The sequence below is a fragment of the Gymnodraco acuticeps genome, unplaced genomic scaffold (genome assembly GCF_902827175.1).
Source record: "Gymnodraco acuticeps unplaced genomic scaffold, fGymAcu1.1, whole genome shotgun sequence".
In the NCBI taxonomy this organism is placed as follows: domain Eukaryota; kingdom Metazoa; phylum Chordata; class Actinopteri; order Perciformes; family Bathydraconidae; genus Gymnodraco; species Gymnodraco acuticeps.
This window is the reverse complement of record NW_022989953.1, coordinates 1,375,146-1,447,234: the sequence shown is the minus strand read 5'-3', so window position 1 is coordinate 1,447,234 and position 72,089 is coordinate 1,375,146. Positions and strand designations below refer to the sequence as shown.

The 72,089-nt window shown below is 42.8% G+C and overlaps 2 protein-coding genes and 1 long non-coding RNA gene across 9 annotated transcripts; 2 read left to right on the top strand and 1 right to left on the bottom strand.

Moving 5' to 3' along the window:
• Positions 1-17,318: 17,318 nt before the first annotated feature.
• On the top strand, positions 17,319-19,712 carry LOC117542804. Its single transcript, XR_004568492.1, has 4 exons — positions 17,319-17,456; positions 17,823-17,914; positions 19,287-19,479; positions 19,649-19,712. It is a non-coding gene; the product is annotated as an uncharacterized LOC117542804 (long non-coding RNA).
• Positions 19,713-36,494: 16,782 nt separating this feature from the next.
• Positions 36,495-37,994, top strand: LOC117542827. The gene is made up of 2 exons (XM_034210689.1): positions 36,495-36,691; positions 36,929-37,994. The coding sequence occupies exons 1-2, from the start codon at positions 36,541-36,543 to the stop codon at positions 37,948-37,950; spliced, it is 1,173 nt and encodes a 390-aa protein (XP_034066580.1). The 5' UTR covers positions 36,495-36,540; the 3' UTR covers positions 37,951-37,994.
• Positions 37,995-38,183: 189 nt separating this feature from the next.
• On the bottom strand, positions 38,184-62,213 carry LOC117542824. Of its 7 annotated transcripts, XM_034210682.1 has the most exons (7): positions 41,495-41,832; positions 40,562-40,662; positions 40,286-40,412; positions 40,084-40,171; positions 39,004-39,187; positions 38,541-38,849; positions 38,184-38,436 (listed from the first exon to the last, which is right to left on the bottom strand). In XM_034210682.1, the coding sequence occupies exons 1-5, from the start codon at positions 41,804-41,806 to the stop codon at positions 39,087-39,089; spliced, it is 729 nt and encodes a 242-aa protein (XP_034066573.1). In that variant the 5' UTR covers positions 41,807-41,832; the 3' UTR covers positions 38,184-38,436; positions 38,541-38,849; positions 39,004-39,086. The 7 variants fall into 7 exon arrangements, with proteins under 7 accessions (XP_034066573.1, XP_034066572.1, XP_034066571.1 ...); XM_034210681.1 differs by having other exon boundaries at positions 38,184-38,462; positions 40,084-40,412; XM_034210680.1 differs by having other exon boundaries at positions 40,084-40,412.
• Between the last annotated feature and the right edge of the window lie 9,876 nt (positions 62,214-72,089).

Genomic DNA, 72,089 nt, shown 5'->3' with positions numbered 1-72,089 from the left:
TATAGTCTATTATCAATTCAGGTTAAGAAACTAGTGTTGCTTGCATCCTATTAAAGGCATTTATTTTTATACTCTACTAAAATGCAACAAAAAAAGGGTTTGATTCTATTAATTATTTTTTATTGCACTTTGGCAGCAGATTCCTGTGTAGCTTCAGATCTGAGTTGTCTTATTAGTAAACCTAATTTATACTTTTGTAGCAACACTATTTGTATATAATGGCAAAGAAAGGGTTCAGAGTCTTTTCTTTTTTTCCTGTGTCATATGTGGCAGCACTGTTCAATGTTTCTTGAAAACATTACCCACTGTAGTATGTGACGTGTGAATAAACTCCAACTCTGTATCAACAACACTGTTGTGTAACTTCAGTTAAATACTTGTATGTGTGTAGATTAGAAAGAGGTAAGATAAAGGATCTGCATTATTTTATGAAGTATTAATCGTACGAAGGTCAGTTTTATACAAGTAGAAGTGTGTATTTACCTGGTAGTAGGCTGTCAGTAATGGCTACGCCTCTCTATTTGGCCTGGTAGATCTCGGCAGACTGGCAACTTTAAAAGTAGCTCTCGGTTCAAAAAAGGTTGGGCACCCCTAATCTAGATGAATGCGACGAAACAATTCATGCCGTTTTATTGTTTTTAATGTTGAAATGACAAGTGCAACAGGTGAAGATGAAGTTGTCGCGGAATTGTTGTGAGTACCCTTTTCAAGACGACAATTCAGTGAAAAGACGGATATTATAATGCCGCGGAGGGGGGGGCGGTGGCGGGGGGTGTGTGTCTAGTCTACAGAAGGTCCAGTTGTGATAGACACGGTTCGCCACTGGACAAGACACACCCATACACAGACATAAGTGCACACAGGACTCATTAGGCCATTCAAGTAAATAACTGCCTCTCTTTAAGCACCTTAAGGCTGACGTCAATCTGTCTCCTAAGAAGAGAGCTATAGGAAAAATCGTTACAGCTCAAGATGCTAACCTTAGCAAGCCTATTTCCATCGCCACTCTCTCTTGACACTGAAACACTTTTTTTTGGAAGGCTCCATACCACAAAATATGACTTATAAAATAAACCCCATTTGCTAGAGCTGGATGCTATTCCTTGGCATCTTCCACTTACAGGCATTCTGTTGCCTTTTGATCTCTCTCAAGATGGAAAGAATGAGCCGAGCAGGATCTCTCCATGGTGCTTAACTATTTCCAGCAGAATTGCTGCCCCCAGGCCACGGCAACCAGAAATATGCACCGACAGTATAAAGACAGTGCTATCTGCTCTGCTCTGTTACATTGCATATACACCAAGCACTGGTACTGAGTAAACTCACTTTTGAGTACCGCTGTAGATGTTAGTGAGAAGATTGAGTTTATTTAAAAAATGTTTACTGGTGAAACAAGACTCAAGCTGCTGCGATCGGAAATGCTGTCGATATTTTACTTTAGTAACACAATAGGATGGCAAAAGAGAGAAACACAATTAAAAAAACACAATGGAAAAACAGATTCATAAAAAACATGCATAAAAGAGATATAGAATAGTTTTAAAACAACATTGTTACAGGTGCTGCAAAAAGTGTGAGGATAAAAAGTTAAAGGACATGTAAATAAATAAATGTTTTTAGCCCCAACTTAAAATAACTCAGGTTTTCAGGAAGTTTGTTCCTTTTGTGCGGTACATAAAAACTATAAGCAGCTTGGGCTTGTTTGGTTCTGAGCGGGGGTTATTAGTAAGCCCCCCCCCCCCCAATAATCTCAGAGCTCTCGTTGGCTTGTAACAGAGCAGCATGTCGGACATATATTGGGGTCCCAAACCAGGTAACACTTTGACAACCAAATCAAAGTTGTGTGTCTGTGCATGTCTTTCTCCTCACTGTGGCATCAAGCAGGGTTATTCTGTCTGCAGAGTGCAGGTCAGAACAGAACTCTGAGGAGGCGAGAAGGCCACATCCCATTCATCTTCTTGAAATCAAAATATCTTATTCAAACAGCTTTGACACACAGAGAGTACAAAAACGTTATTTAGCATTCTTTGTCGTCTGTGTTTTGCCAATGTGGAGGTGGATGCCCACATTAACTCACATTGCACAAGAGAATAAATGTACAGATTAACTAGTGGTTTAAGTGTGGGGTTAATGAAGATTCAAAAGAAGATCTATTAACCGGAGTACATTCAGAGGTCAGTGAGTGTAAAAAAAAAAGATACAAACATTATCGTTCCAACGGACTGCATTACACTCACAGGATAAACTAATTTGCACATAATACACACAAATGTCGACATGGAGATGCAGACACAAACACTTGTTTTGCAGGCGAGTTGATTCACATTCACAGCAGGTGGCAAGATACATTTCACACTCAATTACTGTAAGAGGACTGGTGCATAGAGTCCAAGCTGGTGGCCATTTACATGTGTACGTGCCTGCACATGTTTTGATGCGTCTGACTGTGAGTGTGCAGCGGTGTGAGACAGGAAAGACAACTCCACAGCCGACTGCTGCCAGGGATTTTTAAGCGCAGTGTTTAATTACAAAACCATTAGAAAGTCTGCAGGATCCATCCTGTCTGCCATCCTTCCGCCCTCTTTCATTTTTTATCGGAGACATATAATTGCAATGTATGCTTCATTTCGCAATTAGACCTTTCGCATAATAACCCAATCTCTATAATTTCATTGGAAAATGTCCTCAAAATAGATAGTCATCAGTGTCTCTTGCTTTCATCCTTTAACAACAATTAGACTACTCAAAACCCCATTAACAGACAAAATGATTAGTGAAATAAATCCCTCTTGAAAGCAGACATTATGGTTATGGAAATATTCATAGCAAGTAAGTTGCTTTTAAAAATGCGCATTTACGCATTATTATCAAATGACAGCTCCCACAAAGACAAAATTAAATTTTCAAAACATATTTTAGCTCTTCTTGCTATTTTAAAGTGCACGGATTACAGGAGTTGAGATTCAGACTGAGATAAGCAGAGAAGCTCTATACTAAAGTAATCGACTGCTTAATCTACTGTGACCGGCTTTGGACTCACCTAATTTCCCTAAAAATATCTTGTGCTTGTAATAGTATTCGAAAAAGTTGCACTTGTTAAAAAGTGCAATTAGAGAGAAGAGGGGTCAAACCTTATTTCACACAGCCACAGTGAAATGAATAAGACCCAACATGCTGCATCAAAAGGGAAATTAACACAATATCACAGCATTGCAGAAAGAACATTTGGAATTTCTGAGTATAGACACTGAAAAAGGTAGCTTTGATGAATATTTATATAGTTCCATTGGATCTTCTCTGGTGGCTAGATGACATTCCACATCACCCGAGCATACCACAGCTCCAATGAAGAGCCACCTATTCGCCCATTTTAAGACAAGTGGGCAGTTAGGCAATGTCGCCATTGCCAAGATGGTGATTGAAGGAGCCACTCACTTTGAGCCTCATAACTGCTCTTCAGAAATATATGGGTGGAGTCAAGGAAACAATGTCCATATGTTTTATAGTCTATGTCTCTGTCTTTTACTTTAAATAAAAATAAGGTACCATTCCCCACGCCATCATAAAGTGGCTGAGTGACTGATCAGCTCATTTTCAGACAGGTTTTTATATAAATGGATCGGGATAAAAAGTGAGAGAATCTTTTTTCCTGAAACTTTCAGAATATCTTTAAACAGAGGGGACTCATGCTGATGTATCAAATACATGAAAAAGCGGACTTTGCATAATAGGTGACCTTTAACCTGTTCTACACTGCCTAGCTGCACGTCCAACCCATCGATTCACATCGTGAGAAGACACAGAATCGATCACTCCATGATAAGAACTCGCAAAGAAATGAACGAGAAAAGACATCAAAACATGTGGCGCTAGGTAGCTAAAAACGGTAAAATGGCTCACCTTTGTCGTCTTGCCAAAAGTGGTCTTCAATGGCATTAACCTTTTAAGTCCCAAGGTCCCCGTCGGCGGGTACTTTTTCTTTTTTTCACGACACTGTGTCTCAGGCAGAGATGTTCACAAGTCTTTTTTTGCAAGTCCAAGTCAAGTCTCAAGTCTTTGGTCACGAGTCCAAGTCAAGTCTCAAGTCTCTAAAAAATAAAAGTCTCATATCTCTTCTGGTTGTAATAAGCCTTCTATTGTCTGCTGCTATCCAGTCTGTTAAGAATACTGCACAGCTATATCTAAGAAATTCAAAGCATTTACTGTATTATTATCACTCCTATATCTATTAGCATACAGTATCAGTACTGATTAGTTGTTTGTTATATGATCACTTTAAACAGGCTATTGCAATGCAATATGAGGAAAAACATCACACTTTAGCTAAATGCAAACAACTTATAAGCAAAACACTTCAGAATCAGAAATCAGTATCACAAATACTTTATTAATCCCCCGCAGGGAAACTGTGTTAAAAGTACTTAAAAGTAAACATTTGTTCTGTGCCATTTGCAACTAAAAAACTATTGCTGCAATATTATCTGAAATATACTGAACTGGTGATATTAAAACATGACCTGTTCCAAAAGTGATATCTACCATTAACACCATTTACCAGCCAAATGCTGGTAAATCATGCTGGCTGGTAGGCCTACTGTATGTTGCACGCACCAGCCAAAAATAACAATGGCAATCTATTGAGTGGCTGGTAAAATCTCAACATTCACTAGGCTAGCCATTTGGCCAGTGGACAAAAATGTTAACATTTGACCTCTGCAACCGTATTGTTTAATTACACTGGGTCTCTAATTAGGCTACATCTTTTAAGTCTACTATAAATAAAAATATTCCTCTATCCTCTCATTCAAACCCAGTGTAATGGTAACCTGATAAACCTGTAACATTAACGTTACGTGGTCAACAATAAACCTGTAACCTGCCTATAAACCGACAGATGTATTTATGTATGTAACTATGTATTTTTCTACGTTTAACGTTAGCCAGTAGATGGTGGCAGCGGAACGTAATGATTAACGTTACCGACCTTTTTTATGTCATGTCAAGAGTTGGATGTCAACGCCACTCAACGCAAACAATTTTGACAAGCAAACATTCACTCATCTTTTCAAATATTCAGTTACAAAGCTAGTAGTAAGCTAAGTTAACATTACATAGCTGATGCTGAGCTAAACATGTTTGCTAACCGTCCATATGCGTTAATGTGACTGACCTCTCCGGGTGAGTTTTCAAGTGCCTGATGAAATTTGACGTTGTTGCACCAGCATCCTTGATTTTAATATTGCAGACTTTGCAGTGTGCGCTCCTTTTGTTGGTGCCGCCGGCGTTTTGTTCGAAGTTTTTATAGTTGAACCTAATTACAAGCGGTACAGCTGCAGGTGTGCCGCCGGTCGCCATGGTGTTACCATGATGTTAATGTTAAATGTGGGGTAGGTAAGTTTGAGAAATCGGCTCGAGATACACTTTTTGTTATATTCCATGGAATGCTCTTAACATCCCGATAGCCGGCCCGGCTAAAATAACTGGATGGCCTACCTGCCTGTCAGCCTCCCATCGGGGCACAAACTTATCTTGTGCCCTCATTGGTCATGTGTGCGTTCGTGTGTGTTGGAGGAGGGGCTCTGTGAGGAAGTGGCATATTTTCTCCGGTTGTGTATTTTCAAATTCTAGCGATCTCGAGCCGGTTTCTCAAACTTACCTTTAATACGCCAAAAATAGAAAACACAATGATTGTTCACGAGTCCCAAAACACAAGTCCAAATCGAGTCCGAAGTCTTTTGAGCAGGAGTCCAAGTCAAGTCTGAAGTCTCTGTGTGTGCGACTTAAGTGCGACTCGAGTCCGAGTCACAGACTCGAGTCCCCATCTCTGGTCTCAGGGGATCTTAATATATAATAACCTATTAATGTGTTATACCAGATTAACGGGAATAATCTCAGCTAACTGACGATACAAACAATTTTTACAAAAACAAAACACAAGTCTCATAAGAAGCATCTAAATGACCCCTGAGCGAAAAATGCTAACGCACTTTGGCACAGAACTCAAGATAAAATATACCCTTATTACTTATCGTATCTGCACATACAAGATATCCGATTAAAGCTGAGGTTCCACAGATTATTTAGGTATATAGTATCATCACTGAGTGATCCGAACTCTTGACAGGGGAAGCAAACACAGACATCACAACACGTACCTTTACGGAGCTTTTACGGGAGATCGTCTCACCGTAGCTGTCAATCTGATCAAAATACTTGTTCAATGGTATTAAAACGAGAAAAAACGCGGCTGTTTCTGGGTAATGTTTTTTATTTATAATCCATAATTCCATTTTTATGTAAAAATCGGAGAGTAAAAGTTAGCTGCTAATGGTAGCCACCAGAGTTATCGCAGCTTCCGGTCTTTGCTATGGGCCAGTCTCACACACACACCAAATAAGGAGTATGTGGGAGTTCCCCTCGATTCCATTGGCTCTGACGGTTAGAAAAAGATGTCAATCAGCAACATCGAGCAAGGGGGGCCAGAGATAGGTCAAATCCACCCAAATGACCCCAGAAGTGTTTTTTTGTGCTAAATCTCTCTAAAAAGGTCAAATTTCATTTGTTTTGCATCAATCTTGATACAGGGTACTTATTATATGTTGTAGTGTGGAAGCTTTTAGTCTACCATCCCATCATTCAAGGGTGGTTTTCAACTATAAGTAATTTTTTTACTTTTTTAGATGTTTTTATTTTAAAGTAAATTCAGATTGAACAATGTAAATTATAGTTTCCGTCCAAAAAAACATTACATTACTTATAGTGAAAACCACCCTTGAATGATGGGATAGTAGACTAAAAGCTTTAGGAATACAAACTATAACATATGATAAGTACCCTGTATCAAGATTGATGCAAAACAAGTGAAATTGGACCTTTTTAGAGAGATTTAAAAAACAGAAAACTCACTTCTGGGGTCATTTGGGTGCATTTGCCATTATCTCTAGAACCCATCGGTCGATTTTGGGGATTGACACCACTTTTGAAACGTTAGAGCCAATATAATCGAGGGGAAGTTCCTCAATCCATCTAAACATTACCCATTGGTGAATGAGTGATGTGCAGCCAGCATGCCCAAAACCAGAAGCTGGGTTACAGCTCTTATACACTCTATATGAAAACTCAGTTTTTGACATAAATGTTATGATGGTTTGTCAGTAATCATTTCAAAGTGACACAGACACATTGGATTAACCTTCAGCAGCATTTTTATGCGTTTTAATGCCATTGAACACAACTTTTGATCAGAAAACAGCAAAGGTAAGACGTATTTGCCACTTTGGCGCCGTAAAGCTAAGTTGTATGTTGTCTGGTTTCGCCTTTGCTGCCGCGGATTTTGTGATGATACTTATACCATTGGAATCTGTGGAATCTCAGCTTTCATATGATATCTTGTGTATCTTTTGATGCTTTTCTTACCGTTTGTCACGATTCTCATGTTATGTCACGTTTGTAGTTTTGTATGTTTGGGTGTTTGCTGTCATGTTTTCCTCCTGGGTTATTGTCTGGTCCTTTTCCCTGTGTTTTTCCTCCCGTCGTTAGTTTCCCTGGTGTGTCTAGTTGTCTGATTGTGTTCACCTGTTGTCCTTGTGTTTCTCCTTCCCTGCCCGGCTGTTTCTCGTCTCGTGATTACCCCTCCCTGTATTTAGTCTTGTCTCTTCCTGTGTTCAGTGTTGGTTCGTCTTTTGTTGGTGACTGAGTTCACCGGTGAGTGTTCTGTTTTGTCTGTGTTAGTTTCATTATCCTTGAAATAAAGGTTTATCAGAGTTATCTGCATTTGGGTCCTGCTTCCTTCACCAACCAGAAATGGACCCAGCAGATGATCCATTTGAGGTGGAACTACAACATTTTTCCTTTGATTTGGCTTGCTGCTATGATTGGTGGAAGGGAGTGTCCAGTGTTCTGCAGAAGGAGGCCGCTCTGGTAGAGGCGCACTGGTTGGCTATGGAGAAACCAGACTTGGTGAAATTCTTACCTGGCTGGATTTTGAACTTCCTCTGGGTGTGTGATTTCCAGCCTGCTGACTACAAACGTCTCGGTGTGTTCCGTCTGGAGTCAACCAGTGCTTCTGCCCCAGTTCCTGCTCCTGTCCAGGAGTCGTTTTCTGGAACTCGTCTGACTTTTGGAGGTCCACGGAGCCTTCAGGCGGCTTCTAAGAGAAGGAGTCGCAAGTCCAGGCTACTGTAGCAGCCCGAGCCCCAAGAGCCATGATTCCGGTCCCAGCTCCGGCCCCAGCAGCCATGGTTTCGGCCCCAGCAACCATGGTTCCGGCCCCAGTACCGGGCACAGCAGCAATGGTTCCGGCTCCAGAACCGGTCCCCACAGCCATGGTTCCGGCTCCAGAACCGGCCCATGCAGCAATGGTCCCTGCTACAGAACCGGCCCACACAGCCATGGTCCCAGCCCCAGTCCTGGCCCCAGCAGCCATGGCTCCGGCCCCAGCAGCCATGGTTCCGGCTTCAGTACCGGCCCCAGTAGCCATGGTCCCAACTCCAGTTTCGGCTCCAGGACTGGCTCTCCGGCCGACACCAGCTCCCCGTGTCCTGTCGGTGTACCGGCTAACGCCAGTTCCCCAAGGCCTGTCGGCGTACCGGCCGACTCCAGCACCTCGTATCCTGTTGGATCTCCAGCCGACGCCAGCTCCCCGAGTCCTGTTGGCGTACCGGCCAACGCCAGCTCCCCGAGGCCTGTCGGCGTACCGGCCGACTCCAGCTCCTCGTCTCCTGTTGGCTCTCCAGCCGACGCCAGCTCCCTGTGTCCTGTCGGCATACCGACCGACACAAGTCCCCTCTCAAATTCCCTCTCAGGTCCCCTCTCGAGTCTCTTCTCGAGTCCCCTCTCAAGACCCTTCTCAAGACCCATCTCAAGACCCCTATCAAGTCCCCTCTTGATTTCCCTCTCAAGTCCCTTCTCAAGTCTCCTCTCCAGTTCCCTCTCAAGTCTCCTCTCCAGTTCCCTCTCAAGTCTCCTCTCGAGCTCCCTCTCGAGTCACCTCTTGAGTCACCTCTCGAGTCACCTCTCAAGTCACCTCTCGAGTCACCTCTGAAGTCACCTCTCAAGTCTCCTTACAATTCAACTCTCAAGTTCCTTCTCGAGTCATCTCTCAAGTCTCCTCTCCGTACTCCTCTCAAGTCTCCTCACGAGTCCCCTCTCGAGTCCACTTTCAAGACACTTCTCAAGTCCCCTCTCGAGTCCCCTCTCTAGTCTCCTCTCCAGTTCCCTCTCAAGTCCCCTCTCGAGTCCCCTCTCAAGTCTCCTCTCGAGATCACTCTCAAGGCACCTCTCAAGTCCCCTCTCGAGTCTCCCCTCAAGTCCCCTCTCGAGTCTCCTCTCGAGTTCCCTCTCAAGTCCCTACCTAATGTCCTGGTCCGTTGGAGGTTCCGCTGGGGGTCCTGCCAACCCTGTGTCCTGTGCCGTTGGAGGCCCTGCCGTCTACTCTTCTGCCGGGGGTCCTGCCAACCCTATGTCCTGTGCCGTTGGAGGTTCCGCTGGGGGTCCTGCCAACCCTATGTCCTGTGCCGTTGGAGGTCCCGCCGACTACTCTCCTGCCGGGGGTCCTGCCAGCCCTATGTCTTGTTCCGTTGGAGGTCCCGCCGTTACCTGTCTCGCCGGGGGTCCTGCCAACCCTATGTCCTGTGCCATTGGAGGTCCCGACGACTACTCTCCTGCCGGGGGTCCTGCCAACCCTGTGTCCTGTCCCGTTGGGGGTCCCGCCGACGACTCTTCTGCCGGGGGTCCTGCCAGCCCTATGTCCTGTTCCGTTGGAGGACCCGCTGAGAGTTTTGCCAATTACATTACATTGCATTTAGCTGACGCTTTTATCCAAAGCGACTTACAATATGTGCGTTCGACCAACAAAATACAAACTTGAAGAAAACAGAATCATATAAGTACATCAGGCTTCATAGAGCAAAAACATTTCAAGTGCTACTCAACTGGCTTTAGATAAGCCAGCCAATCCCATGTCTTGTTCCGTTGGAGGTCCCACCGTTACCTGTCTCGCCGGGGGTCCTGACAACTCCTGGTCCTCTTCCGTGGGGGATCCTGCCGAAGCCTGTCCCACCGGCTCTGGTTCCTGTCCGGCCGACACCGGGTCCTGCCCGGCCTCCGGAGCTGTCCCGTCAGCGCCTTCCTGCCCGGCCTCCGGAGCTGTCCCGTCAGCGTCTGTGTTAGTTTCATTATCCTTGAAATAAAGGTTTATCAGAGTTATCTGCATTTGGGTCCTGCTTCCTTCACTCAACCGTGACACCGTTAAGTGCAACTAAGGGTTAATACTGAAATGGGATTTTAGTTGTATATTTTCTTCAGAATGCCACATCATAGTCTTTTAATTTCTCTAATGTACAATGCCTTGTCTTTTTATGCTGCTGCAACATTTCCCAAATTGGGATCAATAAAGTACTTCTTATCTTATCGTTTTCTACATCAGCTCATGATTTCTTTTGTACCCCAGATAAAGCTCCGCCAGAGAACGGTAAGTCTTCCTTTTAGGGTTGGTCTTCCAACAACACAAAGAGTACAACAGCGATAGCAAGAACACTTTTCCAGCTTAAATAAAGTACAAGTTGTGGCATCAATGCATTGTGTAGACAAGGTTAAGATTAATCAGCGATTGATTTCTCTCTGTTAACTGCTGAAAAAAAGTTTAGAAGAAGCTCCTGTTCTTTGTTTAAACTGAAATCCACTTTAACCTTAAGCATTGCCCATGCATATAACATTCTCTGTACGATCCTTGATAGGATTGTGTTGTTAATCTCCATTGTACCTGGATTCTAAACACCTGGAAATCATCTTGAGTACCTTAAGCCCTTTTGTTTGTGATAATAATGGGACAGGATTGCATGATCCATTGTAAATGTTGGTGAATTGTTTTAGGGTGGAATTTTATTTTGCAGTCCACCCAAAAACACAAAAGTCTACCGAAAATAATTTGAAAGAGTCACTTTATAGTATTTAGACAGGACATTGAAAAAGCCGGACCGAAACCCGGCTTGGTTGGCACTGATTTCAAAGCTCATTGCTATCAACAAATGCCTGACCGTCATGCATGTGATTCCTTCCACTTGGCATAAACGTTTTTTTCGTCGTTAAATGGCTAAACTACTAGCAATTTTAGCGTGGGCCAATTATTGTCATGGTGACAAACAGGACTTTGTTTGTTGCTAAGGCTGCTAACGTTAGCATTGCTAATTTGCTATTTAATAATAACTGAATTTATTGTGGCTCTTCACAATTAACTTCTGACCTCTATCTTCTCGTCTTACAGATACAATGTTGCAATTACAATACACACCAACACATTCACTCAGGTAATATGAATAATGTTAAATTGACTCAGGCCGCAACCAGATCTGATTGGCTGTGGATCCTAAGCCATACAGGTCCTGGGTATGGTCTTGCGTTACATCAATGTAGCAAGATAACACTTTAGACAACTGGAGGTCTGCAACAACAAGACTTTCAACAAGTGTCAAGTTGAGCTTCATCATGTTTAAAAAAGACATGACTTGTTGGGCCATGCCTCTATGAGCATGATAAAACTAATGAGTTTTAGCTGGCTTTTATCCTGGAAATAAAGCTAAAACAAAGCAAAGCAATGGGTGCCCGCAGGCCAAGATGCTTTGACTGTCACGTTGAATTAAAGTCACCTCTGTGCCTTTCACACCCTCCCTCAGGGCGTCTGTTGTCAGGGAAGATTTTCATGGTACTAATTCCACTTGTCTTTCCAGTTCTTCACAATGCAGAGAAACATGTTGTACTTCAAACACACTTACATAGGAGCATGTGAATCAATTGATAAACTGACAGTTCACCACAAGGAAACACACACACACACACACACACACACACACATACATAATACTGTATACTGCTGGTGACAGGCGTTAATAACCGTAAATGATCAGGCTTAGCTGATTGTTTTTTATGCATGCGGCTCACACTTGACCAGCATACATATTTATCTTTCAGCCACTCTCTGACTTTGTTTGTTTTTCATCTCTATCAGGGCCTTTTAAAGAAAAAAAAGCTGGAGCTGCTCTGTGGTTTTCGTCTTCCTTTTAGAAGGGAGGGGAATATTGAAAGCAGCTCAGCACTCTGCCTGCTTTGAAATCCAGGAGGCAGGATGATTGGATAAGTATTCGATGCACATCGCTGTCCCTGAATGGCCCCGACTACCTTCGCTCTCAGCACTCTGCACTCACTCGCTGATATCCATGCACATTCATCGTGTCTCTAATGGATGCAATGGAGTCAGTGAAGAGAGAGCGGAAGACAGAGAGGTTGGCAGCTCCTGTGGCTGAGGCTACATGTGTTGAACTGAGTGAAATGTGAAATACTGACATTTGTTGCATCCCACTGTCACACGCTGACACAATGGCACAATTCCTGAGACAAATTTCAGCACCCATTTTCCTAAATCTCTCTATTCGCTTGTTTTCTCTTGTACCCATTGCAGTACCTTTCACATGGTCCAAGTAGGCGCTGCATAAAGCACAAAGGGAATTTAATTCTGGGAACCACTGTGTTTAGTAATCACCATAATAAATTCACAGAATCCAATTAAATCTATAGTATGCCTTCCATCAGTGTGTGGATGGCTTTGGAGGAACAGAAATAATTTAGCTTCAGGTACGAATAATTGGTAGAAGCTGACAAACTAAATGCTGCAGAATTACTGTCCTGGAGGCCAGGAAGGAGACAAGTACACAGAGAATAAAGGATGCTTGTTTGTTTGTGTGTGTGTTTGAGGGGGCGTGTGACTATGTATGTGACGGAGGGAAGATGTAAGGGGCCATATGGACTGTGACTTCCGCCCAGCAGGAGGTGTCCATGGAGCTGTCTAGCAGTGCGTTAATCTGGCAGGTTTTAATGGCACAGGAGGGCAACACTCCCACAGCAATCCCACAATTGCAGGTTTCTCCAGCAGCCAAATAGTCTGTGGCAATAAACTAGAGGAACCCCTGTATCTGTGTGCGTTAATATATATTTCTATAATTATAAGCACCTAATGTCTCCACCAACATTAAAAAAGGGGTGGGCAATCATTCCCAGTGAGGTCACTTTGCAAATCCCGGCAATAATATCTATTTCTCAAGGGGCCGCTTTTTAGGACAGAGTTTGTTATTGTTATTGTCGTGATGGAATTTATGGTTATAGTTTTTATAGAATAATCATTAGGTCAGCTCCTTAGTACAATAAAAAAAAACTCCAAAGACAGGCAGTATATGTGTGCTCAGTGTCCTTGCATCTTTACATAATGGATACTATAAGGGAGGCTGTGGCACAGTGGGTTAGTGCGTTGGTGTTGGTATCAGTGGAGCACAGGTTCAAACCCCACTGCAGTCAGCATGTCGTTGTGTCCCTGGGCAAGACACTTCATCCCAAATTGCTCCTGTGGGGATTGCCCACAGTATTGAGTATGTAAGTCGCTTTGGATAAAAGCGTCTAACAAGCGACATGTAATGTAATGTAATACTAGATTAAAGGACAGGACAAATGAAATAAAGTCAGACTATACGATGCCACTAATTAAAAATAATAATACATTCAAAATAAGGAGAACTCAATAAATAGACGTGAAATAAATAAATGGATGAAAGGTTTGTTGGCAAGTAGGGATTCACCTTCAAGGAGTTTGGTGCCTTGGTGCTTGGAGAATACAATACACAAACAAAAATGGAAAACATTTATCTCCATACTGTGTTTCCGGCTAGAATAGATTAATAACCTTGCTCAACACAAGTGTTACTGAATAGGCCTAGGGAATTGAATTCCTATTATGCAAGGTCATTCATTATAATATGATAGAGAACCAAGCAACTTCTTTCTCCTCTTGTTTATTTTCATTTACATACCAATTTCATTTGTTTGTGTTTAAATCATGGATTTTCTGGAACCTATTAATTTGTGTCCCTCTACTGTTCTGTTTGGGATTACGATTTATGGTAAAATATGAAATGAGAGAAATGGGTATGGTATTACAGAATGAATAAAGGTCATATGAAACAGCAATACAAAGGTGTGAACAACACCCTCTGGGGTGTGGGTCCATTGTGGTTTGTAGAAACAATGCACCCAACCCACAATGCATTTTCATCCGGTGTTTCTCCACATGAGCATGTACAGTTCCTTCTCTAAACAACTGGCTGGCTCTGTGAATGTAAAACATTCACTAATTAGTGAATTTGCCTCATATCCTTTTGTTCATTATTGGCCATTGTACTAAACACAATGGCGGAAATTATTCACATTTGTATTCACAGTTAACGTTCAATTGCTTTCATTAATTTGTGTGTCAAACCAGATTACATTAAAAGCTTGAATTTACTGGAAAAGGTGCAGAGTATTTGAGCATGTGGCTACAGTATACACACAATGTAAATGAAAAGTGTTTAAATCATGTTTCCATATCATTCTCATTTTCCTAACCCAGCACATTTGCATATTTTTGGATTTAAAGAGTTCAACACTTTACAGTATATGCTCCATTACAATTATGTTATCACCACATTTTCCTTGGGGTGTATTAGGTATCCTTGCAATATAGCATCAAAGCATGTAATCGATCTGTCTGTCAGCCCACCACTTAGGTTGTGCCTGAAACTAAGAAATGAATTAACTAGATATTGTTACGGTGTGCAGGAAGCAGGACCCAAATGCAGATTTAAGGGACAAAAATAATTCCTTTATTTCAAGGCTACAATATACAGAACAGAACACCCACCGCAGACCAAGTCATTACACAAGACGAACCGACACTGAACACAGGAAGAGACAAGACTAAATACAGGAAGGGGTAATCACAAGATCAGACACAGCCGGGCAGGGGAGGAGAAACACAAGGACCACAGGTGAAAACAATCAGACAACTAGACACACCAGGGAAACTAACGACGGGAGGAAAAACACAGGAAGAAGGACCAGACAATATACAAGGATGAAAATACCCATAACCAGACATACAAAACTACAACACAGACAGATCCTAACAGTACCCCCCCCTCAAGGGACGGATCCCAGACGTCCCAAAACAAAACCACAAAAAGTCCAAAACCACAAGCAGGGTGGGTGGAGGGGGTCCGGAGGAGGGACACACCACCAGGCCACCAGGGCGGGCGGAGGGGGACCGGAGGAGGGACACAAAACTAGGGCCAACAGGGTGGGTGGAGGGGGTCTGGAGGACGGGCTTGGGCTGACAGCCCAGGGGCAAGGCAGAGCTTGAAAAGGGGGTTATGGAGGGGCGAAGGCAGTGGCAGGAAGAGTCAGGGGTCCGGGCCCGAGGGCGAGGACCGCGGCTCTCAGGGGGCCGGGCTCGAGGACGAAGACCGTGGCTCTCAGGGGGCCGGGCTCTCAGGGGGCCGGGCTCGAGGGCGAAGACCGCGGCTCTCAGGGGGCCGGGCTCGAGGGCGAAGACCGCAGCTCTCAGGAGGCCGGGCAGAAACCGGTGTCGGTCGGACAGGAACCGGCGCTGGTGGGACAGGCCTCGGCAGGATCCCCCACGGAAGAGGACCAGGGGTTGGCAGGACCCCCACCAGGAGGGCAGTCGGCGGGACCCCCAACGGGACAGGACACAGGATTGGCAGGACCCCGGCAGGAGAGCAGCCGGCGGAACCTCCAACAGGACAGGACACAGGGTTGACAGGACCCCCGGCAGAAGGGCAGTCGACGGGACCCCCAACGGGACAGTACACAGGGTTGGCAGGACCCCCGGCAGGAGAGAAGTTCGCGGGACCACCAACAGGACAGGACACAGGGTTGGCAGGACCCCCGGCAGAGGGGCAGTCGGCGGGACCCCCAACGGGACAGCACACAGGGCTGGCAGGACCCCCGGCAGGAGAGTAGTTCGCGGGACCTCCAACGGGACTGGACATGGAGGCGGAAGGACCCCCAGCGGAACCTTCATCGGCATAGGACATGGGATTGGCAGGACCCCCGGCAGGAGAGTAGACGGCGGGACCCCCAACGGGACAGGACATGGGATTGGCAGGACCCCTGGCAGGAGAGTAGACGGCGGGACCTCCAACGAGACAGACATGGAGCGAAGGGGGCGGAGCTATCAGAACAACGAGGCTCGGGTCAGTCACACAGTCACGTCGAACCGGATGACTGCGGGGCTAACGGTTCGTGTCGCTACCAGTCCGCTGACATGGCGCATCAATCAACGGTAAATGTTGCCCATTACTTGCCCAGTATTACTTTGAATATTATTATTGTGATTGAGGATTAAATCCGCTTTGAAGACCACCGTTTTATATCATGCAGTTTAGCGGCAAAATAACGTCAGTCAGCCAGCTAACGCTAGCTTTGTTGAGGTTATGCTAGCTAAACAAGTAGTGGTTGTAGTCTACAGCAGTAATTAATATATTATAGCCTACTGCTTTCGCACTAACGGTTGCTAACCGTTTATGAAAATAAAACCAATTGAACTGTACTGAAATAATGACAAGTTTTATAATTGTCTTGGGCTCCTGCTGTGTTTTCAAAGCCTTTGTAAATTATCCATGCTATTTTCTCTTTAGAACGAAGACTTCAGAATCTTAAAATCTCTTAACGTTTGTATGCAATTGTGCTAAATTCAACTCTAGAATCAAGCAAATATGAATATGTTTTCATGACATTAGTTATTTATATTTTGCCATCACTGAACTATACGTTTAATACATTTAAGTCAAGCTAAGGTACATGTGATGGTAGCTAGTTAGTGCTCTTACCTGTGAGGCCTGCTATGGTGTCAGATTTGGGTCAATATTCTCGTGCGTAAAACAAGCTACTCACGAGCGGAAAATGTGCTTTTACACGCGCATAAAATGACCCTCGCGCGCAGATTAAACCCCCGCGAGCGGCTCTGCGCCCACGAGCGGCTCTGCGCTCGTTCGCGAGAGAGACAGCCCTCTTGCTTGCTCGCGGGAGTGTCAGCCTCGCGGAGTCTGTCTACGCGCGCGTGAAAAGTGTCTGGCACTTTGGGGCGGAGCCACTGGACTTTGATTGACAGCTGCCAGGAAACCCGGGGTTGCCAGGTTTGATAAATGCCTGAACTGCCAAGAGCCGAGCAGTGACGGCAGCAAAATCAGTTGGACGAGATTGAATGGTAAAGTTGTCTATAAAAAACTATTATATTCGTAAAGTGTACAGCTAATATATATATATATATATATATATATGATTCTGTTTTCTTCAAGGTTGTGTCTTCCTGGTCGAATGTACTTATTGTAAATCACTTTGGATACAAGCGTCAGCTAAATGCAATGTAATGTAATGTAATATACATTAATTTGATATAAAACAATATATTTTTCAGTGGGCTGTGTCCGTCGAAAACTGCTAGCTACTGTCTGCTGTACGCATAGATATATATAAACACTAGATGGCTCATGGGAGATTTTCCAGCGTAGCTCACCGGCCGCCATCTTGCTACAGTCAACAGCTACTCTGGTACGCGCTATGGTAGCTGTTGTAAGGTGAGTGATCTGCACACAAATACTCTTAAATCGCTGAAATCTTGACTGATTTACAAACGGTTTTGTTTATTGTAAACGTTATTAGCATGGCTATGATACAGGATGCTTGGACATGTTGAAATTGCAGCTTTTCTTTGTGTATGTGGTTGTATTTATTATCTGGCTAATAACAAGAGGCTGTGAGTGAGACCTAGTATTAAGAAGTTCACCCAGCAACTTTACACCAGTGGGAGAGGCATAACTGCTCTTTATTTTCAACATAACTTAAGTTGCACATGATTTCTTCCAAGTGGTTTGGCTTGTTAAAAACATCTTACATTTTTAGATACATTATGATACAGGAAATTGCTGGCTTTGTGTTTACAGAAATACCTGACTATGCCTGACTTTTGTGCAGCCTACGGCTGCTCTAATCGCCGCAGTCTGCAAACAAGAACCCGTGGAATCACCTTTCACGTGTAAGATATGACAATATTATGACTATAATTAGGATAATTGTTAATTACTTAGTGGATGTAAGTACATTACAAGTCCTGCTACACAGGATCAGTGGGGCTATGTGAGATAATAGTATTGCAAGATTGATGTTGACCCAGCCTCTTTAGAATATGTTGCTACCCAGGGGCGGCGGGTGCTGTAGGCTAGGGAAGGCTAAGCCTTCCCAAATATTTGTGTCACTGCATCCTGGTAAAATACAAATATAATGTATAATGTGTGTGTCTTTGACATTAGCGCTGCTATGCAGCCACCTGTGCCCTGTACGAAGCCAGTTCAACAGACCCTGGATATGTTTGAATTATCTTAACTAACCCTAACAAATGAGATTTCGCTAAGTGGTCCACGAAGCTGGTTATCAACTCTGTGAATCAAGCCAGGGTTTCTCTCTCCAGCTGAGAACGCGTTCACGCTACATTTGACCAATCACAAACAGGGACAAGTGTACTGACAGCGCAGCGTCATACTTCATTAATGAAAAGTAAACTAATATTAGACAAATATGAACTTTAACCATCCATGACTTAAACATATAATCCAGGATACGAGCCACATAGTTGCACCTGCAAGGAGAATATAGAACTGGTTAAAAAATAAACTACCGAGTGTTTGAAAACAGTTTTATGATACTGCCCCATCTAAGACACGAGTGGATCTGACTTTAATTACATTTGAGTTGAGTGTTTCGTCAACTTAATGTGTTGCTTAAAATAATACGTCTGCATACAGTATATGTGACAATGTAAGTGTTGCACGGCCAGATACGGCTCGAGAAGCTGACTCAGATAAGGAAATATTGTGATATTATATGATCGATGATCTGATTGATGATGTGATATCAGTGTGATATGAATGATAAGTGCGACACGTCGACGTCTTCTCTGCATACGGCAGTTTAAACTGTATTTCCTTTATCCTGTAATATGACTTGATAGATTTAAACTCCGCACACTGAGCTCTGATCGGTCAGCAGGCGGTGCTTTCACTGAGTTGATCTCTTTTCTATAAACGCCGGAGGCGGGCAGCGTCAGATAAAAAAATAAGTTATTTAGCCTTCCCAAACCTGAGCCTCATGCGCCGCCTATGTTGCTACCATTTCTTTACACAATTATGTAATGTTTCTTTTGGACACCTTTTTTATTACTCTTAGTGTGGTTGTCTTATTCTTAAAGTATACATACATACATTACATACATACATACATACATACAATTACCCCAAAAATATGATAATTTCGGTGTGTATTTTTGTCCTTACCCTTAATGTTAAAGGAAAGAAGGGCGGACAATGTTGACAATAATTTATATATCTGGCTACCTTTCTCATGTTTTTAAGGTTTCCCAAAACCGGAGAGAGGAGGAGGCAGTGGGAACTCGCCCTAAGAAGGGACGGTTTTGTTTCCTCTGGCAGGACGCTGCTCTGCAGTGAGCACTTCAGGAGTGAGGACTTTGACAGGACGGGGCAGACTGTCCGGCTTAAAGATGGTGTTGTGCCAACAGTATTCAATTTCCCAGCTCATCTTCAAAGGGTATGTATCATTGGCCAACAAGAATTCAAGGTGTATAAGATTGATTGATAAATATGTGATTAAATGTCACACTTTAGTTTTTCTTTCTGCAAGTTTAGGAATAAATAATGTGTTGTGTATTACAGCACATTTTAAACACTCAAAATGTCTTTAATTATGTTTATTTTAGCCGGAAGCAACAAGAAGCACAACCACTTCAAGAAGAGCGGAAGATGAACCTCAGGCTAATGTTGTGAGTATTCTGAATGTGGCCAAGACCAGAGAGATGGTCATTGATTTCAGGAGGGTGAGGACGTCTCTTCTACCCCTGTGCATTCTGGGAGAGGATGTGGCTGTTGTGGAGGACTACAAATACCTGGGAGTGCACTTAGACAACGGACTGAACTGGAGGATCAACACTGATGCTGTGCACAAGAAGGGGATGAGCAGACTCTATTTTCTGAGGAAGCTGAGATACTTCCACGTGTGCAGTAAGATGCTGGAGATCTTCTACCGGTCTGTTGTGGCCAGTGCACTCTTCTTTGCTCCGGTCTGCTGGGGGGGCAGCATCAGAGCCGGTGACACCAGCAGGATCAATAAACTAATTAGGAAAGCTGGGTCTGTCATCGGCATCAAGCTGGACCCCTTTGAAGCTGTGGTGGAGAGGAGGACACTGAACAGGCTGTTGTCCATCATGGATAACCCCACCCATCCTCTCCACCTGCAGCTGGACAGTCAACGGAGCTCCTTCTCCAACAGACTGCTGCAGCTCCGCAGTGCCATAACTCAACAAATCACCTCTGGCTGGAAGATAATAATAATAATAATAATCCTTATATTTATTATAGCGCTTTATCAAAGACTCTCAAAGCGCTTTACAAATACACATTACACATACAGATCATACATGTAATGGTCATATACTGTGGACAATACCCACAGGAGCAAATTCGGGTGAAGTGTCTTGCCCAAGGACACAACGGCCTGACGCAGTGGGGCGGGAGCGGGTTTCGAACTGGAGTTCCCCAACGCCCCCTTGATCTGATGATCAAACGCACAGACCACTGCTCCATAGTTTCTCTTGAATATAACCACGTTGTACATTTTACACATATATAATCTATTTAATATTTAACATTAATATTCCATATGCCTTATATTTATGTATATTATATATATATAATATCCTGCCAAACTCAACATGTATATTTTCCTCTTTCTTTTCTTTATTTTTCTTGCTTATTTCTAATTCATTGTAAAATGCTTTGTCCCTTATGCTGCTGTAACTCAAAATGTTTTCCCAAATTGGGATCAATAAAGTACCATCTTATCTTGTTTTATTTGCATGTGGAATGTCACTAACAAATGAGAGCATCATATGGCTTGTCATATTAAATCCTTTATCTCGGTGGTACCCAGGAAGGTCTATGATGGTGTTACTAGGAGAGCCCAATATAATTTGAGGTGGTACTCTGTGTAAAAGGTTTGAGAACCACTGGCCATCTCACTTGCTCTATGTCACTCATACACTTGAATAAACATGTGCAAACATTGAAACTACACCCAGGGATTGGCAACCTTTACAATCAAAATAGCCATTTTTGTCCAGAGCCTCAAAACATATGTTTGCCTTATAAGGGGAAAAGCCTATTAAGATCAATTTCTTAAAAGTACGCTGAGTTGTGTTTTCTGTTGGAGAATGTAAGAAAAATCAGGCTCACAGTATTGATAAGTGAACATTGAATTGTTAAAAAAGTAACTTATTAATTTCCATATTACTATTATTTATATATTCGTATAATTGTGATAAATGAGACAGAACTGGCCTGTCTGTGAGCTCATTTTATGTTGGTTTGGTTCTTCTGATAAAGGTGTGAATATCTAAATAATATACCACCGCTATTGTCATTAGTTGTGTCCCTATTCTTCAAGCTAAGGCATTGCTAAATTAACAACTCTTGGCTTACAGAGTGGTAACATGAGACCGATTTTTATATATAAAATATAAATATATTTTAATTTTATAATTTATTTTAAATATTAACAATATAATAAAAATAAATGGAAATATATACACCGGCAAATATTTAATATAAATACCTTGTGTGTGTGTATAGCTATTGCTTTATCTGCTTAATGTTATTTTCATAAGAAAGTCCATGACTATAAGTATACAGTATCATAACTACATCTTTGATGTTTATACAAAACCAAACCGTTTGAAAATTGGTTGAAAATTGAACAAGCTATGGTTATTTAAATAGTAAACCATAATGTTATGAATGAGAGAACTGCCTGTAGCAAGATGGCGGCCAAGTGGCAACGTCGGTCTCCATTGGCCAGCAGCGCGGGTGAGTCATCTAGTGTTTATATATATCTATGGCTGTACGCACCTAGATTTTGCTGCCGTCACTGCTCGGCTCTTGGTAGTTCAGGCATTTATCAAACCTGGCAACCCCGGGTTTCCTGGCAGCTGTCAATCAAAGTCCAGTGGCTCCGCCCCAAAGTGCCAGAAACTTTTCACGCGCGCGTAGACAGACTCCGCGAGGCTGACACTCCCGCGAGCAAGCAAGAGGGCTGTCTCTCTCGCGAGCGAGCGCAGAGCCTCTCGCGAGCGAGCGCAGAGCCGCTCGCGGGGGTTTAATCTGCGCGCGAGGGTCATTTTATGCGCGTGTAAAAGCACATTTTCCGCTCGTGAGTAGCTTGTTTTACGCGCTAGAATATTGACCTCCAAACAGCATAATAACCAGACTATCATTAAAACTAAGTACCAGTTCTAGATCCTTGACTTTAGACAAACAATTCAAAAGACAACATGTATTTAAAGACCAATCTTTATTTGAAGGTGCCTCTTAACCTGATATATTAGTTATACAGTAATAGTATTGACAATCTAAAAAAACTGAGCAACTCAACAGTCAACTTTATATTTCTTATTGTCTAAAGCATTTATTATTTTCATTTTCCCCCTCTCATATTCAGTGTGGACGGATTGAGACAGCGTGGTGTCCAGAGAGCTGCAGACTTCATGGAGAAACCTCCGTGTGATGGACGTCCTGTCTGTTGGTTTGGAGAGGACTGAGGGTCTTTCCTCAGCGAGGAGGACCAGCCTGATGGAGGAGCCCATGCTGGGCAAAGCTGATACCAACTGCACAGGCCTAGTCTGTCACTTGATTTGACTAAATGTGTTTACTTATACATTTAATAGGTTTACACCTTCTGTCCATATGTGTTTTCTATTTAAAACATTTGATTAACTTTTGGTTCACATTTCAATAAATTGTATTTGCACTCCTTTTGTCCATTATTCTTACTGAAAATGTTAATTACACATTCACATCTGACTGAAGATTGGCCCCATTTATTTGTGACGTTGCAAACTAGGGCTGTGCGATTATGGCAAAAATCATAATCACGATTATTTGGTCAATAATTGATATCACGATTATTTTGACAATTATTCATTGACCATTTATTGAACTTTAAAACAAATAATATTTTACCAATAAACAAGATCAATAAATGTGTTGGAGCGCACTTCCAAAACCATACTAAACATATATTAATATGATAAATAAAAATAAATTAGACCAAAATAAATTAAATCAAATATGTTGCAGTGCACTGTCACAACCTACTGAAAACTCCTTAACATATAGCCAACATTTTGGTAAAACATATTCAACATATTCCACTCAGTTAAACGTTGAAGGCTGGCCAACCGTCATGGTCCAGAAGTAACAGGAAATAAATGTTGAACTACAATTTAAGACCAAATAAAAATGTTTAGGCCACCATGGCAAATGCTGGTAGGGCTGCTCATGTCATCTCTTAAAGATTTTTTGCAAGAAATACCAGCCTGTTTACATGGTCTGGTTTCAGAGATGAGCGCAGGCAGGTGACAATATTGCCACCTGTACTGAAGACCCTCTGAAGAGGAACTTGTGGCAGTGCTGCCACATATGACACAGGAAAAAAAGAAAATACCCTTTCTTTGCCATTATATAAAAATAGTGTTGCTACAAAAGTATAAATTAGGCTTACTAATAAGACAACTCAGATCTGAAGCTACACAGTAATCTGCTGCAGCAACAGTGCAATAAAAAAGACAACATTAATAGAATCAAAACCATTTTTTGTTGCATTTTATTAGAGTATAAAAATAAATGCCTTTAAAATAGGATGCAAGCAACACTAGTTTCTGAACTGATAGACTATAATCAATTTAAACAGAACAGATCTTAATGTTTGCATTCTTATACCATTTTGTACAATAATTATCATGAATAAATTCAAACAAACTAAAACTTACAGCAGATTAATAACGGTATCTAAATTGAGTTTTTATTATATCAAAAACCTGTTGAAATGCTGCTGTTATTTTTACTGTCCCACAAAAGCGCGTCGCAGCCTCCAGGAAAGCTTCTTTCATAACTTCGCCGTCTTCGAAAGACTTCATGTGTTTCGCAAGAACGTGACTGACACGATAAGATGCTCTGGTAGCAGCCTTGCTCTTGTTGTTGGGCCTGGTGAAAATGGACTGCTGTGCATTTAGCTGTGCTCTCAGGCCCCTCCCCTTTTGGAGCGTAGGGCAGAATTAGGAGGGAATTCCGTCTCGTAGCGTTTGTGCACTGTTTTGAAATGCCGCTCCTAAATTACCCTTCTTCGATAAAGTCACGCTCGCATTGCAAATGAGACAGATGGACTTTGAATTGGAATAGATACAAAAATAATGATCCTCCCACTCGGAGTGAAAATTATATATTTTGGGCTTTTTTGCTTCTGCCATAGTTGCGGTCTTGTGTGTGTGCGGAATGTCACTCCTGTTGACCATCCATGCTGTTGACACGGACAACGTCAGCGAACTAGTGCACTGCTCACCAGCCACGCCCGGACACATGGGGTGAGGCCGGCCAATCACAAAGCTTTGATGCGTTCAAGTGCATTATTCTGGCACGGGAACATTATGTTACAGGACATTAACGATAAAACAGAATATTGTTGTTCTATTTTTAGACACATCTCGCGATCGACTGGGAATCTCCCCGCGACGCTTCTTTTTAACTAGTTGCTGCTCTTGTTCTGAGATCTTCACTTGCGCTGAACACTCACAACACATGTCACTCCCACGTGGCCGAGTGGGCTTTTAGGGAGGGGCGAAAGTGCACCCAGCAAAATAATCGTATTTTGTCAATTATGCTGTTTTCCTAATCGTCGCAAGCCATAATCGTAATCGCGATTAAAATACGATTAATTGCACAGCCCTATTGCAAACTCTGCGGTACAAGGCACAAGTGATGTGAAGCTCATAAAGTGAGGCAAATAGAAATAATCAGCTGATGGAGTGTAGATGTGGAAATAGATGCATCCCATCAGCTGACTATGTTTTTCGCCACACTTTATAAGCCTGACTATAACCACCCCTTCTCTGAGGTGCAGGCAGCGTCACAAACAAATGATGGTCCTGATAGACTACAAAAATATTCGGTGTGCAGATCTTTTTGTTCACAATAAAAGTAGTTTCTTAGTGAATGTCCTGTACTGATCTTAAAATCTCATAACATCAGCTTTTAATGTTCCTCTTGGATGTTCTTCTTGACCCTCAGAGAAGGAGAACATGTCGTGTCTTTCAGGCATGTCCTTTCCTAACAAAAATGACAGGAAACATAAAACATATTATTGCAGAACAAGTGTGTTATTTATGAAAGAGGTGTGTTTGTGTTTAGGGGCTGTTGATATAATTATTTTTTAATTGTAATCAGATTATGAATGAACAGTATGAAATTCATCAACATTGAAATATATGTTATCAAAATAATATTGAACTGTTATCAAAACGTAGTGCAACTGTAGAAGCTTGCTCTGTTGTCTCACTGAAAGAATAACTTTTACCACGTTTTTTACAGACAATATTGAGAGATAAATAGTAGCAGTTCTCACTATGTGTTAAATATCTTTGCCTTCAATACATTAAATTAGAAAGCTGACAAAGTCATATTGCTTGTTAACATCTAAATGTAACCTTTTGCATGGAAAAAAAACCTCAACTTCACTGATGTGTAGGTGATCTAGTATTTAGTATTGTTTAATGGAATGTATATCAGTGTATTCAAGTCAATACTTCATTCATTTAAACCAATATCTTTCTTGATTCTTTGTACAGTATGAAAAAAGAGTCTTTGTACCTGAGCTGAAGTTCACTGCTGTGAGGAGTCCAGTTCTGTCTCTCACTCTCTGGTCCAGCCTGTCTGCATCACCTGGACACCTTAAACAAACAGATATATATATGTAAATAACCATGTGTACAAACAATATAACTGATTCTCTTCTGTTGAACATGTTGGATTGTGTATTGTCCGAGTCAGGGTCCTTTTTATTTTACTGTAACTTTGGAAATTGTGTTACCAATGCTTACTGTTTATTTGATATCAATTTGGTAATACAATTAATACAAACAACAAGGTTTGGGTTCGTTCTTCAGATGACTGTGACGTTAACGTGTAAGCTCAATAATGCACTCCAGCTCAACCAACCATATTGTAATATCTAAGTAATCATCTTGAAATATGACATTAATAATTGTAATATACACACATCTTATTGTGAGGCTGATTTCACATACACTACTTCGACGTTAGCTAAATAGAAAATAGCATGGATAATTTACAAAGGCTTTAAAAACACAGCAGGAGCCCAAGACAATTATAAAACTTGTCATTATTTCAGTACAGTTCAATTAGTTTTATTTTCATAAACGGTTATCAACCGTTAGTGCCAAAGCAGTAGGCTATAATATATTAATGACTGCTGTAGACTACAACCACTACTTGTTTAGCTAGCATAAACTCAACAAAGCTAGCGTTAGCTGGCTGACTGACTGACGTTATTTTGCCGCTAAACTGCACGATATATAACGGTGGTCTTCAAAGCGGATTTAATCCTCAATCACAATAATAATATTCAAAGTAATACTGGGCAAGTAATGGGCTAAATGTACCGTTGATTGATGAGCCATGTCAGCGGACTGGTAGCGACACGAACCGTGAGCCCCGCAGTCTCCAGTCACCCGAGCCTAGTCCTTCTGATAGCTCCGCCCCTTCGCTCCAACCTCCCTCCCCCCACATCTACAGGTGAAAATTACTTTTGCAACACATTTATCGCAAGAAGTGTAGCAAAAGTCAAAACCGCAGATTCGTCGATTTATACTGCCACAGAGCAGATTCGTCAAGTTGTAATGACTGATTTGAGAGGTTGTAATAAATAAAGTTGCAGTTGTAATGGAAAATATATTTTAAAAATATGTATCTTTCTGAAAGTGAACATTTCAGAACTAAGTTAATTTTTTGTATACAAGCTACAAAACTTTTTTTTTTCTTCTGTGACTTCAAATTTGGTTCACAGTTACGTGGATATTTTTTACAAGTGTAAATTTGGTTCACAGTTACGTGGATATTTTATACAAGTATACATTTGGTTCATAGTTACGTGGATATGTGGAAGTGTAAATGATTTTTTTTCTGCAAGTGCTCACATCAGGTTTTCACGCTCTCGCATTTTGCACCATATCTACCTTCATAAAAAACACAGGAAGAAGGACCAGACAATATACAAGGTTGAAAATACCCATAACCAGACATACAAAACTACAACACAGACAGATCCTAACAGATATAATTGTGTCTCTTTGTTATTCAATCAATTTTGCTACCAAAAAAAACATCAAAGTTCAGCTAAAGGATACAGTTTGAGTACTTCTGGATTTATTTAATGGATTGTAAGATTTTTAAGGAGGTTGCACTTGCACAGTTCACACAGACATAAAGGACTATCCATCGTCCGTCACTGGCCACATCTGAAAGTATGTGGATGATGTTTTTATCACAACAATTATTCTCAAACAAAAGGCCCTGGTTGGATGATGAAAGTCTGGTCATTGCTCGCCACACTTTGTTTAAACTCAGGAGAGTATATTGTTCTAAGCTCAGGAGAAATGAAAGCTTTAGCGCAAGTTCAATAAGGAAGACCTAACTCGAGTCACTCACACGTCACTCTATGGCTCCCTTCCCCCCTCATTAAATACGAGGGTGTCACCCCTCAGCAGCCAATCGCTGCACATGCTAAATGCCTTAAATGCCTGCTCTTCCTCCCTGTCAGTTGTCATTGCAGATGATCACACGCAATGGTAGTTGCAATACAATACTGCTTCTCGTGAGAAAAACCGTAAGAAACAACTAGCTCAAGATGTACAACTCGGACAATTCGGAACACGAACCTTCTCTGGAAGTCTCCGATCCCGGTTCGGCTCCCCACAGCGGCTTATCAACAGAGGAAGACTTCCTCATCGCCCGGCTCCTGCAGCAGGGCTTTCCCACAGCCCCAGGCCTCACTCTCTCTCAGCGGCGATAGCTCTCGGACCAGGTCTCCAGCGTAGCTCCCCAGTCCGGGGTAGCAGCTCCAGCCAGCTTCCCAGAGAGCAGGACGAGGCCGCAGCCGCGGAGGTAAAAAAGGGCAGGAAGTCGAGCCCTCCAGGATCCCGTCCCCCTCCAAAAAAAAATCCACCCCTTCTCAGGCTCGCCAGTCCGGGAGCGTCACACACCCCTATGGAGAGTAGCGCGGCCGGCTCCCTGCAATCCCTGGCTAGCTCCATGATAGCTATCGATGCTCGCCTCCAGGCTCTGGAAGACTCCGCCACAGGAGCTTCAACTTCCGTTGCACTCAGGTACTAGTTTTAACGAAAACGTTTGCACTCGACCCTTACACAGGGTTGGGTCGTCACGGAATACATGTAACGGTGTTACGTAATCGGAAGAAAAAGAAAGAAAAATCAGTATATTCAGCTGGCGTTACATTTGAAAAACGAGTAAACTGAGTGCAGTTACTTTCGTAAACCTGAAGTGAATACTTATTGGAATTATTGGTGGAAAGTTTCCTCACAATGTAATATTCATTACCGGCAGAACCGTGTGCACAGCGCTGCAGCGTATCTGCGAGCGAGAGATGCAGCGTGTCCGTGAGGCCCCGCCCCGCACGCAGATGAGAGAGAGAGAGAGAGTTCTCTTTCAAAACATATTGGAAGGTAGAAACGGAGATGTTTAGATAAAACGTGGAAGATAACGTTTATGTAGCATTTATTTATTGTCGAAATGATGACATTCATAACGGGATCAAATCTAACTGAATGGCCTGCTGCTGCCGAATGCATGGGGCAAGTAACTGGGAAATTTTTAAAAAGTGATTACATCGTTTCAGATAATAAATAATAACGATAATGTATTCTATTTAGGGGCGCCTTTCAAAGCACCCAAGGACACCTTACAATGCATAAACTTTTCCAAGGAAAGGTTTTAAGACAGTACAAAGAATGCAGTCTGGGTGAGTTTTTCTTTTTATGTGCGGTGCAGATGAGAGAGCTGTCAAGAATGACACTAAAATGTTGTGTTCGTGCTCTTCATAAGCCATTAAAACAGTCAAATACGTGTCTCCCGTTCACCAAAACATACCCATCTGTTATGGAAAAGGAAGTATAACTAAAGAGAAAGAAAAAAGAAGAGGAAAGAAGAGGAAAAGGAGAAAAGAAAAGATAAAAAGAAGAGGAGGGAGGAAGAAAAAGAAGAGGAAAGGAAGTATTCTAAAAGTAATCTGCCACCGGTACCGGCGGGATCGTGGTTAGTTTCCGATGCGCAGAAGAAAAATCTGGCCCACCCTATATTTTTACAGGCCCACCCTAAAGTAAATTTCTGCCTACGCTACTGGTCCGCACAGCAGCAACAACCAATCACATGAATCTCTTGCCCCCGACACACAAAGCAATAGCAATGTTAAAACTAAGTAGACTGGAAAAAAGAAAAAAAAAATCCCCAACAGGCGAAAACCTACCAGTTTCACCCACTGTCTCTGCCTCCTCCCTCCATGCCTCGCTCCTCTGGTTTGTATCCCGGTAGATGAACAGAGACTGATCATACAGCACCGGGTGATTCACTACCGCCATAATGAATTTTCCCTCACATTTTTGGAATATGAGGAATTACCTGCGTAGTCTCTCCCAACATACACGCGGTCTGATTGGCTAGCGCTTGTACCGGCAGATTTGCATAAACGGGATTTCATTGGCTGACGCTTCTGCCGAGGCGCCAAAAGTTGAACATTGCTCAACTTTTTGAAGCGAGCAACGCCAGAAAACGCTCCACGTCGCTTCCCAAAATACAGTTCTACTAAAAGTGACGTCACCCCATTCAAAGTGAATGGGCAGAAGCGTTTGGAAGCTGTAACGCACGCCACCGTGTGGACGGGCCGTCACAGTGGCTCTGCGCCAGAAACATCAACAAATAAATAAATAAAAAAAACATTCTGGAATATCACCCCTCCACTCCCATTAACATCCCTCAGCTAGCAGCTGCGCTATCTACAGATTCCGTGTTTGTTGACTATCTCCCGTCAGGGCTCTCCCAAGGCTTCAGGGTAGGGGTCCTCCCATCTCCCACAGTGACTTTCGTAGCAAGAAACTTACAGTCAGCCGCTAAAGAACCCAACATAGTTTCCCAGCTCATCGACAAAGAACTTCTCAAAGGATATATAATCGGTCCTTTTAGCTCCTCCCCCTTCTCAGTGTTCCGTTCAAATCCCATCGGAATAGCCACACGTAAATAAAAGGCTGATTTTCGATCTGTCCGCTCCCTGCTCCGGCCCATTCTGCAGCGTCAATAGCATCATCCCTCCAGATCAGTTCTCCCTTCACCATGCCTCAGTGGATAATGCAATAAAGATTATCAAGTTCACAGGGCACGGAGCTCGGCTCTCCAAAGCGGACATTACCGATGCCTTCAAATCATCCCCATTCATCCGTCTCAGTGGAACTTGTTCGGTATTAAGTGGGAGTCCAAACTCTATTTTCGCGTTCGCCTGACCTTCGGGTGCAGAAGCAGCCCCTGCATCTTCAATTCCTTCTCGAAAGCGCTCTATTGGATCCTGCTGAACATCGTCAGAATCCCCTCCGTCCTTCACCTACCGCACGACTTCCTCCCCATAAACCCGCCACAGGACAGCTCAGGGATCTCACTGGCCAAGCTTAAACACTGCTTCAGGAGTGAGGTGTCCCTCTCTCCAAAGAGAAAACGTTAGGTCCCGTCACACGCTTAGAGTTCTTAGGCATCATTCTCGACTCCATAGACATGAAGGCGTCTCTCCCCTCAGAAACATCGCAGCGCATCCAGGACATCACCAAGTCATACTGCGAGCAACAAGTTATCACAAAACAACAGTCGCTCTCCCTTCTCGTACACCTCAACTTCGCCATGCACGTCATCCCCCAGGGGCGCTCGTTCATCTCCCGCCTCCTGGACGCAGCATCAGCGGTGGTCGACAACCTCCATGACTGCGTTTTCTTAGACGAAGGCTGCCGCTCAGACCTTCGGTTCTGGTCCCTCCTGCTCGCCCACTGGAACGGAATTACTTTCTTTTACGATGGCCTCGTGCGTTCCTCTGACTCAATGAGGTCTTCACGGATGCCGCCCATCCATGGGTTTTGGGGGGTTTCTTCCAGGGAGAGTGGTTCGCAGGGTCATGGCCCCGTCAATTTCTACCTCAAGCAAGTTCTCACTAAATCCAGCCTATCACCCATATCATACCCGGGGCATTCCTTCAGGATAGGTGCAGCCACCTCTGCTGCTAATCAAGGTCTCTCTACCTCATCCCTACAACAACTAGGACGGTGGTCCTCCTCCGCCTTCACAACCTTCATTCGTCCGGACATCAGCGCCGTACGGGCTTCCCAAAGATCTCTCAGACCCTAACTATGGTAGTTATACATATAACTGGTGGTGGCTCAAACACATTCACAAGTATACATGTCTCACTAAGGTTCCCGATATTCAAAACTGCATTCCTGTCCTAATTCCGCGGGCCCCGCCCACAGGGAATAATGTCTCGTCTCACGCTGCAACTACATGTAACGGGCTTCATCTCCGGCACACAGGTATTTCATTCCCAGGCCTGCTCAAACGTATCAGTGTAAAATGTATTTCCTGCAGTCCGCGTGGACTCGGGCCACCGTACACTCCGGTGTCAGTTACAAAACAAAGGAAATAAAGAAAGAGTAAAGAAAAATATATATATATATATATATAGCCTGCGAAGTCAGGCGTGGCGGAAGGCCACCGTACACTTCGGTGTCAGTTACAAAACAAAGGAAAGAGAAAGAAAAATATATATATATATAGCCTGCGAAGTCAGGCGTGGCGGAAGGCCACCGTACACTTCGGTGTCAGTTACAAAACAAAGGAAAAAGAAATGAAGAGTAAGAAAAAAAAAAAAAATATATATATATATAGCCTGCGAAGTCAGGCGTGGCGGAAGGCCACCGTACACTTCGGTGTCAGTTACAAAACAAAGGAAAGAGAAAGAAAGAGTAAAGAAAAAAAAAAGAAAAAAAAAAATATATATATATATAGCCTGCGAAGTCAGGCGTGGCGGAAGGCCACCGTACACTTCGGTGCCAGTTACAAAACAAAGGAAAAATAAATGAAGAGTAAAGAAAAAGAGATATATATATATATATATATATATAGCCTGCGAAGTCAGGCGTGGCGGAAGGCCACCGTACACTTCGGTGTCGTAGCGGAAGGCTACCGTACACTTCGGTGTCGTGGACGTTGGGCCACCGTTACAAAACGAAACCGCTCGCTCCTCGGCGTAGTCAAGCCCTGCTGGCCAGGCATGCGACCCGCAGGTCGTTTTCAGGTAAGACCGGCACTGATTTCGGCAGTCAGAGTCTCAGCATGACCAGTAAGCTCCGGCAGTGATTCCGGCACAGTGTCGCTCATATACGTGTTAATCTATTATCTCTCCTTCCCAGATCACCAGTCACCCCACAAGGTAAGCAACTCAGTTCATCTCAGTATTCATACTTCACTGGTTTTGGGGATTTCATCGGAGCGGTGCTTTCCCTCCTGAATGATTATCCTGCAAACCGGGGCCTAATCGCCAAACACCATTACATTCTCCTGTTGTATTATCATGGCAATCATTTCATTCATATGACGTGTAAACAATAAATATGTAATTCTTACATCACGTCTCTCCGGTTTGAAATGAAAGCTTTAGCGCAAGTTCAATAAGGAAGACCTAACTCGAGTCACTCACACGTCACTCTATGGCTCCCTTCCCCCCTCATTAAATACGAGGGCGTCACCCCTCAGCAGCCAATCGCTGCACATGCTAAATGCCTTAAATGCCTGCTCTTCCTCCCTGTCAGTTGTCATTGCAGATGATCACACGCAACCCGCCTCCACCCCTCTCGCCTCCTGTCTCCTTCAGGACAAAGCTAAACCTTCCTCCTTCAGACCGGTCTCACCTACTCATCACCACCACCAGTGTCTAGACCCCGGGGATTTCATCGGAGCGGTGCTTTCCCTCCTGAATGATTATCCTGCAAACCGGGGCCTAATCGCCAAACACCATTACATTCTCCTGTTGTATTATCATGGCAATCATTTCATTCATATGACGTGTAAACAATAAATATGTAATTCTTACATCACGTCTCTCCGGTTTGAACTAAAGGGGTTCTTTGGAATAAAAATAGAGGAACATTTCATCAAGAAAGATACATATGGCAGGGCATCCAAAGAGGGATTTTCTTCCAAAACATCCTTAATAATGTATTCCCTTGGGATGATTGATCTAACAAGTGGGCCTCAGCTTTAAACCTTTGAAATATGCAAGAAGTTCTGTCATATCACTCCTATGTTTGCTTCCATTGGCTACAATTAGAATACTAAAATGGAAATACCAACAAGGCCATTAGGTCCACAATGTAACAAAGAATGTTTAACCCCTTACATCTCAGCCAGGTCACGAAGATCATTTGATCAAAAACATTTTAGCTCCTTGGTGTGAGACTCCACTGCAAATATACACTTGTCATTGAGTATATATACACAAGCTATCAAAATCAGCATCAGAATTCCTTTATTAGTCCCGCAGCAGGGACATTTGCAGCGTTAAGTGAAAAGGCAAATATGAATAACATTACAGCATGTCCTTTCATGCTCCTAAACCATCAACATCGAATATATAAGTGCAATAAGTGCCCTGAATATTACATATTTGAGAGCCATCTCAAACAAATCCCTGGTTTGCAAAATAAATCACCAGGAAATGTATGCATCAATGCTTTCAAATCAATAGAGATTGAAGTTGGCTCAAGAAAGTTTCAATTTCAGCTTGAAATTCCAGTATGCACATCACAGACAACCTCTATACTTCAGGTGCATAACGTCTCCTAATATGGAGAAAGTATCATTGATGTCGCTACGTTGTGAGCAGACTAAAGAAGCTGCTTTGTTCCAAACAGTCATGACCAGGTTTCACGGTCTGGTTCGGAAACTTAACTGCTTCAAACAGAAGATAGTGAAACCTGCGCGACTCATTACTGGAGCTTTTCAACGTGTAATCAAAGTCCTCCATGCAGAGCGGTGTAGGAGGTTTCACACTAAGTCCTCTCATAGCTCTTTCCGAAAGATGGATCCTTGCATAGCACTAGTCTGACCTAGCCTGTCTTCTCTTTCTTCCTCAACATTCCACACCTTGTAATGAATATGTCCTAAAAGACAGTCTGTGGCACTTCAATCCACAGTTGTTGGCAGGTCATCTGGAAGCACTCAGAAAAGTACACATTGGTGTGTATAATTCTAGACGAAAAGCCTTTTGAAGAACATTTGAATAAAGTCTGCATTAACATAAGACTACACAGTAGGGGTGTAACGGTATCCGTATAAGTCCCGTACCGTCACGCTTCGAACGTCACGGTTCGGTGCATGCAGTCACACGACGAATATCAATCAATCAATCAATGTTTATTTATATAGCCCAATATCACAAATGTTACATTTGTCTCAGTGGTCTTCACAGTGTGTACAGAATATCAGTATGACAATACGACACCCTCTGTCCTTAGACCCTCACATAGTACAAGGAAAAACTTCCAGAGAAAACCCCGCAGTTTAAAGGGGAAAATGGGAGAAACCTCAGGGAGAGCAACAGAGGAGGGATCCCTCTCCCAGGACGGACAGACGTGCAATAGATGCCTCGTGTAAATCGAAAAGATAATACATTTACAACCAGTGGCGGCGCCAGAGATTTTCTCTTGGGGGTGCTGTGGGGTAGCTTGACGTTTCATAGAGGGTGCTCAAACATTAAGGGTTTCCCATTAATGCACCAGCGCAGCACAGTTGCATTTTCTACTGCAACACTCCCCACACGCACACAGTGTACCCGCGGGCCGCGACTGTTACAATGAAGGCTCGATAATCAGCTCACGGCATATAGGTGTAAGCAGGGGTAAAGTTTTTTACAAGTGGGGGGTGGACCTCACCTCCTCTAGGAGGGTCCTCACCTCCTCTAGTGGGGTCCGGGGGCATGCTCACCCGGGAAGATTTTTTTTAAATATTGAAGTTAAAAGCATCAATCTGGTGCACTTTGAGAGCAACATTAAGAGATCTACTATGGATACATCTCTCAACACCCATATGAAACAGAACTGTCAACAGATTTTCTATTTCTTTATAGATATTTTACAAATCACTCCCCTTTTAAAACAAACCATTTGAGACCCACTGAGATAACTAGACTAAAGTTAACTATCTAAACACTGAGAGAGTCCTTTACTTCACCTGAGCTGAGGTTATCTGAGACTCTCAGTCTGACAGGAGAGAGTTCTCCCTCCACCTTGTTGTTGAAAAAGCTCCTTATATCCGTTAGCTTGGCTAGCTAGCACCAGACGCTAACCACAACGATCTCCGGTAGATATCCACCGGTGCGCGAGCTCTCTCTCGCTCGCGCATGCACACAAAATGGCTCGTGCCACACACACACAGAGCAGAGCTTGAATGAAACACAGAGACCCAGAAGTAAGCTACTTGTACTCACGAGGCCTATTGTGTGCAGAATCCCTCTCGCTTTCAGGTGATTTTGATTGAGTGTCCACACGTGGACGTTTAAGGACTAAAAAACGATCAATTTTTTAATTTGCTGTTAGAAAATAATTTGGCACTCTAGCTAACAGGAAATCACTCAAGTGATTTAAGTAATTTAGCCTATGGGTAGGTCAAAAATCTAATGGGTGCTGGCCATTGGCCTAATCATATCACCTGTGTTGGCTTTATGTTTTTGGTCAAAAATGTGTTTGTTTCAGATTTGCATTGTGGTAATCAATAATTCTTCTAATTTTATTTAATAAAAATAATAATAATAATTTCCGGAAAAAAAAAAAAAATACATATTTTTCTTGGGGGTGCTTTGGAAATCCTGGGGGGTGCTTCAGCACCCCCTAGCTCCCCCCTGGCGCCGCCCCTGTTTACAACATAGGTAGACCAAACATACGCCTTTTTTTTTACGAGTGGAATTACGAGTCATTCAGGGCAGTATCTACCACACTATATATAATCCAGGGGGCGGTATTGCGCCTAAAAGCACGACAAAACGAACAAAATACAAGAAGAGGAAAAGTTAGTATAGCTTGGTTTTCACTTGACGTCACACCGCTGCGTTCCTTTGACGCGTAATTCCATTGGAGGTCAGGAAGTAATTTTCTACAGAGGATCTAGCTGCTGTTACCATTGTGAAAATGCCGGTGTGTTGTGTAGTTTACGGTTGTTCCAATCGATCCGGCCGAGAGAAAAACAAGAGGTTTTACCGAGTGCCGAAGGTTGTCGTCCATTTAAGCAATTTAAGAAGCTAACCGAAGAACGCCGGAAAAAATGGCTTTCAAACCTACATCTGCGGTCGGGAGGAGCAGAGTCGTCTAATGCACGTGTCTGCAGCGACCACTTCATCAGAGGTATTAGCTAACTTGGTTTTTGTGGCTTTGTTTAGGTATTATTGGGTTGTGGTTAAATGCTTATTTACCTAGTAATACTGATCATGTTTAAGTTACCTGTAGTCTAATATGGACTTTGTTGGGACTTTTTAGGGTGCCCTAGCGCTTTGGGTGACGTTGAGTCGGTAGACTGAGCTCCCACTGTTAGCCTCGGTCACCACACAACAAGTAAGCCCAGATCAGAGGCATCTCTTCGACGAGAGCAGAGGATGGAGCTCAAGGAAGACCAACAAAGACAATCAGAATGTGCAGAGGCTTTGTTGGATCTCCTGCAGACAACCGAGAGCCCAGAACCGACGCAGCCCCCGTCTGACAGCCCACAACCAGAGGACACCAGTGGGATATTAAATGACCAACAAGGTAAATTAACCACCAGCATTATTATTAAATATTACAAATGTGATTGTCAAAAAATCTATGCAAACTTTGAATTAGGTTTAGGTTTAGAAAATAGAGTACTAACTTGAGAATCTGCAATAATTGGAACAGAGAACTTGCATGTCTGTAAAAAGGTTGTCAAAAAGATAACTTCACAACAATTCACATTTGACTATTTTAAATAACTAATTATGCTTGCTACTGCTATATTGTATGCAGATGCAGGATGCCAGACTGATTTAACGATGGAGGACATCGAGAGGATGGAGGATGTTCTGAGACAGAACACAACAGAGCTGGGAGATCTTCGGACAAAGGCACTGGACACAAAGTTCAACCAGGAGTCCTTTGAGAAAAACGAAGAGAAGACAAAGTTTTACACCGGGCTCCCCAACTTCTTAGTTTTACTTCAGGTTTTTCAACTGTGCGAGCCCTACATCACCTGTAGCCCTATGTCTGTGCTCTCCACATTTGAACAGTTCATTTTAGTTTTGCTGAGGCTGAGACTAAATCTCCCTCTGAAAGATTTGGCTTTCAGGTTCAACATCTCTCTCTCCACTGCTTCTAGAATTTGGCATAAGTTAATTGACATACTTCACGAGAGTACAGAATTTATAATTGAGTGGCCAGAGCGACATGTACTTCAAGCTACAATGCCAATGGGATTCAGACAGGCATTTGGATGTAGAGTTGCTGTGATTGTTGACTGTTTTGAAGTTTTTATTGAGAGGCCCTCTAATTTACTAGCTAGAGCACAAACATGGTCCAACTACAAGCATCACCATACTGTTACATTTCTGATTGGTGTTGCTCCCCAAGGCTATGTCACTTACATATCTTGTGCCTGGGGAGGAAGAGTTAGTGATAAACAGATCACAATACAGAGTGGGCTCCTAAAAAACCTGTTACCTGGAGATATTGTCCTAGCAGACCGTGGGTTCGATATTGGCGATAGTGTGGGATTTTACTGTGCTTCACTAAAGATGCCTGCATTCACCAGGGGGAAAAGTCAGCTGTCAGCATACGAGGTGGAAGAGACAAGAAAAATAGCTAATGTGCGTATTCATGTCGAAAGAGTCATAGGATTAGTCAGAAGAAAATATCAGATTCTGCAAAGCAGGGCTGTGCCCATAGAGCACATGCTAACAAAACCAGGTGAGGCACTAGCATTAATTTACAAGATTGGGGTTATTTGCTGTGCCTTGTCTAATCTGTCAGTGTCTGTCGTCCCATTGGAGTAAAGTCATGGAGCTGTAGTCTTGTAAATAAGAAACCATGTATTATTCAGTATAATTTAATCTTTTCAGTAAACATCTTTTTGTGTGTTGTAAATTGTGTAGCCCTACTCAATATACAACTTTCATCTAGATTCAGGCTTAATTCATTCAACAATATTCTAGAGATGACAATTGGTCTGGTGACATTCCCATGTATGGCCATTGAGGGTTATTGTAAATGTAAATAAGAAACCATGTATTATTCAGTCTTCTTAGTATCATTTAATCTTTTCAGTAAACATATTTTTTACAATAGCAATATATCACACAGCCCTACTTCCTCTAGTGAGTGTGGTCAGTAAATATGAAGGTGCTGTAATGCAGGTTAAAGAGCTGCCACTGTGCAAATAATAATGCAACAAGGAGAGAACCACAACTTCCGGGACCAGGACAGACCACAGGTGCTGGTAATCACGCCTTCTCTCCCTCCTGATCATCTTGCAACTGAAACTGAAAAATGGAACAGGGAGAGGAGGCTTTTAGTCACCTGATAGTTATGCACTATCATGTTCTTGTGGAAAAAAATGAGCACACCAACTCTTTATTACTTTTACCTTTCCCCTTGTAAGTTGCTGTCCCAACACTTCAGAGAGAACACATAGTCTGAAGAAACTCTCAACTCTGGGAATGATGTTGTCCCACAGGTCCACATCACGCACAATTCTCTCTACAAAGAGGTCATTTTTAGTCCAGACAACAAAGTCGCAGTAGTCAACGTCAACGACGTGGAGCTGAGCCTGTACTTGATGGTAGTAGGCATGTCTCCTGTCCAGCTTCACAGTGCCCCCATCGTTGACGAGACAGAAGCCCTGTTCTCCAGCACACAGGCGAAGATTGGCCTCCTCTTGTTTGCTGTGTGGGCACTAAAAGTTCAATGAAAAGTAAAGCAATATATTGTACTGTAAATAAGTGTCTGCAGCTCAAAATGTATTGGGAGAGGATCCCCAGACTCAGGATCACATCACAATCCTATACTTACCCACTTTACTGTAGCACAATACTGAACAAATAACTTACCTTTATCTCACAGATACCAGTTCCATGGCAGGTGCACGTGACACTTCCGTCTGGCGACGCTCCCATGTATGGCCATTGAGGGTTCAGCCAAAGCCCGCTGTCTTTACAGCTGAAACCCTGGTGGTGCAGACTTTGTACTCCTTCATACTGCTTTCGGGCAGTTGCCTCGTATTTGCATCCATACCTGTAATGTATACAACAAGGAACAGAAATAGAACATTGTACATTATAAAACGGACAAGTCAAATCAAGCAATCTGATTGGTTCTTAGCCGTGATATAATCAGCGTATACCACGGGTAGAATTGTAAGTTACTTTTCACAACAAGTCGGTATCCCTCCGCGTCTGAGAAAAACTGTATACAGTTGCGTTGAAAAGCAAACTGCCTGCAGTTTGCTTTTCAAACTGGAACAAGGAAGCAGCGGAGAAGTAACGGGGCAGAAACCCTCCTTTTTACGCAGCGGTCCAGACGCTTCGCGTCAGGCCGAACCACGCCCCTTAGCTGTGATATAATGAACAAATGCCACAGCTTGTCGTGAGCTATTGCTTAATTATACCATGGTCTGGGTGAATACTCCATTCTGATTGGCTCCCTAATCCCTAATAAATACCTTGTTGCAGCTGTAGAGAACTTGTGTGCCTCTGGGTAGCATATGGACTTGATCAAGGACTTTGATGGCTGTGCAAGACTAGTCTGTAGAACCTGCTTCAGTCTTGAGGCTGTGATCCTTCCTGCTCTTTGGCTAAACCATATTGGTGATAAGCTCTGGTTTCTGGTCTCCTCCTCTACTACCTGGACCTGTGGCTGTGTCAGCTCTTCCTGTCTGAAGTCCTGGCATGCATTCTGCAACTCTGTTGGGGATAGCTGTAGCATCTCTTGTGTCCTATACTGAGGTAGTGGTTTAGGGTGCTTGCTCACAGATTTAGGGACAAATTCTCTGTAATATGGTTCCCTGGACATCAGTGCAGCACTTCTTGGGGAATTTCTGCTCAAAGTCTTGAAAAACTGCATATACCTCTCTGATCCTCGCTCCAATTTTGAACCCTGGACTGTGGGACGCTGAAATGTGTGCTTCTCACCTGTCCTTCCAGCAATGGCATCATCCAGGTTTTGCTTTTTGGATTTTGCGGATGAAAAGTCTATCATCGCAACTGGAGCAGCAGGAATCTGCACATGTGAGAGACAGACCAACATGTATGTGAACATACATGTAGGTGCAGTGTAACAATGAGACAGGCAAGGACGGCATGAACAGCTGACTGACCACTGGGGTCTGAATACCTTTTTGACATGTGATGGCATTAGCCACTTGCACTTCTCAGTGGTGCAGGATGCAGTCTCTCTCATCTTCACACCTGCTTTGATTGCAAACAGAACTGCTCCGACATGTGAGCAGGATTCTGACAAACTGTATAGACAGAGACATACTAGAATAACTAGATTGATCGTAAAAGCTAATAATGGTATAACATGAATATTATAGCAGGCATTATTTTGTCTGAGCTTAAGTGTTGTGTCAAATATGCTTTGGGTTGGGATATTTATTTTATGACTTACCCAGCCATACAGTTACAGTGTGCTGTAACAACCTCTCCATCTTCTTTAGCTACAATCCACGTTTTTAATGGTGTTTCTCCAGACCTCTGGGAATGGTTGACCTACAAAATTGAAGCTCCAGTTAACAACTTGCTAGTTAGTAACATACATTTAACAACATCAAGCCATAGCTAGCTAGTATAGTTAAGTTACAGCTCGTTTCGGGGTAAAAGGGAAGCAACACATAACCAGATGGTCTTGGTAAAGAGGTTGTTTTTAATATTAACCTCAACATAGAGTGATATAAACAACGTGCAGGCTGTTCAAAGGCTCTGAGCTGTCTATACACAACAGTACACAAAAACGAACGCCACAGAATATCACAGTCACGAATCAGGACACTTAAGACAGAACTGGTGAGACGTTTCGCACAAGTACAACGCCGTCACCAAAACACAATATATCCTAAGCTAAACACATACACTCACATCAATATCCTAAGTACACACACACACCATAAGCACCCGAGTTAACCTCTGTTAACAATATCGTAAGGAAACACACATCATAAGCACCCGAGTTAACCTCTGTTAACAATATCGTAAGGACACACACATAAGCACCAATAACACACAAACATTCTGAGGTATGGTAGCATGGCGTCTTAGCACAGATCCAGCGCCCCGAATGTCAATAACGTCGCAGCTTAAGTAGCGTCATCAAGAGGAACGAAACAACGTTGCCGACGCGGTAACCATAGTACCTACATGTAATCATAACACACATACACATATATACACACACACACAGAACACTCACAGGCCAGTTAATGCTGAAGGCAAGGCGACAGCCGTAACACTGCCTTACATGAGTCCATGTAGCTAAAGTTAGCTAGCTAGATGTCTCCTAATAATGCTACTTAGAGGTAAGAAGGTATAGGTAGTTAACACTCACCCGGGCAAAAACAAGGCGACATTTGTTTAATGCCGTTTTGGTGCCGAGGTCATTCACCCATCCACACACAAAGTAGTTGAAAGCTTCCATGCTTTTATACGCTTTCATTTGGCTAGCCGTGTAGTAGGAGGTATGAAGGACGAGGTAGCTGGTGATATCCATCGCCTCAACAGCGGGCAAATCTGATAAATCACGAGAAAAGTCGCTCTTTTTCAGCTGATACGGATCGTATCCGATGTGTGCTGTGATTTTTTCACGATATCTGCGGCGTGCGGGTTCATTTAATTGTTTGACATAGTCGGTGTCCTCCATGATTCCTGCGTTGATGAATGATTGCGTTTTCACTTCCTGACCTCCACTTGAATTTCGCGCGTCGTAGAAGTCACGTGACTGAAACCAAGCTATTGCGAGTTTATATAACACACAGGAGCTAGAAGAACCACCTTCTTCTTTTAAATCAGCTGTGTGGGAACATTTCGGGTTCCCTGTGGACTACAATAACGATGGAGTGCGAGTGGTGGATCGGACGAGGACGGTGTGCCGGCGTTGTTCGACAGTGGTGCGGTATACTAATGGTAACACAAGCCAAACATGCTAAATCATATTAGAAGGCATCAGCCAGATTTGGCAATCACCGGAGCACGGCAAAAGACAACAGCAGTTCAACAGCTTATCCCCGCTGTTTTTAAGAAGCCAATAGACATGACAGCCGAGAGACCAAAATAAATAACGGAAGCTTTTGGCATATGTTTTTCAATGGCTATGCTGCGCCCTTATGCAATAGTAGAGGACCCCGGCTTTTATTGATTGTAATTGAAAGTGATTGAAACACTATCTTATTATTTATTTTGTAATATTTTCAAGACATTCTTTTTAGTTTTACAGCTTATTGAACCTTTTTGTTTGGCATCAGCCAATGCCATTATAGATAATATGGCCATCTGAGTGTGTGTGGTACTGTTAGTGAAAACAATTTGCAGTTTAAAATCTATCTAAGCTAGATAGACCCTGGGCGGATCGCAGTTTACCTGAGCCAGGGGTCGGCAACCCGCGGCTCTCGAGCCGCATGCGGCTCTTTAAGCCCTCTGCTCTGGCTCCCTTGAGTTTAGACAAAAGTTAGAAGGAAATAAAATAAAAGTATTTGTAGGACTATTTATATTTTGTTGCATGGTTGAAAATGTTTCGTATCTTGTATTTTGAGGTGATACTGTGACACATAAATAAAAAACAAAACGGTTTTAACTTGCTTGGTTTCAAAACATAACAAATGCCATAATCTGTTCATTGGGGACCATAACATCAAAGCTATTTTTCATTGCTGTTGCCGGCCACTATTGCTCATGTAAACCTACTACTGCTGCACCCCCTGTAATCTCAGATGCACCCTGAGTCATTTTGTTCTGGAACCGGGCCTGTACATGGCCATATACTAAACAAAATACAGAGCCCATTCCGTGTTCCTGTTATTGTTTACTTCCTGTCTGCCTTCTTCTGGTGATTTATCTGACGTCCAGCACTCTGTCTTTTAACCTCTTTTCCTTTCTCTTTCTTGATCCTCCTTAGCAACCTTCATTATAGTCCTTGACAGTGGTCTGTACTGTATTAACGTGTCACATGTTAAGAATTTACAATCAGAATCGAGTATTCAACTAAGCCGTGTAATAAAAGTTGTTAGTAGCCTTAATGGCCTACACAGTTGTTATGCTATACCACATTGCCCTTCACTGGATGTATAATGAGCTGCACTAAACTACATTTTAACATTTAAAATACCTAGCCATTATTTTGCGGTTATCTTGGTGAAAGTAACTCAAAAGTAATATAAAAGTAGTGTAACTCATTACATTTCAGAGACAGTAATATTATAATGTAACTTATTACTTTAGAAAGACAGTAATAAGTAATATATTACATTTTGGAAGTAACTTACCCAACACTGGAACTCGCAATAGAGTGGTGAAGTCCCTCCCCTTCCGGGGGACCTCCATGGGACCTTATTTCGAAAAAAATATGTATTGAAGTCAATGAAGAGAGAAAGATTATCTTTCGATCCCGTTTTAATTGTGCCACTAATTAAACATATGATGTTTGTCAATTTAAAAGATAATTTTGCAAGTCAAAAATAAATAAATGTGTCGTAAAACTGTGAAGTAACACATTTGTTTGTGTGAAACGCTCAATGAACTACATCTCTGGTCTCGCAGAACAACACACGTCACCAAGATGGCCGTCACTACTGTCTTGTCAACAAAACGATTGACTACCCTCACTATCACTACAATGAAACACGTCCAGAAGAATGTCATGCAAAGCTGCCTGCCTGCCTTCCTTTGATTCTCTCTGAACTGCATGGTCTTTTTAATGTTTACTGTCAAACATTTGTGCAGATAGCGTGAAGTAGAAAAGATCGGCGATCACCGATGCTAGCGTTAGCATTTCTCCCCCGGGCTTAATTAAATGGTGTATTATAGAATGATCACACCGGTGACAGTACTCTTCAAAGGGTTCATGAAATATGACTACTACTCTTACATTTTGGGTTACTTAATGTTACTTCATATTAAGGCTAATAAAAATGACAAGGCTGTAATGCTAACTAACGTGCTAGCTACTAGCTAGGTAGCTAACTTGATCCAGCCACTCCTGGTCCTTTCATCAGACGGGAAGCGAAAGAACGAGCAAGCCCCATTGCTGGTATGATAACAACCTGGTACTAAGCACACAGGCATCTTGTTAAAGTTATTTTATCTTAGCCAGCCATATAGATAGATTATATCTATATGGCACTGATCTTAGCTATCTCTTAGTGGAGGAAAACAATTGTGACATCACTTACGCGACTCTGGGATTTGTAGTCTTTCTAGTTGCGTATTTTTCATAGTCTTAACAGTTTTACGACAAACTGTGACTTTTTTGACATGGAAATTATTTTTTAAGATTGACAAACATCATATGTGTAATTCATGGCACAATTCAAACGGGATCGAAAGATACGTTTTCTCTCTCCATTGACTTCAATACATTATTTTTCCGAAATAAGCTCCCACGGACCGGAAGTAGATGGGCGTGACTTCGCCACTCTATACTAACTTTTCTTCTTCTTGTATTTTGTTCGTTTTGTTGTTTTTTCTTCTTCTTCATTTGTTGTTTAAGGGCGGCTGGCAAACAGCTTTTAGGCGCAATACCGCCCCCTGGATAACATATATTGTAGTGGATACTGCCCTGAATGACAGACTTTCCCACTCGTAAAAAAAAGACGTATTCGTCTTGTGACTGCATGCACCGAACCGTGACGTCCGAACCGTGACGATACGGGACAAATACGGATCCTGTTACACCCCTATTGCTAAATTATTAAAGACCTTTACGAATGCATCATCTCTTATTATATAACCCTCAATTTCTCTGAAGGTCTTGGGAAAGACAGCACATCCCAACTGATGATTCACAGTAATGCAGTTTTAATAGCAGATTGATTTTTTATTAAAAGTCTGCAGCGAGCAACAATGACGTAACTTTGACATAAATCAGGAAGACAAGATGTTGACTGAAATTGATTATCTGTTGCAAGCATGTCTGCCAGTTCATACTGTGAAAAACAGAATAAAAAACATCCTGAAAGAGAAAGCATAGTATGACAAATATCAGTATGGTTTGACAAGTGACTGTTATTGATTCAAATCATATATCATTTATTTGAAATTCGCTGAAATATACAGAACATACGGTAGATTCTTCAAAATCTAAAAACCATGCAGACCTTAGCGAAGTAAAGATTTTGATATTTTAAACATCAAGACTTTTTTTAATCAAGCAACCATCAGTGACATTTTGAGAGATTATTGAAAGTACTTCTTATCTGTGTGATCAGTAATAATTCAGAGACTGTCATAGAGTTGAGGGCAAAGAAAGTACTTGAATACATTTATGACTTCCTGCCTGAATTAGATGTCCCCATAAATGGCAGTATTACATATTTAATGTAATAGAATAACCATTAGATAAATATTGTATATTGTCCAGCCCTTTTATCTGATCAAACCTCTTGCTGAATTATCTAAATATTATACTGTAATACCAAAGGAGTTCTATTCATGTTTGCAGGCCCTTATTGTTCACAGGAACCTTGTGTCTTCATTTGGGTGGTCAGAAAAGCTTTCTCTCATCATGCTTACTGGGTAAGAGGTTTGATGGTAATGGACCGAGTGATTCCAGGGTAGAACAAAAATACAGGAATACAAACAAAGATAGAACAAAGGAAAAATGCAAAGTACCGAGACATGCACAAGTACCTGGAGAACAAGAGCATACACTGGAGATGTGATACCATTGGAAAAAAAGCTTGAAAGAAGATAAGTTCATATGTTCAAACACTGTATACAGTAGGCTATGTATTACATTTCCTATAGAAAATATATGTTAAAATAAGAGTAGCTTTAAAGTAACTTTACATACTGTAGCCTCTCGCTATCCTTTCAATAAATCTTCCTTCATTTGTTGATTTAATGATGATGCTGCAAGGCACTTCCTGACATGTCAGTCCAATATTTCCCATAGGTGTTTAATTTGACATCATTTTTCATAACTATCAAACCACCTCATGCCCTGTAAATTGAGGCATTGTTATTCTGGAAGAGTTCATTTCAATCAGGTTTTTCCTTTAATTTGTCTTCCACTTGTTCATTCATTTAAAATGTCTTTAATACGGCATTAGCATAGTAGTTCCAGCCAACCTAATAGGACCACAAGGCTCTGTAAAGAGTGGTTAGTTTGGCTAGACATAGACAATGCTGTAGACTACCTAAAGGATGTTACTGCAGAATAAATGTCATATACTGTGCTGGATGCGGCACTCATTTGGCTGTCAGCTGCGGCTTTCACACCAGCACTTTTTTACATTACATTACATTGCATTTAGCTGACGCTTTTATCCAAAGCGACTTACAATAAGTACATTCGACCAGGAAGACACAACCTTGAAGAAAACAGAATCATATAAGTACATCAGGTTTCATAGAGCCAAACATTTCAAGTGCTACTCAACTGGCTTTAGGTAAGCCAGTCCTTTATTAGTATAAAAGTGCTTCGTTAATAGTTCTAACGCTCGAAGTGGAGTCGAAAGAGATGAGTTTTCAGTTTGCGCCGGAAGATGTGCAAGCTATCTGCCGTCCTGATGTCAATGGGGAGCTCATTCCACCATCTTGGAGCCAGGACAGCAAACCCACGTGTTTTCGCCGATGGGAACTTGGGTCCCCCTCGCAGCGAGGGCGCAACGAGTCGTTTGGCTGATGCAGAGCGTAGTGCACGCGCTGGGGTGTACGGTTTAACCATGTCCTGGATGTAGGAAGGGCCAGATCCTTTCGCAGCATGGTAAGCAAGTACCAGTGTCTTGAAGTGGATTCTAGCAGTTACCGGAAGCCAGTGAAGGGAGCGGAGGAGCGGAGTGGTGTGGGAGAATTTAGGAAGGTTGAAGACCAGACGAGCCGCTTCATTCTGGATGAGCTGCAGAGGTCGGATGGCACATGCAGGTAGACCAGCCAGGAGGGAGTTGCAGTAGTCTAGGCGTGAGATGACGAGAGCCTGGACCAGAACCTGAGTCGCTTTCTGAGTCAGCTGGGGACGTATCTTCCTGATGTTGTAAAGCGTGTATCTGCAGCAACGGGTTGTAGCAGCGATGTTTGTAGTGAAGGACAGGTTGTTATCTAGGGTCACACCCAGATTCCTTGCAGTCTGAGTCGGGGAAACAACTGAGGTGCCGATGTTGATTGTTAGGTCAAGAGTGGGACAATCTTTTCCCGGGAGGAAGAGCAGCTCAGTCTTGTCAAGGTTGAGCTTGAGGTGGTGAGCAGACATCCACTGAGAGATGTCAGCTAGACAAGCAGAGATGCGTGCAACGACCTGGGTCTCTGAGCGGGGAAAGGACAGAATTAATTGGGTGTCATCAGCGTAGCAGTGGTAAGAAAAACCATGAGGGCTAATGACTGATCCGAGCGAGTTTGTGTACAGGGAGAAGAGGAAGGGACCAAGAACAGAGCCCTGAGGGACCCCCGTAGTTAATTGACAAGGGTCGGACTCAGACCCTCTCCAAGTCACCCTGTAGGTACGGTCTTTCAGGTATGAGGTGAGGAGGGAAAGTGCAGAGCCTGAAACTCCAAGTTTTTGGAGAGTGCGAAGGAGGATCTGATGATTCACCGTGTCGAATGCAGCAGACAGGTCCAATAGGATGATGACAGAGGAGAGGGATGCAGTTTTGGCAGTGTGCAGTTCCTCCGTGACAGCAATGAGAGCAGTTTCTGTGGAGTGACCTGCCTTGAAACCAGACTGGTGCGGATCCAGAAGGTTGTTCCGATTGAGATAACAGGAGAGTTGTTTAAAGACAGCGCGTTCAAGTGATTTAGACAGGAACGGGAGGAGAGAGACAGGCCTGTAGTTTATAACATCAGACGGGTTGAGAGTGGGTTTCTTTAGGAGAGGGTTTACTCTTGCCTCCTTGAGACTGTTTGGAAAGTGACCAGAAGTTAGAGAAGTGTTGATGAAATGGGTGAGAAACGGTAGAATATCAGGAGCGATAGTCTGAAGGAGGTTTGAAGGGATAGGGTCCAGAGGACAGGTGGTAGGGCGGGCAGAGGTAATGAGGGTAAGAACCTCACTTGGAGAGAGAGGGGAAAAGGAGGTAAGTGTGTTGGTGGAAGGAGGGTCTGGTGACCCAGCGGTGAGTAAAGGTGAGTCAGAAAAAGAAGAGCGAATATCATCAACCTTTTTTTCAAAGTGGGTAACAAAGTCGCTTGACAGAAGTGAGGAGGGGGGAGGAGCTTTTGGAGGGTCCAAGAGGGTGGAGAAGATGGAAAATAGTTTTTTAGGATTGGAATAGGAAGATTGGATCTTATCTTGAAAGAAAGTGCTTTTTGCCTGAGAGATCGAAGCAGAGAAAGAGGAGAGGAGAGCCTGATAGGTTAGGAGGTCGTCACAGTGTTTGGATTTCCACCATTTCCGCTCTGCTGCCCTAAGGACGGTTCTAGTAGCACGCAGTGCATCATTTAGCCAGGGAGCAGGAGGGGACTGACGAGCCTGCCGAGATGTGAGAGGACAGAACGAGTCCAGAGTGGATGAGAGAGTAGAGAGGAGAGTTTCTGCAGCAGAGTTTGGAGGCAGGAGATGGAACGAATCAGAGGAAGGGAGGGCTGAGAGCACCGACGAGGCAAAGCTAGAGGGGGAGAGGGAGCGAAGGTTACGGCGGACAAGTGCAGGATGAGAAGAGATTAGTTTGTTATGTTTGGAAAGGGATAGAGAGAATGAAATGAAGAAGTGATCGGATGTGTGGAGCGGGTTTACAGAGAGGTTAGAAGTAGCGCAGTTCCTTGAGAATATGAGATCAAGGACATTGCCAGCTTTATGAGTCGGTGGGGACGGAGACAGTGAGAAAGCAAAGGCGGTTAACAGAGATGTTAGTTCGTCTATCTTCCCCGTCTGGAGGTTGAAGTCTCCGAGAAGTACATCGGGAGGGCCAGTTTCAGGGATGAGTGAGAGGAGATGATCTAATTCCTCCAAGAAGTCCCCCAAGGCGCCTGGTGGACGGTAGAGAACAACAATGGTTAACTGTATAGGATGGGTTACTGTGATGGCATGGAATTCAAAGGTGGAAGGAGTGAAGTTAGGTAGCTTGAAGAGGTAAAAGCTCCATTTGGGAGAGAGCAGGAGACCAGTGCCAGCTCCTCTGCCAGTGGGTCTGGGTGTATGGGAGAAGGAATATGCAGTGGAGAGAGCTGCTGGGGTGGATGTGTTGGATGGAGTAATCCAGGTCTCAGTGAGAGCAAGGAAATCCAGAGACTGCAGGGAGGCGTAGCCAGAGATTAAGTCAGCCTTAGGAACAGCTGACTGGCAATTCCACAGGCCACCAGAAACTAGATGTTGGATCTCAGTGGAGCACGTGGGATAGACGAGAGCAGGCCGGTTATATCGATTAGGAGATACACGGGGCCAGTGATAATTGCGAGAAGACACATGAACAGGAATAGAGAAAATACACATGATTATAGCATGCGGGGCTAGAAAACTAAAGAAAAGAGAAATAAGACACCAGCTCGATCAGAGTAGGATTTGCCTCCTCTTTGCCTCCCTCGTGACTCCCGCAGGACTCCAATGTCTTTGTCAGTCTTACTCCCGTAGGACTCCAATGTCTTTGTCAGTCTTCGGCTGTCTGACGCTGAAGCTGACGCTCCAGGAAAGAGCTACCCGAAATGGACGCCTGATTGCTCAGTTCTCACAGCTGTAGGGCCACGGCCCTCTAATTAGTTAACTATCTACAGCTGATGGGCGACAATAGACTGGCCGTGCCTATATTAATGCAGGCTTGAGTGCTGAGACCTGTAAAGCAGGTTTCGCCTGAGCAGATCTGAGATTTAAAATCTCTCAAACGCGATTTAACCGTTTACGCTACAATAACAATTTATACAGAGTCGAATAAATGAAACAGAGAAGTCTAATTAAACAAGAATATAACTTACAGTGGTTGCTGCGTCAATAGGTAATGTCGTCACCCGGGTCCAGATGCACACTGAGTTCATCAGATTTTAAATGCGGTATTTAAATGCTTTTTAAGGTACAAAATGACTGAGTCACACGGTTGTACTTCACGCTATCAGTAGACTGGCCGTGCCTATATTAATGCAGGCTTGAGTGCTGAGACCTGTAAAGCAGGTTTCGCCTGAGCAGATCTGAGATTTAAAATCTCTCAAACGCGATTTAGCCATTTACGCTACAATAACAATTTATACAGAGTCGAATAAATGAAACAGAGAAGTCTAATTAAACAAGAATATAACTTACAGTGGTTGCTGCGTCAATAGGTAATGTCGTCACCGGGTCCAGATGCACACTGAGTTCATCAGATTTTAAATGCGGTATTTAAATGCTTTTTAAGGTACAAAATGACTGAGTCACGCGGTTGTACTTCACGCTATCAATAGACTGGCCGTGCCTATATTAATGCAGGCTTGAGTGCTGAGACCTGTAAAGCAGGTTTCGCCTGAGCAGATCTGAGATTTAAAATCTCTCAAACGCGATTTAGCCGTTTACGCTACAATAACAATTTATACAGAGTCGAATAAATGAAACAGAGAAGTCTAATTAAACAAGAATATAACTTACAGTGGTTGCTGCGTCAATAGGTAATGTCGTCACCGGGTCCAGATGCACACAGCTTTTCCCTTTCTAGCTCCGAGCTAGAGCTTTTCTGGTTCAGCTCCGGTTTCCCTTTTCTGCTCCCGCTCTGTTGTGCAGCAGCGGCAGCACCAGTCGGGCTCTGGGCGGTGTGCCCAGAGCCCGACTGGTGCTGCTGCGTCATGACGTCACCGTTTACATCGCTGATTTGCTCCCCAACGGCATTACGGCGCTCACAACAACAACAACGGGGAACTGCGTCGGGTCGATGATCGTGTTGCTTTTAATCACACGAAGCCAGATTAAATTAAATAACGACTTCTCCAACGTTATACTTTTCTCCAGAGTGCCGTGGTTCATTGTTTATTAATGTGTTTCTGCGGCATTTACCGACCGCTGTAGTGTTGGCTGCATGCTCTTCCACGGGAGTTTATTCTCCCGTTAGCTCCCGGTTAGCTCACACTGCAGCGGCCGCTCTAAAGTATTCACTGTCTGACTCACACAAGCAGCTGATACATATCCCCAGTTCCCCTTAGCCTAAGTCAAATACAAATCTTAAAGGTCCAAAATAAATGTTTCAATAAGACAAAGGTCCGTTTATTACGGTCATTCAAACTTTTAAACAATTGCAACAAGATTCTTAACACGAGGTTGCAAAACCAAAAATAATCTGTATGCAGCAGTTTTCATTGTTATTGTGTCTGTGCTTGACCCCTCAGAGTCGCAGTGTAAGAGCAGCACAGTTATTAATAAAGGCAGCTGCACCCTCTTTCATTCAGCATTCCCATTATTGCTTTATAAATGTATTCCCCCTTGTGTGTCCACTGAGGTTCGTCAGGCCCAACACATCTTCAACAAACTCCCCCTTTGCCTTATCATAAAAACTCACAAACACCAGCAACTGAGCATTGTCAGTGGTGTCAGTGGACTCACCCACAGCTAAGGAAATGCACTGTGCATTTTTTATTCCATCACAAAGCTGATGAATCAAATCACCAGCCAGTATTTATGTTCTTCTGGTTGCTGTGGAATCTGAGAGGGGGATTTGTTTGATTTGACCTGTTATTTCCTCTTTGTGTTTGCCTTCAACATGGTCTCCATCACTTCAGTCATGCATTATTTTATACTGCAGTTATTATCCAGTGGAAAGTCCTTACCTACTGGCCTAGTTAAATCAAAGTGGTTACTTTTTTTTGGCTGGGCAGTGTAGTTTTACACACCGTCTTATTTGACTTTCTCAGGACTTAAAACAGTTTTTTGGGGGCAGACCCCCTCAAAGAAAAAAATATATTTACACACGTAAGGTCATCATCTTAATAGTTGTGTATGCTCATCCGTGAGCAGAGCATCAAGTTGACATGTCTATTACAGCTGAATGCGGCGATTACCATTTTGTTCAGCAAAACGCCTCACAAACTTATTAAGAACTTATTGATTCAATGCTGAGTATAGCCAAACTGACAGTCTCTTCTCTGTCATTGTAGACCGCAAATACCTCATTCCTTCAGTGCTTGGGTCCGAATGCTTCTCGTTTTGCGCCGTCCAGTTCAAAATGAAATCGACGCCAATCGTATGTCCACGCTCGCGCCAGCACCGGGGGAGGGGTTACATGACGTGCATCTTGTGCTGCATTCACTTGCACTCGGACATTAGAGACTTTCTCTCATAAATGTCCGATGAGCCACAACTTTTCTTTCAAAACAAAGCTGCCAACTGGGGTGGCAGCTGGGGTGGCAAGGCCTATTTTTAGGGTGTCAGTTGCCACCCCGGTAGGTGAAACTAGGCTACTAGCTACAGTACAGATGGAACTAGATGAGCTGTTAACTCTCGCTCTGAATTTTTTTTTTTTTTAATTCTCGCTCTGACTTAGACAGGTTGAAAGAGACACACACATTTTTCCCACCCGCATTCCGCGAAGACCCGCCCTACTGTGCCTCTGATTCACAGATTGTTTGGGGGGGAAAAACGCTGACTGGATGCTGAATGTGATTGGACCAAAGCGTTGACACACACAGGTGGAACACAGTTCCGGCCCGTCTACAGGCATCGAAAAAGCTTGAAGCTGGGCGTGTCTGAAGCTTGGCGATTTTTTGCGAGCAACGTGACCAACAACCAATCACATGAATCTCCCTCCCCCGACATACAACGCAATAGCAATGTTAAAACGAAGTAAACTGGATATAAACTCTCCAAACAGGCGAAAACCTACCAGTTTCACCCACTGTCTCTGCCACCTCCCTCCATATCTGGTTCCTCCGGTTTGTATCCCGGTAAATAGTTCTGGTCGGAAAGAACCGGGTGATTTGCTACCGTAATTTCTCGTTTGGCATATGAGGAAATGAACTGCGGTCCGGCTCTCCCAGCTTGCACGCGGTTTGATTGGCTAGCGCTTGTACTGGCGGGAATTGCAAAAACGTTATTTGATTGGCTGACGCCAGCTTCGATTAAGCATCGAGCCTCAAAAGTTGAACATTGTTCAACATTGTTCAACTTTTGACGCCGATAGACGCTCGCGATGCTTGCAACGCCTTGCCATGCTACCCACAATGCAGTTCGGCGAAGTTTGAAAATATCCTACGTCACCCCATTCAAATGAATGGGCGAAGCGTTGAAAGCATTTTTTGACGCCTGTAGTGTAGTCGGGCCTGTAGACATGCAGAGCGCTGTTTGCAGTGGACATAGCGGAGAATTTTGACTCGTTGCGAATGCGTTGTGGCGATGTCTCACATATAATACAGAGAGATAATACATATGAAAAGTATAATTTGCTCAGAGTCCGGAGACAGTGGTGGTTCGGTCCGGATCCGGACCGGAGTCCGTAGTTTGAGGATGCCTGGCCTAAGTGAATGTGTGTCAGTCTGAATTGACGCTGTTTGGCATCACAACGCTGTTATGAAAGTTTCTCTGGTATAAAATAGGTGATGTTAGCATAGCAACCGAAGCTAAACTGACTACTTGCTATTGCTATCCTATTGTGGCATAAACCGTTTTCTACAGGCACATTTTACCGGCGTATTTTTATTATGATTCTACTTGTGATAGTCGGACACGACAACATGTGCAGCCCATGTATTGATTCCATCCCATAGCTGCTATAATACAAAACAACACGTCTGCCTCTCTCCACAATGATCAATAACAGTGAACGGATGGTCAAAGTAAGGTACAAATAAACAGAATCACACGAAGCCTGGTTAGTGTTGCCTGACTTTATAAAGTGTGTTTATAAGCACTACTGCTTGTAGGCATGACAGTCGACCCATGTTCAGGGGAGGTGGGTTTAGTTTCCTGCACGCCTCGACGTAAGAGAGACGTAAGCAACGCCACCTCTTAGCTCCGAAGCTCTTGCCTCTAGACCGACAATTTTTTGGAGCTGGAAGTGAACCGGATTCCGGAGCTAAGAGGCGGCGCCGCTGCGGTGTAAACAGGAAAAAACGGCACTTTTCAGGCTCCAGCTCCGAGCCGGAGCTGAAAACGCGTTGGTGTGAAAGGGGCAAGCGAGCTGCAAAAACATGTTAAAGCTTTGAATTATTATGCATTACAAACAGGGACAAGGCTATTTTATTTTTATGTTTTACTGCGTGATACTCAAGCAACAGGCCATTAAAGCTCGGACATCTCAAGCGATGGAATTTTACGACTAGGTGCTGAATATTCATTGAATTGAATTTCATTGGCATCATTTATGTGCATAATAATCAACAACATTGTAGGCTGATTTCCATTGCAAGTTTGTAAGTGAGTGCAACCTTTGCAGACCATTTACATGCACATAAACCTATATAAAACACTACAGGAAAGGGAAAACCCCAACAAATGATATAGGGCCCCTTTCATAGAAGATCCTGTGGCCTGTTGACTTGTTTTTCTTCTGGAGACCGCATTCTGAGTGCAGGGAAGGGAAGTAACGTTTAAGAGATCAGTCAGTTATGAAGGGGCCCATTTGGAACTATTTGAATCATCAGAAAAACCTGAAAGTCTGATCTGTCTGATAATTAGGGGGAAGCTAACATTGGTTTAATATGGTTACATTGTCAAACATTAGCTACAATATTCTGAACCATTTGAAGACCTGAACAAAATGATACTGGAGTCATCTGAGAAACCTCAAGTCCAAATGTGTCTATCTTACACAGAGTGCATATTTAAATATACGTCATCCTTCAAGCTGCTTCTTCTTTTTCCATTATTTTAGGAAATTATACTTTCAGATGAATGATTATCGATGTATTCTATCCATTATTTGGTGTATGTAGCCTACGCCTTGCAGCCTATGGGCCCGTCAGCCTGTCATCATAAGATTCAAGCGCCTGTGGTACATCAAATACATCAAAATAGACCTATTAGGCCATGTCTTTGCTTTAAGCTACTTTTTAAAAAACTACTCACGCCATGTTCTGCGACAAAAACATACTGACGCTTCATTTTTCATTAAAATGTCGGCTAATAATGCATTTACCTCATAGCATAATGCAACAACTTCAATTTGTCTTGGCAATGACTGTATACTCTGTGGGTTTATTTGATTTGATTTGATTTATTTTGAATGTGTAAAACAATAACACAAAAAATAACAATAATAATGTAATGAACAAAATAATTGATATACTATACAAACTTAAGCAGTGTCAAATTGATAAACAAAAATATTACTGACTTATAATTATAATAATTAAAGCAATAATTATATATAAACAAATCAACTACGTAATTACACATCCGAAAAGCGGTGGGAAGAAGTTTACACTTATTTAATCCCACCCCTTCTCCCAAAAACTAAATTATTAACATTTATTTTTTTCTTTTCCTTCAAAAAATATATTTGTTATTGAAAACAAACAAACAAATAAACAAATAAATAAACAAATACATGAAAGAGGCATATGGTAATCAAGAAAAGATAAAACATCAGGTGTGTGTATTTATTATATACAGTAAAGGAAACGTTTTTAGTCTATACAAAAATGTTCATCCACATACAGCGTATGAAACAGCAGGGGATTCTGCATCATCAACCAATCAAATAGAAAACGTGCACTCCCCTATTTCTTAAAAACCTCTTAAAGGATCAATCCTGATCAAATATAACACCAAGATTCTTTACAGTCTCACTGGAGGCCAAATTAATGCCATCCATAACTAGTATATCTTTAGATAGTTTGTTTCGTAGATTATTTGGGCCGAGTACAATAACTTCAGTTTTGGTCGTGTTTAACATCAAAAAGTTTAAGGTCATCCACGTTTTTAAGTCCTTGAGGCAGTCTTGAATTGTATTTAGGTGATTGGTTTCATCAGGCTTGATGGATAAATATAGTTGAGTATCATCCGCATAACAGTGGAATTTTACAGAATGATTCCTTATAATATTGCCTAGCGGAAGTGTGAACAAAATAGGTCCAAGCACTGGCACTCCATGGCTAACTTTGGTTTGCATGGAAGATTCATCGTTGACACGTACAAACTGAGAGCGTTCAGATGGATAGGACCTAAACCAGCCTAAAGCAGTTCCCTGTATGCCAACTAAGTGCTCTAGTCTTTGCAATAGGATATCATGGTCGATAGTAGGCCTATCAAATGCAGCACTGAGATCGAGCAAAACAAGAATAGAGACAAGTCCCTTGTCAGAGGCTATTATAAGGTAATTTGTAGGCGCATTCACACCGCAGTAATTTTCCCACAAAGGTTCATGAGAACTTAGTTCATGAGAACTCTTTAGTTCTCATGAACTAAGTACAGATCGCGTTCACACCGGAATAAATCCCTGGGGGTGGATTAGGGAAATGAAGCCGCTGACGTCACTTCTTCTTCTTCTGCTTTGGGTTTACTGGCAGGCCGCAAAACACTTCACGGCGTATACTGCCGCCCAAAGTCCCCGGAGTTGGGGACTGGCTTCAGTAGAAGCTGCTGGGACTCCCAGCAGCTTCTACTGAAGCCTTCCGAGTAAATCGCCAGAACTCCGACACCTTCTCATCTCCACCACTCCCATGTTTTATTTTGTGTTGCCATAAGTTAGTCTCTCTGCGTTTCTGCGCTGGGCTAATGCTAATGCTAATAATGCTAATGCGAGGATAATAAAATGGCGGCTTCACAAAACTTTTTGGGAGTTTTACGGGGCGTGGTTTGCCATCCGCCCAGCCAATCAGAAATATAGCTCTTTTCTCACAAGAGAGCCGCTCGAAAGTCCCTGCTCTCTAGCAGGGACTTTCGTGGGGGTAAAAGGTTCTCATGAACTCATTTTAGGGTGCGTTCACACCTGCCTTGTATAGTCCGGTTGAATCGAACCCTGGTGCGTTTAGCCGCTTGGTGCGGTTCATTTGGGTCGGTGTGAACGCAGTCCGAGACCTCTTAAGTGAACTAAACAACCGGACTCTGGTCCGCTAAAATAGGTGGTCTCGGAGCGCTTGCTTGCGAACTCTGGAGCGGTTCATTGCTGGTGTGAACGCAGTCCGCACCAAAACATAGGAAGCGCAGTATTTACGTGTCACAAGAACGCGGATATCTTCAAAAATCTTTAGCGAAAGAGTCTTTCAAGACCTCCGCGGTTGTTTAGTTAAAGAGTGAAGCAGAATTAAGTGTTGAACAGTGTCGTTTAAAGTAACAATTCTCCGTCAGCTACATAAAAGTAAGAACACCTGTCGTCGGTGAAACGCCCCTCCTCTGCAGAACGTCTCATGTAACACTTATTACATGGCCACATTCTCAACAAAGTAACGACATGACTCCCAATATTAATTGAAATGCTTTTGTGGATTTAGAAAATGATTTTATTGATTTAAAAAATAGTTGTATGTATTGATTTAAATTGACATGCATCCGCTAAGAAAAATAGTCCGTTGTTACTGTTTGAACTAACGTAGCAACGGCAGGAACTGATTCGATAGCGTTTTTGAGGAGCTTTTTGATTACAGATTTGAAAACATCGTTGCTTCCTTTAAAAGTAGCACAATTCATTATGTCAAACCTTGGAAAGTATCTAGATATCCCTGCCCTAATGCCAAAGTAACTGCACACTTAATATGTGTCGCCGTCTGATGTCTATGTCTGGACCGCTGCGTAAAAAGGAGGGTTTCTGCCCGTTACTTCTCCGCTGTTTTCTTGTCGCTCTTGTCTTGTCAGTTAGTTTCAGCCAAACTGTATACAGTTAAATCGAACGGACATCTTTGTGCAGATGTGAGCGTCCTTAACAACGGTCAATAAATCCTTGACATCGGTCTGTCTGTTCTGGATTAAAAACGTGTCACGTGTTTTGAATTGACCAATCAGAATCGAGTATTCAACAAAGCCATGTAATAATGTTTTTTTAACTGACGTTGTCTGATTATATAATCATATGCGCGGGCCGCTAGTGTGTATTGATCTCCAGACTAACAGCAGCATGAGAATAACCTGCCGAAAGTGCCGATGCTCCATGGCGGAGTCTCCGATAGAAATTGCCGGGATTTGAGTTTTTACCCCCTTAATGTCTGACCAATGGTTGAACAGCATTTCCGAGCACATGACTTGTGTTTAAAGTTTATAGTCCGTTTGAGTTTTGCCCGTGTGAACGCAAACCGAACCTTCTGAAAAATGAAACAATGTAACAAACTGTGGTCTGGTGCGCACCAGAGAGCGGACTATTAGGTGTCAACACACCCTTAGTACCGGCTCTTTTTGGTGTGAACGCAACAAAATAGTTCTCATGAACTAAATTCTCATGAACCTTTGTGGGAAAAGTACTGCAGTGTGAATGCGCCTTGTGACTTTAACCAGAGCTGTCTCTGTGCTATGATGTGTTCTAAAGCCAGACTGAAAATCTTCAAATAAATCATTGTTTTTTAGAAATAGGTCTATACTTGGCTAAAACCGCTTTTTAAGAAGAGGTTTTATTACTGCAACTTTAAATGATTGTGGAACATAGCCTGATAATAAAGACATATTCATAATATTTAATAAAGAAGTGCTAATTAATGGAAAAACTTCCTATAACAGCTTAGTTGTGATTAAAACGACACTCTGTAACATTTGCAATCAACGGGAGCACTAGAGGTCGAAAACTTTAAAACGTGATTATAGGTCGTATTAAGCGCTTGGACAAACAACCTATTTGGTCGTAATAAGGGCTTGAACAATCGACCTATTTGGTGGTATGAGTTGGAGGACTTGTTGGAAGGAAGAGGCAGATTTTTTTCGGCTGCGTAGTTTCAAATTCTAGCGCACTCCAGCTGATTTCTCCAAAATGACATACCCCACCTTTAAGGGGCAATTATGTAGCCTCAAATGCAATGAGTAAAATCTGCCATAAAACAGAAATGAAGAAGCTAGACAGTGGTAATAGCTTCTCTATTACAACAGGAAATGTACAACAGATAGATTAACCAAAAGATGGATTAATGATAGTTCAAGTATGATGGAGTATAATGCAACCGTGCCACTCCAAATAATACATCGGATACAGGAAGTTTAGCTGAATATGAAGTGGTGCAGGAGAAAATATCACTAACTCACTCGTATGAAGTCTAAATGTCTTGCTCAGAGACTGAAAAATATGGGATTAATTTTGTTTCATAAAGATAAAGCAACACTTTCTCAGAATCAAGCAAAACTAAGAGTTTAAGAGAAAAAAAAACTCAAGCAAAATTTTATTTCAAAAGTAGAAACATAAGTATCATTTGTGTAATCATGTAAACTATAATTATTTTTCTTTGTTTTAACATATCTTTTTGTTTGCAGTTCTCTTTGCTTCTTTCTCAATGATCAGAATTTTGCTCTAGAACTTGGAACACACGTCACAGCCCACGACCTTTTCCAGACTGTTCAAAAAAATCGTACGTTTTTGTAAACCAGCTCAGTAGCGCCCCCTATTGTACGATAGTCACATATAGTTTCTCCAAACTACCTGAATCTTGCCACAGACATTCCTCACGGACATATTTCAAAATGGCTTCCATTAGCCCCGCCCCCCAGAAAGTTGGCCATTTTGAAAGATCGGCGTTACTCATGCATTTTAAGCGCATTTTCGCAAACACCTCCTAGGGAAAAGATCGGAAAAATTCCAGTCCAGGACAAGTTCAGCCCATATCCAATATCATGCTAAATTGCGAATAAAATAGTTGCTAGCTCAATCGGGGCGGACCTAAGCTAACAGAGAATGTACAATTTTTGACGATTTACATGTCGCAAATGACTCCAAACTACTCGCATATAGTTTTCCCGATATTCACGAAACGCTGTACACACATTGCTATTATAATGGCACACATATTTCAAATGTTTTCATTAGCCCCGCCCCCCAGATAAATGTCAATTTCGAAAGATGGCCGTTTTTCAGGCATTTTGAGCACATTTTTGCACACTGCTCTTAGGGAAATGATCGGAAAAATTCCACTCCAGGACCATTTCAGCCCATATCCACAGCCATTTTAAATTGGGAATAAAAAAGTTTCTAGCTCAATAGGGGCGGTCATAAGCTAGCAGAGAATATACAATTTTTGACGATTTTCATGTCGCAAATGACTCCAAACTACTCGCATATGGTTGTTCCAATATGCACAAGACATTGTATACACATTGCTATTATGATTGCGGACATCTTTCAAACTGCCTTCCATTTACCCCGCCCCACAGAAAGTTGGCCATTTTGAAAAATGTGCAGTTTTCATGCCTTTTCTGCTAATTTTTGCAAAGGCCTCCTAAGGAAATGGCTGGGAAAATTCCATTCCAGGACAAGTTCAGCCCATATCCAATGCGATGCTACATTGCGAAGGAATAGTCAGTCGCTCGAATGGGGAGCTCACAGGCTAGAATGTACCATTTTCCAACATTTAGATGTCAGATAAGCTACTCTGCCTTCCACATCATCTGTCTCTGTCTCACACACAGACCATCATCGGCTGTCACTCGTAGTCGAGTATGACTGTCCTCCTTCTTGGTCCTTGTGGGTCTTCAGGTGGGCGTAGAGGCCGATTCTGGACCCGATTATTCTTGTGCAATGTGGACATGGGAATGTAGTGGTGGAGGGTTTGGGTTGGACCTGTTTGGTGGTTGTTCTCTCCTTCCTGAGTCTGCACTTGTCTTGTGCAACATGGCAGAAGTCATCATTATATAGTGCAGCACCCTCACGGACAAGGTTTCTCCAAGTCGCCCTGTCTGTTGCCATGTCTTCCCAAGCTTTTAGGTCTATGTGGCACTTCTTTAGGTTTGTTTTCATGTTATCTTTGTACCTCTTCTTTTGGCCTCCAGGGGACGTCTGGTCAGTAGGCGCTCGTTGATGCCCACAGGGAGTTCAAGGAGGTGATTGATGAGGCAGTTCTTAATAGCAAAACCCACACCATGGATTCGTGGCTCATTTGCAGGCTTTCCTTTCCAAAATAAAGTATATCCGCCTTTTTCCTCCTTCAGCTGCCCTTCATCAGCCAGTCGGGTCTCCGAGAGCGCTGCAATGTCGATCTGGAACTTCCCTAGCTCTCTGGAGATGATGGCAGTTCGCCTTTCAGGTCGATCGCTGGCTTGGTTGTCCGTGAGTAGGGATGGGTATCGTTTGAAATTTATCGATTCCGATTTCGATTCCGGTTCTGCTTATCGATTCCGGTTCTTATCGATTCCCCGTTTCGATTCCAAAATTGTAAAATAAAGAGGTCAAACGTTTAGATAACAAAAATATATTTATTCTTAAAAGCTTTAACTGAAATTGTTACTAAAAAATATACATGCAATACAAATGTATTGCACAATAGCTGTGCTTTATTTTAACTGAGCTATGCCTGTGGCAAGCTATTAACAGGCATTACACTTTGCCTTTTCTTTTTCTTTTTTAGTGTAGTGGAGCCTCACTTCAGAGTGTTTACCGCGACCTATCTTTGGTGTTATGAAGTGACTGAGCTCGTGAAATGTCTACGGGAGGGCGGGGGAGCATCGCTGCGGGGCAACTGTGGACCTCTGTCGCCTGTCAGCGCAATTTATATGATGCCGTTTAAAAAAATGAAGGGCGGTGCCGGCCGTCAGCGTACCGAGTCGGCCGTCAACGGCCCGCTGACGACCGGCCGTTCTGTGATTCTCCAGGTCCGCCCTGTATTCCACCGGGTCACCGCAGCACCGCGGTGCAGACGGACCCGCTGGAATACAGGGTCTACCGCGTTTAGGAACCGTTAAGCAGAACCGAAATTGTGTATTTTGTATGGGTACCCGGTACCCGGCATTTTCTTATCGGTTCTCATCTGGAACCGAGTTTCGGTTCCCAACCCTATCCGTGAGGGTCCGCACATTCCAGGCTCCAATACGTAAATGTTTTTCGTTTATTTTTGTTTCTGACCGCGTAATGGTGATCCCTCTGGATGCGGTATTCCAGACAGGATTTTGTGATGCAGGCTCATTTTGGGGTACCTACCACACACACACACACACACACACACACACCACACACACACTCACACACATACATACATACACACACACACACACACGCACACACACAACACACTCACACACCCACACACACACTCTCACACACACACATACACACACACGCACACACATACACACACACACACACACACACACACACACACACACACACACACACACACACACACGCACACACATACACACTCAAACACACTCACACACTGCTGGCAATGATGTTGAGTGTTAGTCCAGCAGCTCCTTCTGCTGGCGGCACATGCAATTACAACAGACACATATAAACTCCATAACACACACATACAGCTCTTAAAGCATATAATATATATCAGGCTACAGCCCATGTAAATGTTATGATGTGAAGCACTATTTGGTTTCATGAAAAATATCAACTGTTTGTGAGGGAATAATTCTCGCCTGTTGACGATAATAACCAAGCCTGACTCTGTTATCTCCTTTAAAGAATGTGCTGCTGCACTTATTCTCAGTTTTATGACCGGTCAACTCTCGGTCACAGAGCCTAAGAGTCAGGCAAGTGTTTCAGTGTCTCCAGATGTTGGGGATATCTCCAGTGTTCCCAGCTGTTGATTAACTCTCTGTAAACTAGTTAAAAGGTCTATCGAGAGAGAGACGCTGGCCAGAATTGATGTGGCAACGCACCCGTGCAGTCAGCACCTCTGGCTGCTGTGACTTGTGATGTGAAATTCTCCGGCCGATACCTGTAATGAAACACCAGTGTTTGACATCAAAGCTCCAACTCTCCTCGTGTCTTCTCTGAGTCCTGACTCTCCATTGCTGCAGTAGTTTCCCTTACAAATTGCCGTTGTCGGCAGGATACCAACACATCTTCAGAACTGGTAAGTGTAATTTCAAATCCACATTTGGACATTGCCTTACCAGAATCTGTGATTAACGGTATCCTAAAATTACCTGTGAAACTGAGCGTTGTGTTTCGTTTTTGGTTAATGAACATTTGGGGATAAAAACCCAGGGGATCAGTGTCTGGGGACTCTGCCCTGGCTGATTTTCTCTGTGTATGCTGCTCGGGATGAAAGTGCCATACAAGCATGCACAGCTCATGTTTAGAGAAACCTTAAAGAAAGGCATCAGTAAAGTGGAGCTTCTGTATGAAATCAATGTAAAGATTTGTATTGGACAAATCGCCGAATTCTGGGGGTTTCAGCGGCCAACACTAGCAGCCAGAGATATTCCCTCCATCGCCTCTGTGAACATGGCTCCAGCTTCAGCCATGGGTGTGTGTGTAAATATCCCCTCCGTGTTTGGGTGGCTGGAGGGGTGCAGCTGAGAGGGAGAAAGTCACAGATTTTTGTCTATATCTTTAACTCACACCACTGCCGTCAAAACGAGATGGTCTAAAAGCACTCGTTGTTTGTGACCGTCTTCTACGTGCATGGTAAGGCTGGGGCAGCGCAAGGTGCGTGCATCACCCGATGCGCCACAGTTCCCTACCTTGCTGGAGGAACTGGTGCCGGTCCGGGGTGCATACCTAAAATTATAGGCTAATTGATCACGGGTGGGCAGTGGCAAGCAAGAGTAGAATAAAACTGTGTTTCATCGTTGTGATGAACTCGATGGCGGGTGTATAGGCTGGTCGTGTAGGACTATAGTTAACTGTGCTGTTGTTGGAGAGAAAGGGTAGCGGAAAAAGTCTATGTTCTCCTGGTCGGGAGAACATAGACTATACACACACACACACACGCACACACTTTGGATAAGTATTAACCTTATCCACATTGTAAATGGTTGCCTTCTTTAGAGTTATTAGTAATTCAAGCTTAATTATTAAATTAAATGTGGTACATAAGATAAAATAAATAAAACTTTGACTTGATAATTTTGTTCACAACATTAGACCTGTCCTCTAATCTCTACTAGAATAAGATACATGTGCATGTTTGGTTGTTTTAACACTCCTGTAATGTACCTAATCTTGTTATCCTTTTCATTACAGAGCTGGGAAAATGGTGTATTGCTTAGATTCTGATCCGTGTAAGTCCAATTTTGACTCACTTTGGTTCTAGTGTTAATGTTAATTTGACTTCAACCCATAAGTAATTATTTAAATTGACTCAAAATGTCACATGATGATGGATTAGTGTTCCACATTTTTCCCACTAATTAGTTTTACAATTGGGCCAAAGGTAAAGAGAGACATTGATGACCTGGATGCGCCACTTGGAATACGCAGTTGCACTGCACATTGATGGCCTTGGACGGCTTCACTGAAAGTCACCCAGTTCTACCCAGTTCTACAGTCCGGCTGTGTGCAGTCACAGAGATGCTATGGCTGCTCTACATGACATTAATGGTCTGATCCGAGAATGGACAACATTTCCTGCTCCCAGAGAGAATGACACTCCTCAAACTGAACATTACAGCCGTTGATACTGTCTCACGTGGGTCTGCTCCCCCCCCACCGAGCCATGAACTGAAAGCTTGACATCTGCTTTGAACACTTGGAAGCCTCCCTGTCACACCAGCACCAACCCTTGGGTCAGTCAGATGAAACTAACAGCTTCACTTAGGGCATTTGGTTCAGATACATGACTCTCGTTACCGCAGACAGAGTGGGTTGTTTTTCTTTTAAGGCTATTCATACTGCAATGCAGAGGATGCCTGTAAGTTGATGGGCTGTTAAAAGCCCCTACTATTGTTTCATATATATATATAGGCCTTATGTCAGGGGTCTCTTACTGTCTAGTTCTACATGTATTCACATTATATAGACCATGTCTAAAGGCTGCACGAAACTCAGGCTACAATACAACCATTCTGTTCTGCTCTAACGATTCAATTGATAGATTCTGCATCGACACAATTAGCTTTTATTGTTTCCAATGATAACGTCACCTTAAGTCAGTGGTTCTCAAACTTTTTCTGTCAGAGAAAAAAAAAAGTCGGGCCCCCCCCAACACAAATAGTCAGGCTCAGTGGCGGCGCCAGAGATTTATTTTGGGGGTGCTGTGGGGTAGCTCAAACATTTAGGGTTTAATGTACCGGGCGCTACAGTGGAATTTTCTACTGCAACACTCCCCACGCAAATACACAGTGTACCCGCGACTGTTACAATGAAGGCTCGATAATCAGCTCACGGCATATAGGTGTAAGCAGGGGTAAAGTGCTATTTTTATAGGTGGTGTGTGGACCTCACATAGGGGGGTCCGGGGGCAAGCTCGCCCGGGAAGATTTATTTTTAAATATTGACGTTAAAAGCATCAATCTGGTGCACTTTAGGAGCAAAATGAAGAGATCTATGGATACATCTCTCAACACCCATTTGAAACAGACCTGTTAACAGATTTACTTTTTATTTATGGATATTTTACAAATCACCCTTTTAAACGTTATTCTTTTTTTACTGTCATATAGTATTTCATACCTGTTTTTCATTTATTCTCTTATTTTTGTATAACTATAATGATCATTTAAACGTGTGCCTCGGAAATAATTGTTTACATTAATGGTGACCAAAACATTTGAGACCCACTGAGAGAGTCCTTTAGCTCACTGAGTCTCTCAGTCTGACAGTACAGGACTCTCCTGCACTTTGTTGTTGAAAAAACTCCTTATATCCGTTAGCGTAGCTCGCTAGCACCAGAAGCTAACAACAACGATCTCCAGTACCGGTGCGCTCTCTCTCTCTCTCGCGCACACAAAATGAGTCGAGCTTTAATGAAACACAGAGACCCAGACGTAATAGTACTGTACTGCATCATATTATTTTCGAATCAATAATTTTTCAAATTATGATTTTTTTTTTTGTAATCTTTTTTTTTTTTTTAATAACCATTTTTCCTCCTGGTCTCTCGCGCCCCCCCCGGCATGCCTCTGCGCCCCCCAGGGGTGGCGCGCCCCCCACTTTGAGAACCACTGCCTTAAGTGGAGGAATGCAAACCTGTTTTCAAATGTAAGGTTTTGATTTTGTTTGACGTTTCTCAGTAGTGACACCCTCAGACACCCACTATCATTCATGCTATGCCATCAGTAGTAACTCAGATGTTAGGGGGGATGAAGCTTTTCCTCCCGAATCAGATATGCTTTGTTTTTCAACAAAGGTATACATTTCCTGCATAATATATGTTTCTCACAATTGTTTTTTGTGAGCCGCACACAGGTGATACTGAGTCTTCTCGATTAATAGATTGTAAACTATACCATGCTTAAATGGACTCCTACCTTATTATTTCATATGTGACATATGTAAGAAAAGGGAGGGCAGAGTTAATTATATTGAGTAATTTATTTTATATTGGGTAATTTATTTTTCAAACCTATATTTTATGGAAGAGACAATGTATTTCTGATAAACTAATATTTTATCAAAAGGTAAATGGTGAATTAATATAACATTTAGAATCATTGAGAAGGGGTTATATCCACAGGGACAAGCTCACCTTTAACTTACAATAACATTTCTCTGCTTTGGACTGATGAGTATATGATTCTTGCATGTTAAATGACTAACACAAACCTTACATTTATGCATGTGCATGTGTCAGGAAGGCTCCCAAATAATTCTGAGGGGCCTATCCTATTTTTGTAATTAAATGATAATGTGCTAATCCATTACTTTGAGTTGTCTTCACGCAGGAAAACATCCCTATCAAGTGTTAACCCAATAACTAGGACAGCTCTGAAGGCCAAGGGTCAGAGAGAGAGGGTCACACTCTCCGGCTGCAGAGAGCACCCCCAGCCACGTGCAAGGAAGCACGAGGTAGTTCGAGATGAGAGGATTCTACTCTTCAACTTTCTGATGAGATGGGATACTTCACTTCAACTTTCTGTTGAGATGGGGTTCTTCTCTTCATCTTTCTGCTCAGTGGGCTCAAGCAGACAACCCTGCAGGACGAGCGAGGGCTTCAGAGGCTTCTATAACACAAGGTTCCTTGTTTCTTGGAGGAGTTTGATGTCTTCCTAACCTCTCCCATCACGGGGGGGGACACCTGGATGCGCCAATTGGAATACGCAGTCCCACTGCTCTCAAGCAGATAGCAGAAGGAATGCAGGAAGATGAGCCTCCTTTTCACTGGGGGGATCAATTACAGTGCTCACTGAATGAGCCACACAAAAGCAGAGCAATTGGGGGGGGGGGGGGGGGGGGGGGGGGGGGGGGTGTGGGGGTTGAAATATGGCGCTCTGATAAAGAAGAGTTTGAGCCAATCAGCACCTCAGTGCTAATCTACAGTATCAGGATGCCTTTACACATCAGACACTCTGTGTCATAAAGACAGGAGGAGAACGAGTCAGGAGGACATGTTCTTCCTGCTCTCGTACAAAGATAACATTTTAATTGAATGACCAGATGTTTACAGATTACAATTAATGAATGTTTTTATATTTCCAATGACCATGTGTTAAATAGTGACGATAAATATATTTTGTCATATCAGATTACACTTTCACACTAAACAAAATAAATTAATTGATATTTTCAGATTATAAGATATTTCTAATATTATAACAAATAATGTTAATATCCTTAATTGTCAGCCATGCAGTAGGGTGGTTTGTAAACTACCTCTCTGAAAGGTCCCAATGTGTTCATTTTGATGGGCTGTCTTCTGAGTGGTTGAACATTGCTAATGGTGTTCCTCAAGGTTCTGTTTTAGGTCCACTTTTATTCTCCATCTACATCAACAGTTTAAGTGAAAATGTGGATGAAGCTACTTTACATTTTTATGCGGATGATACCGTGATGTACTGTGCAGGTCCCTCCATTAAGGAGGCTGGTGTTAAATTACAGGTTGTTTTTAACATTATTCAGACTCAGCTCTCTGAACTGAAGCTTCTTTTAAATGTTGAGAAAACCAAGGTAATGCTCTTTTCTAAAGCTAAAAAGACACCAGAGCCTGTTTTAGATATTGTAACTACGCAAGCAATACAACTTGAAGTGGTTACCTGTTACAAATACCTTGGTATCTGGCTTGATGACTGTCTCACTTTTAAACTTCATGTCAATAACCTGCTTAAAAAGCTGAGGGTTAGGCTAGGTTTCTTTTACAGGAACAAGTCCTGTTTCTCGCTTGAGGCCAGGAAAAGGCTAGTCACTGTGACCTTTTTACCTGTGCTGGACTATGGTGATTTGATTTATATGAATGCACCTGCCAATTGCCTGGTCAAGTTAGATGCTGCGTATCACAGTGCACTAAGATTTGTGACAAACTGTAAAGCATTAACCCATCACTGTACCCTGTATGCAAGGGCTGGTTTGCTTTCACTAACTGTACGGAGGCTCAGTCACTGGTACATTTTTATATACAAAGCCATGTTAGGGAAACTTCCATCCTACATCTGCTCCCTGATCTCACGGAAAATGGTGGCTACTGCCTGAGATCGCATGCTGTGGTTTTATTAAATGTGCCAACTGCTAGGACTGTCTTAGGGAAGACAGCTTTTAGATGTGCAGCTCCTCTGTCTTGGAATAGTCTGCAAATTAAATGGAAACTGAACAATCTGGTGCCACTAAATGTTTTTAAAGCTCGGTTGGATGCTAGTCAATTGGAAGCTATTGGTACCTGTTTATGTGGATAATTATGTAAATTATGCTGTATGATGTCCTTTTGTTGTTCTATTTATGTTTTTATGTTTCATGTGGAACTACTTGAGCAGGTCCCCCTTGAAAAAGAGATCAATGATCTCAATGGGATTTATCTGTATAAATAAAGGTTTGAAATGAAATGAAGATGGGAGGTGATATTCTATTCATTTTCACGTTCACACAGTCGGTGATTTTTGCCGGCCGTCTTTCCTGCAACGGCAGTTTTTCTGTATTTCCTTTCTCCTGTAATATGACTTGATCGCTTTAAACTCCGCACACTGAGCTCTGATTGGTCAGCAGGCAGTGCTTTCACTGAGTTGATCTCTTAGCCTGCAACCTAACCTGCTCCAAAGCAGGTTAGCCGCACAGCATAAGTTACCATGGAGATCTCGCCTGCTAAAAAGAGAACCAGCGTCGTAGGACCAGAAAGCCGGAGTTTTCCCTGAAGTTAGCCGGCTAAGCAAAAATCCTGCTTCGTAGTATACCCCCCAGGTATCTCTAGTCAGTCTCTGTGTTTATTGTCATGTCTCGTTTTCCATTTCCTGTTTTATTTTGTCTTTCATTTCAGGCCCTGTTTCTTCCTCCCCTTGTGTGTTTTTCCTGCCTTCATCAGTGTCTGCCCCGCCCCTGATTGTTTCCACCTGTTCCCACTCACCTCATGTTTAAATAGTCCTGTCTCTCCCCTGTCCTGTGTCAGTTTGTCTTGTTTGTTTCCCCGAATGGTCGTGCCAAGCCTCAGCTCAGAAAGGATCGCATTTACCCATGTCAGGTTTTGTTGTTTTGTTAATTTTGTAGGCTTAAGTTTCTTTCTTAAATTCTCTTTTTGTTATACATTGTTTTTTTCCTCAATTTGAGTGCTTTTTGTTAACTCCAGTACCTAGGAATTACCTGATCTTTGAAATTAAAGATGAATTTTTTTTACATTCAAGACTTTGTCTCTGAGTCATGCATTTGGGTCCATCAGTTTGTGTCGAGGAAGACAAAGATAAAAATGAATAAATAAGCAATATAAAATATAATCTATTTAAGTTTGGAGGTTGATAAATTAATTAAACACTCATATATGTGTTTGAGTGTGTGTTGACATTCACATATGTGCCAGCAGCATACTTGCCAACCTTGACACCTCAGAAATCGGGAGCATTTAAAAACCACCGCCCAAGGGGGGCGCTAGGGCTAGTGGATCACAGGAGCTGTTAGAACTGTTAGTGCCGGAGCCTCGTAGCGGGGAAACTGAAACTGTTGAGCGCATCATTGTGCCGCATTCGCGCATAGATCGTCCGCAATAAGCATCTACACAGGCTTATTGTTGTTGTAAGTGCAATGCATTGCTGCCTGTAGCACCATCCTTGATGGAGCATATGTGTGAGCTGGACCTGTAGTTTAATTTACAGGAAGTCATGAGTAAATCTGATTTTGTCAGGAATCGGGAGAAATACGGGAGAAATATGACCCCGGGAGGAAATCGGTAGAGGGCAATGAAATCGGGAGTCTCCCGCGAAAATCGGGAGGGTTGGCAAGTATGACCAGCAGGTATAACACGAAGAAAAAACACTCAAATCTAAAGGAGAATACATATTTGAAAGCAATTAGGAATGCCTGAGAGATTTCCTGCATATTCCATTATATTTGGAATACACAAAGAAATAAAGACCTTTGTTAATATGCACGTGTTGAAATATGGTCATGGTTAAAGAAACCAATGCCAGGGCTAACTAGTAGCATGGGATTTATAGCAGGAGTGTTCACAAAATATACCCCAGGTGATGTCCTTTTGTATTTATTTTTCTCATTTTGAATATTAAGGTTTTAAACGAAATGCTCCACGTCTCCCTAACCTGTGTAGGCCAGCCGTAATGAGAGCGTTAGCCTTGGCATAGTTTGTGACTGTTGTGAAATGAAATCATTATTAAAACATGTAACTACAGCTGACCTTAGGCAATAACCCACCATTTAGCCTATTAGCTGAATAACATGCAAGCCAGTCTGGCGTAAAATAGTGTTGCACTGAAAACGAGTGACCTTAGTCATTTACGCTTAGTTCATTTGTCTGGCAACTGAAAACAAATTACTGTTATGCATTATGTGGTTGATAGACTTTTCCCTCCACCTGGAGACAGTGTGTGTGTGTGTGTGTGTGTGTGTGTGTGTGTGTGTGTGTGTGTGTGTGTGTGTGTGTGTGTGTGTGGTGTGTGTGTGTGTGTGTGTGTGTGTGTGTGTGTGTGTGTGTGTGTGTGTGTGTGTGTGTGTGTGTGTGGTGTGTGTGTGTGTGTGGTGTGTGTGGTGTGTGTGTGTGTGGTGTGTGTGTGTGTGTGTGTGTGTGTGTGTGTGTGTGTGTGTGTGTGTGTGTGTGTGTGTGTGTGTGTGTGTGTGTGTGTGTGTGTGTGTGTGTGTGTGTGTGTGAATATCATTATGCATGGTATTCACTGTTTGCATATATGAGGTGGGTGTCTGGTGTGTGTGGTTGTTTGTGTGAAGGATAGAGAGAAAGAGGGAGCACAGCAGCTGTAGATCTGAGGAATAACAGCCTGGGGAGGTGTTCCTGGGAGACTCCCGGTGTGATGTGTGGAGAGGAGACAAGATGAGAGGAGAACAATGTGAAAGAGAAAGCAAAGTAAAAGCGAGGAGAAGTATAGAAGGAGGAACTGAAAAGAAGAGAAGAAGAAAATATAGAGAAGAAAGGAAAGCTAAGGATAGATGGAGAAAATAAGGGGAATAAAGTAAAGACTAGGAGAACAAAAACAAGGTACTGAAAAAGAGAGAAGAAGAAAATGTGGAGAGGAAATGAGAGGAGAAGAAGGTGAGGAAATGGGAAGAAAATTAGGAAAGAGGAGAGGAGAACAGAGCATACTTGACATCCGCAAAAGCGTAACGGCCCGTCCACACGGCGGCATGCGTTGAAGCTTCAACGCTTCTTCCCATTCACTTTGAATGGGGTGACGTCACGCTTTGCCGAACTGCAATGTGGTTCCGTCGCTTCGCTTTGCTCACGTTGCTCGCTTCAAAAGTTGAGAAAAGTTCAACTTTTGAAGCTTCAACAGAAGCGTCAGCCAATCAAATCATTATGCCAGTACAAGCTCTAGCCTATCAAACCGCGTGCTTGTGTGTCCGGGGCGGGAGATTAATGTGATTGGTTGTTGGTCGAGTTTCAGACACGCCCGCCGGCAAGCTTCAACGCACGCTGCCGTGTGGACGCTGCGTAAGGGTTTCAAGAAAAATAAAGGAGCGCTTCTCTATGGTACGTTATGTCTTATAAATAATCATAGCAGGGATTTACTTTTTTCTGGTTGAGCAATGTACCTTTTATGTGGCTCTATAAAATCACAATATTTCTATATAATTCACAATGGAACTATACACCATGCTTTGTCTATGTAAACCTTTCCTATTTGAGGCATTTGTACCAACAGTTATTCGTTTTTTCTTCCGTAATCCTGCTGACATACAGCATACAGGCAACAAATGAACAAACAGACAAACTGA

Coding starts and splice junctions, on each gene's coding strand:
- LOC117542827 (XM_034210689.1), top strand. CDS start 36,541: ATGGAGCTCAAGGAAGACCAACAAAGACAATCAGAATGTGCAGAGGCT. Junction 36,692..36,928: donor GATATTAAATGACCAACAAG/GTAAATTAACCA, acceptor TATTGTATGCAG/ATGCAGGATGCCAGACTGAT.
- LOC117542824 (XM_034210677.1), bottom strand. CDS start 41,806: ATGGAGGACACCGACTATGTCAAACAATTAAATGAACCCGCACGCCGC. Junction 40,663..41,494: donor GTCGCCTTGTTTTTGCCCGG/GTGAGTGTTAAC, acceptor TCAATTTTGTAG/GTCAACCATTCCCAGAGGTC. Junction 40,413..40,561: donor CACTGTAACTGTATGGCTGG/GTAAGTCATAAA, acceptor CTGTCTATACAG/TTTGTCAGAATCCTGCTCAC.